This window comes from Biomphalaria glabrata, chromosome 18 (assembly GCF_947242115.1).
Source record: "Biomphalaria glabrata chromosome 18, xgBioGlab47.1, whole genome shotgun sequence".
NCBI lineage: Eukaryota > Metazoa > Mollusca > Gastropoda > Planorbidae > Biomphalaria > Biomphalaria glabrata.
Window position 1 is genome coordinate 11,993,233 of NC_074728.1, and position 55,382 is coordinate 12,048,614.

Consider the following 55,382-nt stretch of genomic DNA (forward strand, 5'->3'; position numbering starts at 1 on the left):
CAATACGAGTTAATAACATAATACTCTCATCTGTACTGGTAGTTCCGACAGTTATATTTCTGCTTCGTTGGGCGGAAAGTAATGATTATACTCGCGCCATGCTAATGCTAACATTAAGAGTAAAGGCTCCACTTCAAGCTACACATACATGATAACCTCTGTGCTGATGTGATATTAGGTCATGACTCCTTGAACAAAATGATAGTTTACAAAGGAGCCTAAACCAATAATGGCCTCAAATGGAAAAATAGCTTCTAATGTAAAATCTGCTCTTCTTTTTCAAAATATGCTTAAAGAGTGTCGACCTATCGCTACAAAATTCAGACGTTATTCTGCAAATGAGGTTGGCAGATTCTTCGTCTTCTTCATGTAGTATAAATAAGTATTAATAAATACTAACGAAGAATGGTATTGGGTTACAGCCAATACCATTTGTCGCTGCCTGGTTCTGGTTGTAGGCGTGACGACGCGAATGTCTCCGAGTGTTGTAGATATTGCTGTAATGTTCTTTAATTAAGTACTTTCTCATACGCACTAGATTTACAGGTGCGTGAGTACACTAGCGTACTGAACTCTCCAAGCACAAACGTTCTGAATTATTAATAAACGCTCTTGTAGCAGACAAGAATTTTATTACATATAAAATATAGATCACAAAAGATATTGGCGACATCAGCCATCACAAAATATAAACCAATAAAATACTGGCTGCTCATGCCATGTAGAATAAGTAATCACATCAACGAAATGTTCACAATATGAGTCCAAAGTAATCTCTTAAGTTAACACTAGATCAAGTTGGTTATAGTACACGTTACAGACAGAGAAAATTATATTACATCCACTCTCTGCTAGAGTTCTTCACTAACTGATTAACATTGACCCTTATTTTAGAGTCCTTTAAACTTATTCTCGTGTTCTCAGCACGGAATATTACAATAGGTGACTGAGTGTCACTTCATGTCACAGAGGTTCTAAAACTGGACTGTGACACCATTCACACCTCGGGATGCTTCTCCCATACCCCGACTTGATGATATGGTCTCTCAAATAGCTAAATAAAAAATATTTAGCACCTTTGATATTCGCAACACATACCATTAGATCCATCTAAGGAAAGCAACAGGAAATGTGTACCAATTTTGTATGATACCTGGAGTAACCATATGGGTAGCCCGTTTTCAATAGACAATCGACAAGACCATAGAACACAAGTCCTTGGAGCGTACAAATGAGTACATTGACAACATTACCATTTGTAGTAAGGACAGAGAAGAGCATGATACAAATTTGCTTAAATTTGTTGGGGTTATAAAAAATATGGATTAACACTTAATGAGGAAAAGTGTACTTACGCTTCCTAGAGAATACGATTACTAGGGTAAGAAGTTTCCCATAATGAGATAAAGCCAGACCCCTACTGTTCTTGCGTCAGCTTCCCCCACATTAGAACCTGTAGATCATTTCTCCTACTATGCAAACTGGATAGGACATTTTAGATAAGATCCATCATTTAGTACACAACAGAACTTTTCAACTACCTGAGAGAATCAAAGAAACATTTTAAGAGTTGAAATGTGAACAAGAAATGGCCGTTGTCAGTAATGTATACCACAAAATGCCGTGGATGGTTGAAACAAATGCATCATGCATCGGATATCACTATATCCACTACTTTATCTCAGAACAAAAGAACAGTTGCCTTCTTTTCCAGATACTCCGCCAGGGGGTTTACAACATGGCTGCCGCATTCCTTTCTCGTAGATTCTGTGCAAGTACAAACATCCCTATGTCTTTGAAAGAACTTCACAGCACTCTTTGCCATCCTAGCTTCGTGCGAATAGTCCATTCCGTCCTGTCAAATAATCTCCGGTATGCAGTTGAAGAAATAAAAACTGTTACAAACAATTGTCCCATCTGTGCAGAGATAAACTTCTTTTTTATCAATCATCTGCGGGCAGCTTTGTAAAAGCTACATCACCATACGAGAGACTTAGTGTCGACTTTAAGGGAGCACTAAAACCACAAAAAAATATTTCTGGACAATAATCGATGAGTACTTAAGGATTCCGTTTGCCCATGCATATCCTGAGATGTCTACTCAAACACTAATTAGATGTTTCACAAATCTATTCTTCATTTTCGGGACGCCTTCGTATTTGCATTCTGACCGGGGATCAGCCTTAATATCTGAAGAGCTACAATCTTTTATCAGAGGTATAGACATAGTTACAAGCAGAACCACGGCGTATAATGCCAAAGAAAATGAACAAGTAGAAAAACTGAACTTGTTCTCTGGAAGTCGATTATCCTTATCGTCAGGTCAAGAGGGTTACATAATACACAATGGGAGTTGGCCCTAAACGACTCTCTTTATTCAATTAGCTCTATATTATAGACTGCTGCAAACGAAAGCCTATGCTCATACAAAAGAAGATAAACCTGCAGTGCCTCTCCACCGACCTGGCTATCTGTTCCAGGGTTTGTGCCTATGAGAAGGAATGCGAGGCAAAGCAAATATGATTCGCTGGTAGATGAAGTTGAACTTATAGAAGCAAATCGGAAGTATGCCTACATACGTTTTCCAAATGGACGGGAAGACACTCACTATACCATAAGGCTCTTAGAGGCTACTCATCTTAAGAGTCCGCATTACGTGATTTCGCACCGAGCAACGTTGAGACATCTTGAGGTCTCTCAATATCATCTGGCTTCTGGGAACAATTTGACTTCGCCTGGTATCTCCCAACACTAAGTGTCACGAGTCGAGTCTGTGACCTAATTCGATCAAGTGTCCAGCGTAAACAAGTTAATTTTAGGTATCCAATAAAAGAAAGAGGTTAAGGGAAAAAATAGCACACGTCAGCTTCTAGAAGGTCAAAGTTACTAATATAATTCTCTTAGTTAGAAGTTTCCATGATTCTGGAATGTACGATTAAGAAATGTATAAATTAGGGGAAACTGAGTTAGACGGGGTCCTCGCATAGTAGGTAGTTCTTATAGAGCGATGGTCCTCGCATAGTAGGTAGTTCTTATAGAGCGATGGACCGGCTGCGTCCTCACTTAGTAATAGTTTGGTAGAGTAATATTTGCAGGTCCAGTAATTAAAGTTTTATTAGTTGAAGTAATATCATTAGTTGAAGTTGAATGTTATACTAAGTGAAGTTTCATGTATCTTTAAGTTGTATTTATGAAGTATCAAGTCAAGTGGTTATTGAATTGACAAGTTAATTTGTATGTGAAAGTTGAAGAAGTATTATTAAAGAAGTTTGGAAGAAAATACAGAGATGTTTCTTCACTTCATTGAATTATCAAGTTTGATAATATAATCCCCGGCAAGTGTGTTCATCACACTAAGTAGCATATGAGCCTGACATGGAGACATCTGCAAACACAATTGAAAATGGTAAAAAATCACTTGCTAGTGATAAGCTGGTTGTTCTGTTTTCACGGAGAATAAATAAATTACTTTAGACAAACATTACACTTAATAAGCAGAGATTTTGTGTCGATATAAGTAGACATTGAAAACTATCATTTTATTAAGTCACATCCTTTTAATTACTTTCTCACGAAAACATCCACAACAAATAATAACGCAATATAAACATATTAGCATACCCGTACACACTCCTTTTATCTCAGAAGTAGAGCGAAAACAAACTAAAATGGGGGGGGGGATTTTGTGTATTTATGTTTCTTGTTGTTTGTTGTGACCTGATCTTTACTGGTGTGTCAAACTTGCTTGGTGTCAGGGTTGGCTTGTGTCGTGCGCATCTGGGATACTTTTTTGCTTGATGTTTCTCTTTTGTGCACCATAATGGTTTGTGCTTTAGTTTCCAAAGACGCGCTATGTTGGTGTCATTGCTCTGTTTGTTTTGCCTTTAGATAGTTTTCTTCCCCAGTCTTGGGGACGCAGGTTTGGGACTCTGTTGTAGTCAAGCCTGATTGTATGGTTTGGTTCTTGCAGCCATGGGTTGGGTTGTGGGCCTCTCGGGCCCTGATCGAATTGTGACACGTAGATTAAGGTGTGCTATGTTATTTTGAATAAGTTGCTTGTTTGTACTTGACCTTGTAAAATACTATTTACCATACACGTGTTCATCTGTCACGTCATGCTACGTTATTTATTTATTAAATTGTTGCATTTACACTCTTGCTATTAACTGATATAAGTTAACATACAGTCATTATTTGTGTTGCATAAGTATCTACGTATTAACTAATAAACTGTCCGGGTTGTCCGGGCAGACGAGCCACGGCCAAATTACAACCCCGGCAAGAAGTTAATAATTAGCAAATCAGCATTCAGGTGGAGAACCCGGCATACCCTAGACCTGTAAAAACCAAATGACAGCTTGTGTGTGTGTACTGTGTTATTATGAACAGCTTTGTCTTTCTTATGTTATAAAGCCTATGATACACATATGTCCTCGTAGTGTTTTATGAGGTTAGTACAGTCTACAGTGACATCATTGATCCCCGAGTTTTAATGTTTTTACACTTTGCTGTAACTCTGTCTACCTCAGTACAACACCCCCAGGTTTTCAGGCCTATCCGTCTCTCCTTTGAGCCTATTAAGTATATTGTTGAGGGCCAGGAAGTAGATCTTTTCTTTTAGGACCTAATAGTTGAAGCAAAATATATCAAACAACCGCCATTTCTTTTTTTAAATGTAAATTCAGACATAAAATTTCTACTTGGATTTCCACCATGAATGGGTTTCGTCCAGTGCGGTCTGAAATGCCACTGCGTGCTTGTCATTGTTTATTAAGCCAAATTTTTTCATAATCTCAGGCCAAAGTTTCATTTTATTTCTTTATTAATTTAGATTTCTTGCCTTGTAGCCCAACTTTCACCATATTGCTTGTTTTTTTTTCTACTTACATTATTGCTTTAAAAATATTTATTTTGATTGCAAGCAGAATGTCAGACTTGAAAACTAAACAATAACTATCACCTATGGAAATCCCTAAGTAATTATTGTAACATATCAATCAACTGGTTGACACTGTTTTAGATGTCATACATGACGACAATTGTCAACACATTAGCGACAAGCTCTGTGACTAGTTAGTCAATGTGCTCACTGTAATATCTAGTTGGTGTTAAGCCCTAATAGGTTAACAACATCGACATTAGTAAACTTCAGTTACCGAAAACTTGCAGCCTTCTTAGGAAAAAAAAAATCAAGTTTCCAAAATGAAATATTACCGTTACGTCTTACCCATTTTTCTTTCTGGATGTAAGTAAAATTTGATATTTAATTAGTTCTAACTGTAACAATTTCTTAACTTAGAAAAATAGAAATGTTATCTGAGGTGTTTAATTAATTAAAATAGTAATAGATCTAGACTAACGATGATAAATCTCTGCGATTAGAAATGTTTCTACCAATCGTTTTCGTCAAGCTCAATTTCACATGCACTATTGATCCTATCACTTGTAGGGACCAGTTGGAAAAGAAAGGTGAGTAGAATGTAAGAAGAATGGGGGGTAACTCTGTCCATGTTACCATGATCACTTCTTAAATGCATAAAAAAGTTGTACGACATGAATTTAAATTCATGGTTGAAGTGTCTTAAAGACACACTAATTCAATTTATACCACCACATCTGTCAGGTTTAAATTCATGTTGTCTGATACCAAACAAAATAATTTTTTAAGTTATTTATGTAGAAGTTGTCTTTTTTAAAAATTGCTTCTCGTCCAATCAGGTTAAAAAAAAAGGTGCGAAATTTCAACCTTATACGAAATTAGATGTGTGAGAATTTATTTTTTTTTAAAGTGTAAATTTTTTGTATCTAAAAGACAGACATACAGCCAGAGTTTAAGCTTTTTTAAACTAGGATTACAAAGTATTTATTGTAAAACTTTAGTAAAATATAGGCTTGAGGGTACATTAATATTTTATCATACGTGGATTTTTTAGAACTGTTAATCATTCGAAAAAAAAAAAGTGCAACTCTACGTTGACATTTTTTTTTTCACTAGTATTTAGTGGGGTAAAAAAATATGTAATGTTATTCTAACTTTTTTTTTTATCTAGATGGGACTTAAAGCCAGCTAGATCAACCTATTAGCAAGACTTTAAATGAGAAAATACCTTATTATACTTTCTTTTGTTAAATATGTATTTTTAGTACGATAGCACAGTGAATTTTTTATTAAGAAAAATTTCAACACAATAATCGGGTATAAACACTTTTTTCAAATGCATACAAATATTTATCAATATAAAAGATAAATTCCAATGAAGCCTTAACATTACAAATGATTTTTTTGTGTTTTCCACGATCATCACATCGAAACATTTTATCGGCTTTTAATCAATATCTAATCAAGGGGTTATCAGTCTTCCACTCTTCATTAGAAATATTAGTAACTAAATCACATTCAGTGTCCTTCAATGAACATAAAAATTTCTTCCTTGAGATTTTATATTCTTCTCATTACTTCTCATTACATTGTCCATGCTAAGCCAGCTGGTACATCGGAATATTTTGTTTTTAAATCTTCAAGTCCTTTTCGGAACTGCCTAGCTCTGATAAGTTTGATCACTGGAGATATGTGAACCACTAATACGTTGATATTTTTTACAACTTTATGTAAACTTTCCTGAGTTATATGACCGGGTTATTCTTTATTAAAAAGAAAAAGATGTTTTTTCTCAGTCAAAGAACGAGCTCCGTCAGGTGTTATACTTGCCTTCTTCTTCCAAGCATATCCAACACTCAACACAGTTCTTCATAGCATTGAATAAATATTGGCCTGAGATAGCGTCTTAGACTGAGTTTATTCAAGTATAGCATCTTCGTTTACTTGAAACTTTTTATTTGAGAAAGTTTCATCAATTTATAAAAATATTTAGAGTTATTTTTAATATATTTGCATTTTATATGTATTTACTGTGGGCACACCTGATTTATGTAGGTGTCCGTGGCCCGCATAAAACAATCCGGCGGGCCGCATTAGACAATCCGGCGGGCCGCATGTAGCCGGCGGATCGTAATGTGCCCACCCCTGATCTAAACTAACAATTAAAAAGCATTCATAAAAAAGAGAGGGAAACGACCTGAATTCAAAAAAACGTCTCAAGCCTTCTAAGGTTTTTCAAGCCAACACAGTAACAACTCTGCTAGTGGAGAGCCTATGAACATGGAAGATATTTAGTCATCAATTCTTTCTATGGTCTCGTCCTATTTTTCAAGCTTGTGTTCACTAAGAATAAAGACGAACCTATGAAGGGGGACTAATTCAGTTTATGCCACCACTTCAGCCAAGTACAAATTCCTTCCCTTGTTTTGAGATGCATAAAAGAATAATTAATTACCAATAGTTAAATAACAAATTGTTGGGTTTTTTTATTGACTCTTCTGTTGTCAAATAAAAGAAACAATTTTATATTTGCTAATACGTATTACGATTTTAAAGTACGATTAGTTGAGTTATAAAATATTAAATTAACTGAAAATTGAAATTGCACCTAGCATAGCATATGGGCCTACAAAGTTAGTTTTATTCTTCAGAAATCCTAATGTTCATTAGTGTTTTTTTTTTATATGCCTAGTAGGTAATGGAGAATTACTTTGTACTTTGCATAAAAGATTAGAATTTCACACTTTTCTGGTATATATATATATATATATATATATATATATATATATATATATATATATATATATATATATATGTGTGTGTGTGTGTGGCGTTTTTTTGTATCCCGCGGCCTTTATAAAAACTCTCAGCTATCTTGTTCTAAAGCCGCCTGCAGTCAGATACCCTCTCTATGTCAGTTAAAGCTAGTTGGTGCCTAGGCTGGTCTTTAGAGCGTTTCTGTGGGGCATCTCTGTTACGTATACCACCATTCAGCTCACAAAAAAGACTGCCTTTTGCAAACGCTCGTCCTCCCATACGGGATAGTGCTTTCTAAAGCGTAAGTATCGGAGTATAAGAAGTCCCTCTCTAATGTCCATACCGACGTGTTCTGTATGGGAACTTTAAGAGACTTTTTTCTAATCGCCATGTACATTGACATTTAGAACTAAAAGAAAACGAAAGCAAAATAAGTAAATATATTTCCTCAATAAATCATTTAAACGAGCGAGGCTCGGTCACCTAGTACTAAGATTATTACCGCACCACAACACAGTTACAATGCCATTAGCTGTTGGCGTAATTAATCAAGACCTATCACTGCGGAAAAGTGACAATCAGCAAAATGTCAACTACAAACCTTTGTTGCTATGTAATAGTAAGAAGATTATGGCAGTTTAGGTGAGGAAAGATTTAGCTACAAACAGAAACATAAAAGACTTCTCTAAATAACTAGAAAAAAAGGTTAAATATCAAGCGCTGCCTCATGGGCATAGTTAAGTGAATCACCTTTCCAGATGGCATCCATGAACCATCTAAAAGTCCTGAGCAATTGTTTGCTGGAGATGACAATGCTTTGGATTTTAGGAAGACACTTAAGGACAATATTTCTATGCCAACACCATAAGCAAGATCTCATCAGCAATATTTTCTCTTAACAAAAACAATGTGTTCACTTTTGTTGGAGACATTCCCACCTCTTTGTACACATTAGTTTCAGCAACTTGATTAATGAGTTTTTGGGGCCATTTGTAATCAGGCAATGAGGCCTCTGATAGACTTTTCCTACAAACCGGCTATTTTCAACTATGGCTGTATTCATTTTTTTTTTAAATAAAAATAACATTTTCCACGTATATACCCTATATACTAAAATATTCCAGAGGACAGATTTTAATATGTTTGTGATTTTGACCTCATGCATGTGATAACCTACCGCACTGTGGGGCAACATGTCATGGCCTTCCCAACCATTTTTTGTGGCGTAACTCTTATAAATAAAAAGATAAATTAATTTTTGTTTCATTTGTAATCTACTACTTCAATCTTTGCAGGAATTTCGATTATTTAAATGAAGAGATCATTTAAATAATCATTTGCCGTTCCAACTTCCTGGAAGCCTCAAAGTAAAAAATAAATATATTATGCCTGAATATATAATAAAAGGAGAATTATTGTAAGTCTTCTTTGCATTGGTTCCCGTCTTATCTACGGAGCTATTTCCAATCATCCGAATTTTACCTTATTGCAGGAGATACTTACTTGAATGATAAAGAATAGAAATCCTTTAAAATACATAACATACATTAGCTTGGAATCACAAAAATATAAATTATGGAACCTACTTTACAAAACCACAATGCGACTTAATTTCACTTTACGGAAGTAGACACAATCAACTTACTTGAAACCTAAGTGCTCTTACATTTGTTGTCTTCTCCTGCTTATAAGTCTCCCCACCAATCTGTGTCACTCCCATTGCTCTGAAGAACTAATGATCTATTTTTACATAGTTGATATGAACTAACTCTGTCAGTCTATCTGTTTGTTTGGTAATTTTTTTGAAAGAAATCTTTAACTAATAACGAATCTGATTCTGATATATATATTGTTAGACACCTTATTTATATACATTAGTTATTTAGCGATGCACCATAGAAGACGCATATTGAACGGGACTAATGACGTTTGGGATATGTTGGGTTAGAGACCGGAAAATCAGTTAGCGATATAATCCTCTAGGGTAACGACGCGTTTAGTGACAGAGACTTTTACTGTGGCCTTTTCTTAGAATAAATATATGTGAAGTTGTTCATCAGCGTTGACTACATCTCTTTACTTGTTAAAACCGATGTCTTGTTTTATCTGGATTGTTGATCAACTACACTGAATACAACCGAACAATAAAACTCAAACGCTTGCAGAGTAATTGGTTGAAATCAACAGTCATCTATAGTTGACCTCAAGACAGTCTGAACAAGCAACATCACAGTGGCGACCCCGAACCTCGAAGCCCGAACCTTGAAGCCGAACATTGAACCGGACCTCGAAGCTGAACGTTTACTCAGGTGAGGGTCGTGCACTCGAAGATATAAAGTTTCATCGGAGTACGGCTGAACACAGATTCATCGCAGAGTGACTTTGTTCTAGATCTACATGCAGTCGTCGCCTGCTTGATCGTACGTTCAACGAGCCGTTAGCTCAGGGTGACCTTCGTCAGGACAGTGATCATCGCAACGTCTGGTCTACTCAACGCTTATATTATCAACGCCTGATCTTCGTATGCTGAATCGACCTACAGCCAGAGGAACCGTTCATTCATAACGGGTGAGAGTTTGTCAGTGAACCTGTTGGACATATTTTTTTCTTCGCTTGAGAAAACAGTCGTAGGAGCCACATAGTCGTATCAAGTTTTACCTCGTCAGTTTTGAGAAGGACAGTTTGCCCGCTGTCAGAAGTATTGTGAGTACTACAAGTTTGGTAGCTAACTAAATCGCTCTGTCGTCTTACCCTTTGAGAGATTCTTGTGGAGCAGTTTGCTCATTGAACCGGTTGCTTGCCACTTTTATAACGGTCACTGTGTTTAACCTTTGGAAGATTAGTGAAGTCGTATTTGTCGTTGCTGGACATTGATATATTTATTATACGTTGGTCTAGACCATATCTAGACTTGTTAATATTGAAGTAGTGGAAACAGCTACATCCACTTAATTTTGTTGAAAACCGTTAATCGTATAACGGAACGTCGTTGGAGGTGACCTTGGTCTCACCTAGTCTACATTGGACATTACGGACATTTTGGTCTAGTGAAGCAGCATACAACAGCAAACTTCGTCGTACTACCAGAGTAGCAGCAGAAGCAGTGAACTATTTTAGAGAACCAGGAATCTGTTAGACACCTTATTTATATAGATTAGTTATTTAGCGACGCACCATAGAAGACGCATATTGAACGGGACTAATGACGTTTGGGATATGTTGGGTTAGAGACCGGAAAATCAGTTAGCGATATAATCCTCTAGGGTAACGACGTGTTTAGTGACAGAGACTTTTACTGTGGCCTTTTCTTAGAATAAATATATGTGAAGTTGTTCATCAGCGTTGACTACATCTCTTTACTTGTTAAAACCGATGTCTTGTTTTGTCTGGATTGTTGATCAACTACATTGAATACACCCAAACAATAAAACTCAAACTCTTGCAGAGTAATTGGTTGAAATCAACAGTCATCTATAGTTGACCTCAAGACAGTCTGAACAAGCAACATCACAATATATATATATATATATATATATATATATATATATATTGTAATAACTTAAGGGAGGCAACTCAAGGAGACATAGACGTTTATTTACACGGAGACATGACAAACACAAAGGGCATCTGCCTTGAGTACAGCATCTCCATATTGGCTCTCTCTCTTTGGGCGGAAATCGTTCTCTCTCTCATGTCAACATCCGACTTGTTTAGTCACAGATAGTGCGCACCTTCTTAGATGGCGGTGCGTAAGGCAAAGTCATAACATTGCCCCCGTCTTAGCACTTTTCGTCCCGAAAAGAAACACTGCAGCTGAGGTTTGACAGTTCAGGTGGAGGTCGATCAGTGGGAGCCACAGGCGGCAGGGAGCGTGTCCCCCACGAAGCCATCCGCATTGTTTTCCTCCAGTGCCGCTTTCTCTGTCTCCAGTTGACCAGGCTGTTGTTGCGACGATGATGTGGCCGTTTGACACACAAAGAGATAGGGTCGAGCACTGTTTTCTTCAGCACAGCCGTTGATCGGACACGCTGTCTCAGCAGACCTTCCCGACAGACGCCTCTCTATGGAGCTGCAGGTTCACATGCAGCCACGTTGCAAACGAAGTCCAATGCACCGCAGTCATCCTCAGATAACAGTCTCACATCCAGAAGATAGGTCTCTTCAGGTTCAAGTGTAAGACATCTTGACAGCTCAGATTTAGAGTGATTTGATTGACATTCATCTATGCCAATGTCGATGATGATGATAGAAGTACACATGCCTTGTTGGTGGTTTTTCTTGGCATCTAAATTCTATGTGTGATGCGCCGCACGTACAGTTCATGCTAAACTTCTGGATGCAGTTGTCAAGCTTCGAATTTCCCTCGTGAGCACCGGCAGATAGGCAGAGGTCATTAAGGTCCATAGCAACAGGCTTGAACGCAGACCCAACTTTGTCTTGATCTGTCCAGCTCATTAAGGTACTGGTAACAGGTACAACAGGAACAAACGCTTCAGGCACATAACAGTCTTCAGTTTCTTCATTTGTCTCTTTCCCTTCGATTTGGTACATCTCGTTGAGATCATCACAGCAATCATTGTCACGTTTCTCGTCTTGAAAGTCACAACCACAAGACTTGACCAAAACACAGACGGCGCTCCAATCCCCAGCGTCTCCGTCACCATTGTTTGTGCAGCCACAGTCTTGACCACGCAACTTCATTACCAACGAGTCTACAGGCAACTGCTCCTTTACCAACGAGTCTATTTCTTTCACTTGAGACACCATTTTATCTACCTTGTTTCTCATACTGTTAATTTGTTCACACAATGCATCAATACCTTCATTTATCTTGCCAATAAGCTCATAAATGTCCGGTTCAATTTCAAACAGGTAGGTCTCCGGATCTTCGTCTTCATCAATTAGGGCTTGCCGGAGACGAGCTGTAAGCACCTCATTGCTACCACCAAGCTTCAGGCGTCTGTAACGAAGTTCCTGCCTTAGCTCTTTAACTAAGAGTTGGTCTAGTTGTTTCAAAGATGCCATTGTGATAGAATCCTACCTCCTCTCGTTGAGTCGCCTAAAAAAAAAAATCCCACTTCTGACACCAATGTAATAACTTAAGGGAGGCAACTCAACGAGACATAGACGTTTATTTACACGGAGACATGACAAACACAAAAGGCATCTGCCTTGAATACAGCATCTCGTTATTGGCTCTCTACTCGGGCGGAAATCGTTTTCTCTCCAATGTCAACATCCGACTTGTTTAGTCACAGATAGTGTGCACCTTCTTTCTGCACTATCTTGGATGGCGGTGCGCATGGCAAAGTCATAACAATATCATAGGCGTAGCCAGGGGGGATCAACATTTAGTGACTGTTTTTTTGCTTTGATTATGTTTATTTTAGGTGAGATTTAACACTAATCAATCACTGCCACAGCGCAGCCAAGGGGTTTTGAGTTTAAAACCCCCTACCAGGGGGTTTGCACTCAAATCTCCCTCTTCTATAAAACAAAACAAATAAAAAGAATGCAAACAACAATTTCCAAATTCCAAGAGCATAATTTTTTTCGGCTTTTATTTGCATGCCATATGCTGCGGAAGTCTTGTCGATGCGTATTTACTCTTTCTCTCCTAAATAACGATAGTATCGTTGATTTGACCCCATTAAATTAAATTAATTTTTGGTTTTATAAACTATAATTTGTGTTATATAAAAAGAGTATGCATTCTCATATAACTCTATATCGAAACTAACGTTTTCTGACTACAAAGAAAAATGTTATTGAAGTTTATTCATAACAAGGTGAATGTACAGAGTAAAAAAATGAACAAAACGTGGAAAATAATTAGGGAGATAAAGAGTTCAGAACTTCTATAAGGATCTTCAATATAAGACTATCCATACATCAATCACCAGATAGACTCTATGAGCGTAGCCAAAGGGGTTTTGTGTTTTAAAAAAAACCTTCAGCAGGGTTTAGTGCTAAAAACCACCTCTTCAATATAAAAAAGCTAATTACACACTCACAATTCTATGAGCGTAGCCAAAGGGGTTTTGAATTAAAAAACCCTTCTCAGCGGAATTCGAAGCTAAAAATACCTCTTTAATATAAAAAAAGGAAATTACACACTCAAAAATCTAAAAGCGTTGCATTGATTCTCCTGAAATAGGTAACTTTCTTGGTGGTGTTGTAGTCTGTTTAATAGCACCCTAGCCAGAATTTTGCCAGCAATGTATAAAACGAATATGCCACGATGGTTATCGCATAAATGCATATTTCCCTTTCTCTTGTAGAGATGAATGATGGAGGCATCTTTGAACTCTTGTGGTAGTTTCTTTTGTTCCCACATTATCTGGTGAATGATGGAGGGGTCTTTGAACTCTTGTGGTAGTTAGTCGGTTAGTTTAGCTGTCAGCTCTGACTTGCCAATCGAGTATATTTCAGCAGGGATGGAATCTAGTCCCAGTTCCTTACCAATTGATAAGTTGGATATTGCAGTCATTACTTCATTGAGCAGGGGAGGTTCAGCGAGTGAATTGTTTATTGGGACTTGTTCCAGGCGTGCAATGACTTCGGCGCTAATGCTTGACATATAAGGACTGTACTGAAGTTTTCAGCCAAGCGAACAAGTATGTCCTCCTTGTCTGGGAGAATTTTGTTTCCATCAGCACTGAATATGGGGGATGAGCCATTTTGACGAGGGACGTAAAAAGTTTTGATTGAATTGAAAAACATTTTTGCATTTTTATTGTCAGCATAGGACTGGATTTTGTCTGCTTTTTTTTGTTATACCATGACTCCTTCATGAGTCTCAGTTTCCGCTGGACCTATCCTTTTGGCAATAGTGTAGCGTTATCTGATTTGGGGGAAAGCTGGATTACACAGAAATGCCTTAAAGCAATGTTGCTTGTGTGTTAGAATACATTCAACTTGCACATTGTTTTTGACAAATAGACATTGGTGCACTGAGTGCGTTCTTTTAACATTGCATTTATAGAGTCCATTCATATAATGTCAAAGAAAAAAAAATCCATTACCTCACAATAGGCTCACAATAGGCTAGTACCGGTACCATAAAAAAAAATGTCTTTATTTACACGAGATATTTAACTAGGGTTCATAGACATTGGCGCACTGAGTTCTAATAGAATTTATTTAAAAAGGATCAAAGCTGCATTGTTTTTGCGTTTTGTCTGTCAGTTGGTCTGTCCGTCATCTTGATATAAAAAAAACAACTAAAAGTTATTAAAAATTGATTAACCTTTATTTTACGTTTCAAAACATCGCAATAATTTTTAGGTATGAACACAATTGAAAAGTTTATATAATAGATTGTTCCGGATCTCTGTATAAATAGTAAAAGAAAAAAAGAATTTCAGATAAATGTAATACCGTTAATTAAATTTTTTTGATTGTCTCGTATAAAAATTAGATGTACTACAGCCATGTGGAGAGATTTTCATACCTTACTTTGGTGTTTGGATTCTGTTTTCCTTAAAAATCGGAACATAATATTAACGATAATTAGATTTTTTAATGTTTTAGGTAGAAAGTTAAATGTACTGTAGGAGAGTAGTGAGTTAAAATATTTTTCATAAAAATCCGTAAAAACATTATTTCGTAAATGAGAAGATTATTTGTTTATTAATTAGAAGAGGGAGTTCAAACAATTATTTGGCGTTAGTAGATTTTTAAAAAATTCGGAACTTTCTGGCGACGATTTATAAGAAACAAAATCCGGAACATTCTTTATCGATTACAAAACTTCTATGTTATGTTTCAGCAAGAAAATTAAATGTCTAAAAAGTAATGTTCAGTAATCAATTCTAGTAAATTACTTTTTTTTAAAGCCCTGAACAACCTATTGTTGATATTTTTAAAATTTGTTTAAAGATGAAAATACGGAACAATTTGATATTGATAACCAAATTATAGTGACACATTGTCAAATAATATAAGTGTAATATTAGTAAATTATGCGATTTCAAACAATCATTAGGCATAATTCATGTTTTATAAAACAATATCCGGAACATTTTTACACTTAATGAAATATAAGTCAGTATAGAGATTTTGATTTAGCATTAATATGCTATTTACATAAAAAAACGGAACAACATATTATTGATAATGTGTTTTTGCAACGTTTAAGAATGGAAATTGAATGTAATATAAATTAGAAGAGCAAACAAACATTTGTTGGGGTTGATTAGTTTTGCAAAAAAAAATCCGGAACAATCAATTTTTAGATACTTAAAACTATTGAGATGTTACGGGAGGAACATTAAAGTGTAAATCAGATTTTCAATAGCTTTTAGAGTTCTAGTTTTTTTAATCTAATCGTGACGGACAGACCGACCAACAGCCAAAACGTACAAAAATAATCTTCTTTTATTCGGATGGGGCACTAAACAAAAAATAAATAAAATCTGATTTTTTAAAAAAGTTTAAGGAATTGGTTTAGCACCTGATCATGTAGCGACGTTACGCTACTGCACGAAAATCGCTGCATAAAAAGTCCATTAAAAAAAATGTGCGTGATATTTACATACAAAATGCATTATTAGCCTTTATAAACAAACAGAAATGTTTTCTTTTAATTTTAGCAGCTAGTTGACCAGAAAAAACATCTTTAACTATTATTTATATTTGTTGTAAACATTTCCTGTACATTTTTTAAATATATTTGACTTAGTGATACTGAAAATTCACTAAAAATTGTCCATCTTTGTTAGCATATTGTAACACTGCCTCCCTTACATTTACGTAATTGTTTTAGAATTGGTGTATTTTTATGAAAAAATCGCTTGCATAATTAATTTTATAAATTAAACGGTTTGCTTTTAGAAAAATTAAAGTAGCCGTTGCACCTAAACTTTTCAAGCCGCATTTAATGATGAAATAATATTTTTCATATCTCTTCTAGTTTTCGAGATCTAAGTGTGACAGACGGACAGAGGGACATTTTGCACAAACCTAATAGCGGCTTTATCCCCTTACGGGGGCCGCTAATAAAAGACTAAACGAATGCGATTTAGCGTAGCCATAAATATTTCGAAGTTTAAACCCCTATCAAATAAAAGGAAAAAAGGCTCTAATGCTTAACTTTCATGAGTGTAGTCAAAAGATTTTTAGATAGTTAACCTTCCCCTTCTTGTATTAAATAAAAACTAAAGCAAAACTATAGTCAGCTTTTAAGCCTATCAATGTTGTTTTTTTTTCTGCCAGTTGCTGGAACTTATAACATTATTTTTTTAAAAAAAATTGACAATTCAAACCACAAATTTAAAAAACTTAAACTAGCTACAGTCACTTGAGATTAAACACTACCCCCAATAAAACATCTCACACATTCACTTGTTTTTCTACCAGTCGCTGGGCTCCATTACTAAAGTACAGTGAATAGTAGATATGATATTTGGCATTCTTTTTTTTTTTTTTAATAGAAGAGTAACAGTATATTACAATGTAGACACTATTCATTTTTAAGCTTTAAATACATGAAATAATACTTATTATTCGTTGTCTTTAAGTGGGAAAATTAAAGATGACTTACACACACACAACCTGTAGACAAATAATGTGTGTCAGTCAATCGACTATTCACATGAATTCAGGCTTTGTACAAATCTAAAAAATTGTAACAAATTAGCTAAATTAATTTATTGCAATTTTATTTGAGCTGCCTTTTAAAGTTTTATTATACAAGTTAATACTATTTCTTGTATTTATTTATTATGTCAAGATACAGCCAGAAGTTGCAAGACGAATTCAAATGTGATAAACTGCACTTTACAAACATTTGGACAGAAACACTTCGAAGAAAGGACCGCCCTTAAGCTGACACACAATACAACTACAATAGCTTTGTTAAATAGTGAAATGGATACATTTATAGTAAGTAGACTTAAATATACACGTGACTAGGTTTAATACATTTTTAGACCTAGATATGTATGTGACTAGCTGATGCTCGATCATAGTACGTTAAAAAAGTAACTATTTTATTTTTATTTTAGCTGAAAATCGTATTTTTCTTCCTTCACTATAACAGCCTGCCATAAAAGCATATGCTAATTTTTTATCCCTTTATTTAGTGTACCATATTCACCCCTCTTCAATAAAAAATCTCTTTAGTTTCTTAGTTTTATATCTAGATGTAGATTTAACCCTTATAACATTTCATTTTAGACTTTCAGTACACACAGCACACGTATTTATTTAGTTTTTTAGCGGCCCCCGTAAGGTGAAAAAGCCGCTATTAGGTTTGTGCAAAATGTCCATCTGTCCGTCTGTCCGTCTGTCACACTCAGATCTCGAAAACTAGAAGAGATATGAAAAATATTATTTCATCATTAAATGCGGCTTGAAAAGTTTAGGTGCAACGGCTACTTTTGGTATTCTAAAAGCAAACCGTTTAATTTATAAAATTAATTATGCAAGCGATTTTTTCATAAAAATACACCAATTCTAAAACAATTACGTAAATGTAAGGGAGGCAATGTTACAATATGCTAACAAAGATGGGCAATTCTTGTGTATTTTCAGTATCACAAAGTCAAATATATTTTAAAAATGTACAGGAAATGTTTACAACAAATATAAATAATAGTTAAAGATGTTTTTTCTGGTCAACTAGCTGCTAAAATTAAAAGAAAACATTTCTGTTTGTTTATAAAGGCTAATAATGCACTTTGTATGTAAATATCACGCACATTTTTTTTAATGGACTTTTTATGCAGCGATTTTCGTGCAGTAGCGTAACGTCGCAACATGATCAGGTGCTAAACCAATTCCTTAAACTTTTTAAAAAAAATCAGATTTTATTTATTTTTTGTTTAGTGCCCCCATCCGAATAAAAGAAGATTATTTTTGTGCGTTTTGTCTGTTAGTCGGTCTGTCCGTCTCGATTAGATTAAAAAAACTAGAACTCTAAAAACTATTGAAAATCTGTTTTACCCTTTAATGTTCCTCCCGTAACATCTCAATAGTTTTAAGTATCTAAAAATTGATTGTTCCGGATTTTTTTTTTGCAAAACTAATCAAACCCAACAAATGTTTGTTTGCTCTTCTAATTTATATTACATTCAATTTCCATTCTTAAACGTTGCAAAAACACATTATCAATAATATGTTGTTCCGTTTTTTATGTAAATAGCATATTAATGCTAAATCAAAATCTCTATACTGACTTATATTTCATTAAGTGTAAAAATTTCCGGATATTGTTTTATAAAATATGAATTATGCCTAATGATTGTTTGAAATCGCATAATTTACTAATATTACACTTATATTATTTGACAATGCGTCACTATAATTTGGTTATCAATATCAAATTGTTCCGTATTTTCATCTTTAAACAAATTTTAAAAATATCGACAATATGTTGTTCAGGGCTTTAAAAAAAAGTAATTTACTAGAATTGATTACTGAACATTACTTTTTAGACATTTAATTTTCTTGCTGAAACATAACATAGAAGTTTTGTAATCGATAAAGAATGTTCCGGATTTTGTTTCTTACAAATCGTCGCCAGAAATTTCCGAATTTATTTAAAAATCTACTAACGCCAAATAATTGTTTGAACTCCTCTCTTCTAATTAACAAACAAATAATCTTCTCATTTTCGAAATAATGTTTTTTCGGATTTTTATGAAAAATATTTTAACTCACTACTCTCTTACAGTACATTTAACTTTCTACCTAAAACATTAAAAAATCTAATTATCGTTAATATTATGTTCCGATTTTTAAGGAAAAAAGAATCCAAACACCAAAGTAAGGTATGAAAATCTCTCCACATGGCTGTAGTACATCTAATTTTTATACGAGACCATCCAAAAAATTTAATTAACGGTATTACATTTATCTGAAATTCTCTTTTTCTTTTACTATTTATACAAACATCCGGAACAATCTATTATATAAACTTTTCAATTGTGTTCATACCTAAAAATTATTGCGATGTTTTGAAACGTAAAATAAAGGTTAATCAATTTTTTATAACTTTTAGTTGTTGTTTTTTTTATATCAAGATAACGGACAGACCGACTGACAGACAAAACGCAAAAACAATGCGGCTTTGATCCTCTTTAAATAATTTTTTTTAGAACTCAGTGCACCAATGTATATGAACCCTCGTCAAATATCTCGTGTAAATAAAGACATTTTTTTTAGGGTACCGGTACTAGCCTATTGTGAGGTAATGGAATTTTTTTCTTTGACGTCATATGAATGGACTCTTTAAATGTAATGTTAAAAGAACGCACACGGTGCACCAATGTCTATGAACACTCGATAAATGGCTCGTAATGATGAAGGCCATTTTTATTCTAGCTAGGTCGTGTGACGTAGTGTTTTTTTTTCCTTTGACGTCATTTGGAATGAATTCTTTAAAAGAAATGCTAAAAGAACGCACACGGTGCACCAATGTCTATGAACACTCGATAAATGGCTCGTAATGATGAAGGTGATTTTTATTCTAGCTAGGCCGTGTGACGTAGTGTTTTTTTTTCCTTTGACGTCATATGGAATGAATTCTTTAAAAGAAATGCTAAAAGAACGCACTCGGTGCACCAATGTCTATGAACACTCGATAAATGGCTCGTAATGATGAAGGCGATTTTTATTCTAGCTAGGCTGTGTGACGTAGTGTTTTTTTTCCTTTGACGTCATATGGAATGAATTCTTTAAATGAAATACTTAAAGAACGCACTCGGTGCACCAATGTCTATGAACACTCGATAAATGGCTCGTAATGATGAAGGTGATTTTTATTCTAGCTAGGCCGTGTGACGTAGTGTTTTTTTTTCCTTTGACGTCATATGGAATGAATTCTTTAAAAGAAATGCTAAAAGAACGCACTCGGTGCACCAATGTCTATGAACACTCGATAAATGGCTCGTATTGATGAATGCGATTTTTAGTCTAGCTAGGCCGTGTGACGTAGTGTTTTTTTTTTCCCTCTGACGTTATATGGAATTAATTCTTTAAATGAAATGAAAAAAGAACTCGGTATAGTAATGTTTATTAAGCCTCGTTATGTAACTCGCGTTTTAAAAAGGAATATCTTGATTTAGATCTAATCTAGATTTTTTAAACTAGATCTAGATTTTTATTACAGTAGGCTATATCTAGATCTGGATTTATATTCTAATTAAAATTATTTTAGAGTCTAGATCTAGAATTTGTAGATCTAGTTTAGACTAAAATAGACTAGATTAAGATGTAGAATTTCAATTTCTAAACTTAAAGTGTAAAAAAAAAGTGTAGATTTTCATTTCCAAACGTTTTGATCAATATTGCAATGTTTTAATATACTAAAACTAATCTACTATTTTTTATTTAATTTAAATTTAAATTTACGGCAAATGAATCTTTGAAACATTATCACTTTTGACCATCAAAATTAAATCACCTCTTGAATATTATTTGAGAATATGCAGATCCGACAGGGATCCGACTTCGACGGGGGCTGCCTCAGAGTTTGTGTAACACAAACTCTCTTTGTAATCTTGTTTTGTTAAATTTTAAATAAAAATGAATGTAAAGAATATGCTCTTTGTTTTTTTTTATAGCTTCATCATATGAATGAACGGCAGGGGCGTAGCTAAGGATTTGGGGGTTCGGGTAACATTCTTTTTCATTAGCGTGTAATCATCCATAGACTCCAAAAGCTATCTTGGTTGAAGAAGAAACTCAATGTGCTCTCATGGTTTTCCAGCCTTCGGAATCCACCCTTCATCTTCATATGAAGTCTGTCCAGCCTTTCTGTCGAAACACGTTTCAACTGCAGTGCTATCGACAGTACATCAGAACTCAGCTTCCCCATCAAGTCTTTTCTTTCTTCTGGTTGTTTTGATTACAGGAAATCCATAGCATTTACTACCTTCTTTTGCTCTTTCGATGGATTGGGTGATTAGTTTCGTCCGTTATCATTTTGCAGAAAGTATGAAATGATTTTATTACTTAAGCTGCTTTCCATATGTTTAGTCCAGACTTTTGTAGTTTCTTCTGAACTTTATCAATTAGGAGATTTGACCAGAATTCCAGATAAGCTAAAAATTCATAATTTTCCACTGCATGAAGAAAAGTCTGTGCATTACTTCTAGTGTTCATTCTTTCAGTTGTGGCACCCGGGTGGAAACGGTTACTTGAGGGGGTAACTAGGCTAAATGAATGGCGAAACATAACTCCCGTAAGGATGCCCACGGGTAGACGAGAGTCCACCCATTGCACGGGAGGAGTTGCAAAAGAGTCCCCATAAACCTGTCACACATCCATGCGCTGTTCCTCAAGAGACCGTTACATAAATGGCGAGTCCCCCACGGTTAGCTTGGTATAACAAAGGAAAATGACGGAGGCTCCCGGTGTCCTCGGCCTTCGGCCATGTACAGCCAAGCATGCGTCGGGGGCCAAAGGCATTGGAAACAGCAATGCTTTACATAGGCATTGACTCGGGTCTTTCTCAAACAGAACTGTGTTCCGACAGGTTTTTTTTTTACTGTTTGGCGTCCAAACAGTTTTTTTTTTCAAACTTAGCGCTCGAAGAGCCTTCGGCTTAGCTCTTAAGACGATCAAACGGTAACCTTGTATGACTGTCCTTTTTTAAACTCCCGATTCCAGCTTCTTTCAGTTGGCCCATCTCCTGTAGAGTTCCAAAATAAGAAGGTGACAATTGCTGAATCCATCTCAACAGAAATAAGAGCTGCCAGGTTCAGAGAGTGATTATCCTAGTTCAGAAAATTTGCCTTTGAACTTATGTCTGAGAGACAGACGGTCACTCATTGTGGCTGCGTTATCATAGGTTTGACCTCTGCACAGATCAATGTCCAGTCCAATGTCTTTAAGAGTTTTCAGAACAAGTTACAAATTTCAAAGGATCCAATGAATGAGTCTTTTATTTCGAGATTATCAACATCTAAGTAACGAACAATTAGGGATACCTATTCTTGATGAGAAACATCTGGGGTGGAATCGAGCATCAGAGAAAAGTAACAAACTTGCTTGGCTTTCCCAACAATTGATTCCCTAACTTTATTTCCCATCAAGTTTATAAATACATTTTGAATTTCTGGTGACAAATAATGTGTCTTCCAATATTCGATTCTATGTAAGTGGCGTTTTGTTACTTCATCAAATTCTGAAAGAAATTTCAAAGATGCTAGGAAGTTCCCAGGATTGGGTGAATTCAGTTTTTCGTTGTGACCACGTAAGCTTGAGTTTGTTTTTGCTAAGTACTTAATAGCTGCTGCTACACGCTTCAGAATATCTCTCCAATAGTGCACATTTCTGCCTTAAGCTTTTCTTCCTTTAGCTTCCACTTTAAAAAAGCTTGTCTGTGGTGGACTCCTTCTTCATGTTCTTTCAATCTCTCAGGTTTCTTCCAACTCCTGATTTGCTCAATGCACTAGTTGTCTTTTCTGATGCTTTAGAAAACAGTACGCATGCAAAACAAAATAGACATCCCAAGTGTGGAGAGAAGAGGAGCCAAGATCGGTACTAAATTTTTCGTATTGGAAGCTTTCTAGTGAAACAAGATGTCAAACTGTGATTTATTTTGGGTAAACTATACTGGAAACAATAACATTCATCTTTGTTTTGGAAAAATAAGCTACCCTTTCACAATCTTTGCTCGCAATTCCTCAGATCCAATACCAGGCTGGACATATCTAAAGTCTTTGTACTTAATTTATTGCTTCTTCTACTTCTGGAGAAAGTGATTTTAGAAGACCATCAATTGACGAATCATCTGTATCATTTACTTTAGATATTTCCTCTGTCTGTGGTAGAAGGGTCATCCCTTGGAGTTTCTTCAGCACTACTTCTCTCGTCAAGAGACTTTTTCACTTCTTCCACTGCTGTATCTTTGTATGAATCATCTGAATAGTGAAACTTTTCTTCGACACGTTCATGGTCTCCTTTGTTTTAAATAATAAGGATGATGAAATAAACTACCCTATATACCAAGTTACCTCCTGAGAGTTACACGGCACTAGTCAGCGCTATGGAAGTTACTCCTTGAAATTGAGAGTAACACCTCACAGAAAGAGTGATCTGTGTGGAGTACATTCAACAGGGTCACTAACATATATATTAACCTAAAAAGCAAGATTACATGACAGTGACGTATTAATTATATTATTTAAAAACAAATTTCAAACACTCATTTGGGCCCCACTAAAGTGGGGGCCCTGGGGGATCTTCAAATTCTCCCCCCTCCTCCCCCAACCCTAGTTACGCCACTGATGAACGCGCAGACCGACAGGCAGGCAGACTGACAGACACAAAGACCCAAACAGTAAGACAGACATACAGAAACACAGTTAGATAGATAGACAAACAAATAGATAACTGATAATTGGAAGTTTAAGTTAATTGATTCTGATCTTTTCATTAACCTAAAAGGCTCTCTAAATTTTTTATATTAGCCTACTAATTTCAAATAAAATAATCTATTTTTATCACTATTATATATTACTAGTCAACCGGCGGCGTTGTTTACGCCGTTATATTGCAGGGCCGGCCTTAGACTGCTGCAACCTATGCGACCCAACTGGGCTCCCCCCACACACACTTTTATAGGACCCGCGCTAATTATAGGTGTAAATTATTAAATTAAACTATTTTATAAATTATAACAGATTTTCCGCTGCCACTTGATTTACCATGAGATCCTGGAAATCTCCTGAAATTGTAAAATATACAGAAATGTCATGGAAATCTCTGGATATTATTAAAATTTTTTGAAAACTCATTCAAATTTCCTGAAATATTTATACTAAAATTGTCATTTTAGGGTGTCTTTAATTATTAAAAAAATAAAAAATACGCGCGAAACAAGAACGGCATTATGCAATGCCGTTATTGTGAAATCTGGTGAAAGAAGCTTCACGCGCCTCAAACTAATGAGGAATTACTTGAGGTCAGCAATTCCCGTAGACAGATTGAAACATTTGGCAGTTCTTGCTACTGAGCATGATCTATTAGGAAATAGAATTTTTAAAATATAATATATGACTTCGCTACACGCAAGGCTCGTAAAGTAATTTTGTGCGTAATAAAGAATGAATGAATAAAATCCAAAGACGAATTTATTTTCTAATACAAACTCCTAATTTTTACTTATTATCCGTATCCCTACCCAAATGTGGCCCCGTGAAATCCGTTTCGCATAGGGTCCAACATTGGTTATTCCGACCCTGCTATTTAGTGACGGGTGAATACTATTTGTTCTCTCCCACCCCCTCTTTTTTCATGGGGTAACTCTAGTCCGTCTGAAATGCAGAAATAAAAGAATGATCTTTCCTTTACATCTTGTCCGAACTGTTGAGCCATGAAGAGAATTATATATATAGATTACTAAACCCTTTATGGTCAGATTAGAAAAAAATATGTTGATTATCTTTCCCCTTCTCTAAATTTCTGCCCTCGATTTTTATGGTATTAACCAGAGAGAGCACTATCCTTTATTTGATGACTAGCTAGATATTATCTGCAGCCAGGGTTAATTTGCGTATCACTGATATACTCAATGCTATAGTGTGTCAGAAACAATTAAACAAATTAATAATGTTAGAAGTAAGCGAATGCGCTAAAAGAAAAATATTATGAATGGAGGTTAAAAAAATAGCTATTCCGCCTAATTAAGACTTGTAAGTTTTCTGTTCGGCGCATGTGTGATCTTTAAGTTGTGTCTAATGTATGAAGCGCACGATATCGAGCTTTAGAAAAAACACATTTAAATAATAATAATAATCATTATTGTCCGTGTGGAAATTTGTCTTACAGTTTGTTCATTACACAAAACAAAAGACACTATAACTATACGAAACCAAAGTGTACATTGACACCAGACTCACTCATAATTTACATGTGACAAAGTTTATACCAGATTGTTCTTATTTAATCATTTGATTGCCAGGGGAACAAAAAATTGTTTGTGTCTGTTTGTCTTTGCTATCGGTGTCTTGTATCTCTTTTGTGATGGTAAAATCACAAAATCCTGACACAAAGGGTGATTCTTTATTTCAATGATCTTGTTAGCTTTTTTATAGATGTTTGTCTCAAACAACTGCCCAAATGGGGTTTGTTTTTTGCAAATGACTTTACCAGCAGCATTTAGGATTCTATAAAGTTTATGCAAGGTTAATTTGATGAAAATATTAAATGAATGAACTATATTCGGTATGATCATTTGTTAAAGTATAAAACTCTCTTTGCCAAGAGTAGATCTATCATTAAAGACTTGAATTAGATCTAGTAGATTTGAGTAGATCTAGGGCAGTGATTCCCAAAGTGGTCTATATAGACCCCCCAGGGGTCTACGAGGACTTCCAAGGGGTCTACGAAAGTGAAAAAAACAAATTGGGGGTCTATGAGATGTTCTTGGGGGTCTACCATAATAGATTTTATTTAAGCACGTCGTGACTTTTTTACATCACTTTAATTTAATCCTTCACACTAATATATAATGTGTACCTTAATTAATCCTTTAAATATTTATCCTGCTATTCAAACGAAAAATTGTTATATTTAATTTCAAGAATTATTTTAATAACTTAATTTTGTCTACATGTAAGTAAGTAATGTTTAGCAAAAAGAAATGTAAGCTGTATAGCGGCTGATTACTTAAAATTGTTCCTTCCTTATCAATCATGCAAATTGCCTTTTTATGCTGATATGAAACTATATATATAATTACGCTGGAGAATCATTTGACACAATGTCACTATGATAAAAGAGATTGAAAAACTTTCAAACATTCAAAGATAAAGTTCAGAATAGACCCACAAAATATGTCTTCGACATCATATAGAGAAGATGATGGTTTGTGGGCGTCTTAAAAAATCTGTTTACTTATAGCAAAATAGGGTGGTAGTGGTTAAGTGCTTGGCTTCTGAACCTGGGGTCCTGGCTTCGAATCTCTGTAAATTTTGATTGTCAGGATTTTTAGGGCTCCTTTTGAGTCCACCCAACTCTAATGGGCACCTGTTAGGAAAAGTAAAGGTGGTTGTGCTGCCAACATTAAACTCTGCTCGTTAACCGTTGGCCAAAGAAACAGATAATCTTAACATCATCACAAGGTCTGAAAGGAGAACTTTACTTTTTTATGACCAAATACGTAAAACACTAAAGGTAAAACATTTATTTTACCAGCCGTTGTAGCTGTAAAAACTGTTTTACACAAAGCTATATCTGATATTATTAAATCAATTGCTTTAAGCAACTCTACAGTTCAAGGACACGTCGGTGGCATGAGTTATAAAATTAAAAGCTTATTATGTAATTAATTTGCAAACGACATATATACAGTTTGGGATCAGCGGTGTCACAGGCTTTGACAGGGTGTAGTGATGTCTGCTGCAAACTGCATTAGGGTCACCGGCTCCTTTTTTTTACTCAGGGTTGACCCACAAAACCTTTCCCATGTTTGAGTTGAAAGGCAGGAGAGTTTTGAATTCAGTTTTACTTCTGCTAGGTAGCCAGCCAAGGCTAATGAGCCCTTCCTGCTTACTGGCTTCTCCCCTTCTCCTGGTAGTGATAACATCTTCAAAGACTCAATATTTGAGCCACACTTGAATGATTAAGAAATACACGATAAACTGCTCTTTGAGAAAACTTTTACAATGATACTTAAGGCAAATTAATTAATTAATTAATATTTAATGTTTGAAGCACTACTTCATAGAACAACAAATTCCTATTTGAAACATAACATCCATAGCAACGGATGATAAACCTGCAAAAAGGCATTTCCAGTGTGTTTTGGTGATTCCAGCAATACATATTAATTTTTATTTTAATTGGTTTCAAAAAAGATAAATCTCTATAACTTAGTATGTAGCTTTAAATTACATTTTCACTTTTCAACTCACTACAAATAGAAATTAGTTTAACAAAAATGTTGATGAATTTGAAAAAAAAAAATTGCAAGTTAAACAGGGGGTCTACCGAAAACCAGAAAACATTGCAAGGGGTCTACAAGACAAAAAAGTTTGGGAACCACTGATCTAGGGTTTGAGAGTATAAGTTCTACGCATGCGCACCCTTTTGGTCTTGTCTAATTAAAGAATAAATGGTATATAATGTACCACAGGACGTCAACAATTCGCAAATATAAGGAACGAATTTATGTAAAAATGCTTTTGAAACAAAAATTTAATTGTAATTTAAAAAAAAAAAGAAATGAATGGACTATATTTTGTATTTTCATGTGTCAAAGTAAAAAAAAAACTATCTTTGCAAAAAGTATTTTCTAAAATTAGATATAGATCCTTTCGTTCGGTCTTGTCTATGTAAACATGACTATATAATCTAGATGTATGAAATAGTAATACTTTCATAGAGTTGGATAATTTTTTTTGAGGGTCTTAAGATTGTCATTGTAAATTAGCTTTCACTTTAGATTTAGACATAACTTAGGCATTGTAAACCTTAAACTAGATTTAGACTAGACCCCTTTAAAAACTAAAATCAACAACAGTCATCATGAAAGTGCTCTGGCTATTTATCCTAATAATTACTAAATACACACTAGCTGAACACAGAACCAGATCTACCTTAGTCAACACTAAACTTAAAATGGAAATAACAGTCATAATCAATCATCACACTTTAGATCAATGCAACTTCAAAAATAACCTAACATACACATCCATAACACTAAAGAAGATTACCCATCACAAATGGAAGTTCTCAATCAGACACAGCAGAAATAAATACCTATCACTGTTAATATTAATAGCAGGAGATGTAGAGTCAAATCCAGGGCCTAGATCTAAAGATAGATGCAACATCTGCAAAAAAGTATGCACCATGAAACAGAAAGCCATTCAATCTGACACCTGCGATGAATGGTACCATGCATCATGTCTCCATATGAATACACCTGTGTATTATGCCTTAGGCAACAAAGATGCATCATGGCACTGTGTACCGTGTGGGTTACCTCAGTTTACATCAGGACTGTTTGATTCCTTTGATGCAGACACTTCTAACCCATACAACATCCTAAACACCATCCCAAACCAAACTCACTAACCACTAGCCAGATCCACTCCTTTTAAACCTAAATCTACTAAAATTAATACAACAGCCTCACTAAACAAACCTACTAAAGAAGTAACACCAAAATACCTTAAAACCTTAGTGATAAATTTTCAAAGCATTAGGAACAAAACAGCAGACTTAGAAATTTTTATTAGAATGTGAGAAACCAGACATAATTGCAGGAACAGAAACTTGGCTACATCCTGAAATTTATAATGCAGAAATTTTCAATAGTAATTATGAAATTTTTAGAAAAGATAGGGCTGATAATCATGGAGGAGTTCTTTTAGCAATAAAAAAACACTCTTATAGCAGAAGAAATTACCTTACCTAACTCAAAAAATATAGAATAAACATTTTGTAAAATTAATACCACCTCAACATCCCTAATAATAGGCAGCATTTACAGACCACCAAATTCTAGTTTAGAATACATGCAGGAACTATGTAATCAGATTACTACACTTAAAGAAACAAATAAAAATGCAGTTTTTTTGGATTATGGGTGATTTCAACCTACCTGATATAAATTGGAAAACACTAACCATAGATAAACACCAAAACCTTAAGGACATAAATGAGCTTTTCATAGAAACTTTACACAACCTAAGTTTAGATAAAATAATTAAAAAGCCAACTAGATTAAACAACACATTAGATCTCTTCTTAACCAACAGACCTGGATTAGTAGTTGATTATGATATTATCCCTGGTCTATCAGACCATGAGATCATAAAAATACACAGTCAGATAAAAGCAGTAGCCAATACCAAACCCAAAAGAAAAATCTTACTCTGGAATAAATGTAACCTAACACAACTACACCAAGCTGCATTAAACTTTCAACAAACATTCTTATTAGAAAAAGACATTAACCAACCAGTCGATGACCTCTGGAATTTCATTAAAAACCATCTTAAAAGCATTATAGAAAATCATATACCAACTATATGCAAATCAAACAAAATAAATAAATACTGGTTTAATAATAGACTAAAGAAGCTTTGTAAACAGAAGGAAAACCTATATAGAAAATTTAAAGAAACTAATGCAGAAAGAGTTTACAAAAAGTATATAAAAATTAAACACTTAACCCAAAAAGTAAGCAGGCAGCTGCAGAGTGAATACATAAACAATGTAATATCTAAAGATAACAAAAAAAACCTATGGTCATACATTAAGTCTAAGAAAATGGAAACAACAGGCATAGCGCCATTAAAAGATGAACATAACATAATACATAATGATAATGAAACTAAAGCAAACATCCTAAACAAATACTTTGCATCAGCATTCTCAGCCCCAGAAGACAAAGACATATTACTGAATTTGAACCAAGTAGACAACATAGAAGATATAGTAGTACAAGAAAATGGAATTCAAAAACTATTAGCCAACACCAAACCAAATAAAGCGTCTGGACCTGATGGTATTCCAGCTAGATTACTCAAAGAACTAAGCAATGAGCTAGCCCCAGTGTTCAAAATACTCTTTCAGGCTTCACTTAACCAGGGCAGAGTACCAAAGGACTGGAAAGAAGCTAATGTCACCCCCCTATTTAAAAAAGGAGAAAAATCTGACCCAGGAAACTACAGACCAGTATCACTTACCAGCATCACATGTAAAATCCTAAAACACATAATATGTAGCAACATCATAAACCACTTAGACAAACATAATGTCCTTACTCCATACCAACATGGCTTTAGGAAATATAGATCATGTGAAACACAACTAATAGGACTAATTGATGATTTTTTAAAAGGTTTAGATAATAGTGAACAAATAGATGCTATCTTACTAGATTTTTCTAAGGCTTTTGACAAAGTTCACCACCATAGTTTGCTTAAAAAATTAAAATATTTCGGCATTAATGGTTCACTGCATCAGTGGATTAAAGATTTTCTGATAGGGAGAGAACAAACTGTAATAATAAATGGCTCTAAATCAACACCGATAACAGTAAACTCAGGTGTACCTCAAGGAACAGTCTTGGGTCCACTACTATTTTTAATTTACATAAATGATTTACCAAATTGCATTACTTCAGGAACAAAAGTCAGATTATTTGCAAACGATTGCATAATATATAGAACAATAAAAACAACACAAGACACAGATATTTTACAAAGAGAATTAGATGAATTACAGAAATGGGAATCAAATTGGAGCATGTCTTTTCATCCAGAAAAATGTCAGTTGTTAAGAGTAACAAAAAAACTAAAACAAATTAATTCCACTTATCTTATTCATGGCAAACCAGTAACACAGACTAAAAACGCAAAATACCTAGGTGTTATAATAAATGAAAAACTATCATGGAATCCACATATTGATGAAACTACAAAAAAATCAAACAAAGCGTTAGGATTTATTAAAAGAAATTTCTATAAATCAAATAAGAACATAAAACTAAAATGTTATTTAACCTTGGTTAGGCCAATAATAGAATATGCATCCTCCGTTTGGGACCCCTCAACTCAAGAAAACATTAAGAAACTGGAACAGACACAAAATAGAGCCGTGAGATTCATAACAAACGAATATTCACATTTGACTAGAGTAACACCTTTAGTAAAATCACTAAATTTAGAAAGCCTTCAGGACAGAAGGCTCAAAAGTAAAGTAGCAATCATACATAAAACACTGAACCATAATCTTCAAATACAAAAACAAAATTTAATAAAATACTCTGAAAGACACAAAGATAAAGGCACATTCCTCGTCCCATATGCTAGGACAAATTTGTACAAATACTTCTTCTTCCCTAGTGCTATTAGAGCATGGAATGGCTTGCCTGAGCTAGCCAGGAAAACCAGTGACTTGGCAGAATTTAAGTCATTGGTTAATATGCATGACTAAATGCATGACGCGTAGGACGTAATCATCTTCTTTTTTGAAGTAACGTCTGTATTATATAAGATAAAAAGATTTTAGGGCTACTTTACATACGTTACTGTTCCAGTTAGTATCCAAGGAACATTTATGCTAATTTTTAGAAAGATTTCTCAAACGGGACATCCATACATATATACATTCATGCATACATACATTCATACATAATACATAAATACAAACATTCATACATTCATACAGACAAACAAACAGTTACATAATAAATACATACAGACGTACATACGTACGTAAAGACAGACATACATACACAAATACAGACAGACACACAAGCAGACATACGTAGACATACGTACATACATATAGACATACGTAAATATATACATAAGTAACCCTGTTTGTTTTTACCATCACGCAACCTTTATTTCAGTACCTCTCCCAGTAAGAAGATAGTTGCAATACTTAGACATAATACCTGTGTTTTAATTCTTTTTTTTTAAACAATGATTGTCATTCTTTTTTTTTTTTTTTACATAGTCATTGTAAGCAATGTCTAGCGTTGTAAAAAACATAAAAGTATTTTTTTTTTTATAATTAACGTGAAGTAATTTTACATACATTCGAACACTCTTTTTAATTGTCAGCTTAATTTATTTTTTTTAACTTTAGGATTTGACTTCAGGGTTTGCGGAAGGTATACTCTTCAAGAAAGAACATCATCTAACCACTGGAATCTACCTGAAACTCAACGCTTCAGACAGTGTTAATGATTTCCACTGTATAAAGATGAATTTCAAAGATATCCCCTTTAGTCATGTGACACGAAAGCCTGGTCTGGATGTAAAAGGTAATTAACCCTCTCTTCTTTTCTTAGAAAAATCCGTTCATTTAATGAAAAATATGATTTTTACTTCCGCAAAATCAGACGTTAACGCTTGGTTCTTGTCACAGGTTTGAATGCTATTTTGACACGCTGCACGATGTAAAAAAAAAAGTAATTTCTTTAACAATTATCAGTGTTTTTTAGCGGCCCCGAAAGGGGAAAAGGCGCTAATAAAATTTGTGTGAAATGTCTGTCCGTCCGTCCGTCCCGTTTAGATCTAGTAAACTAGAAAAGATAAAGAAAATCTGACATCATAATATTTTAGTCTATTCAAAGTTCTGATGCAACGGCTACTTTTTTCTTTTCTAAAAGCGAAAAATCTAATTTTTAAATCACTTATATAAGAAGATTTTTTTCACTATTTATAGTAACAAACAAGGGAGGCTCTATAGTAGTGGAGATGACTATTTAACCATATTTTAACACATTTATGCAAATGGTTTTAGACTTTTTGTAAAAAAAATTTTTATTTTTTTTTTACATTTGTTGTTCTGTCCTACAACTACATTTAATCAAAAATAATGTTTAATTTTTGTAAAAGAAAAAAAAATCTTTTAGTATGCATATAAGTTAAAAATAATTTAAAATAACAATGAATAAGTAGGTTTTCATATTATCGCGTGAACTGCAGTAGGCCTATTTCACTGCAACCGTAGAACACTTAACTAAAGGAATTTTTTTACGGAAATGTTTTTTTGTTTGTTTGTTTTTTGAGATTTTTTAAGAGATTGACCCTTTTACAAAACAATTAGATCAATCAAATATTCATTATAAGACAAAAGTTAAGTCAGGTTCACATCTAACTTCACATTCACTTTCACCTATCCTTTGTTTTGCTGCACCGCTGGGGCACGACACAGGATCTGTCAACCTTCTTTCTCCATTTTTCTCTGTCGTTTTTCTTTGATAGAATTTAATTCTGATGTTTTTTGTTAACATATTGAAACCTGCTTTTTTACCTGCCTTGGTGGACCACTTCGGGGTCTGCTTTTGAGTTTGTGTTTCTACACAAACTGTCTTTGTAACCTTGTTTTGTTGGGAGCGCGCCGCTAGATGGAGAAGCAGGGTTTGTGGATTTTGGGTAATTATGTGCTACTTATGAATGTACTTATATACATCTCCTACCTTTCATTTTTTAATTTTTAAATACATATTAACATAAGAACAGTAACCATTAAATAATACAATAAAACAGATTCGCAACCTGACCTCAAGCAATTCAAGAAAAACGACAAGCTTTCTGTTATAGCTATTTATTTTATTTTTGGTATTTCCTTAAAAGGCAGCAGTCTATATACAAAGCGTTAAAAGAAAAAGCACACAAATTCCGTACTTTAAAGCGAATTCTTTTTCGCTTAGTCTACTGATTGTAAATATTCAATGGTTATGTTTGCCCTGGCAAAATATGTAGGTTATAGGTAGGATTGCTTAGCCACGAGAAATATTACATTCCTCATTAACCTTCGAACTCGAAGACAAGCCTTTTTAATATGCATCCTATTAATATGTATTACGTCATTTCGCCTCTTTTTAAATAAAAATTTAAAAAATAACTCTAATAGTATTAAAATACTTATGATTAAGGGATGCAAAAAAAAATGCCTTGTGCCAGAGCAAAAATAGAGGCAATTTACCATGATAAAGAGAAACTAATCACAGTATTAGTTCATTGCTGTGATAAAAAAATCGGTGGAACACAGACAAGATTGCTGTAAAGAAACTACTAAGAAACAGTTTGTCATCCAAGTGTGTTGCGTTTCAGGAGACAATACAACGTGAACTTTGGAGAGACATCACAAGAAAACAAAACAAGAATATTGTAATAACTTAAGGGAGGTAACTCAATGAGGCAACGATGTTTATTTACACGTGGATATCACACCTTGAGCACAGCATCTTCATAAGTTCTCTAGACCCTAGTGGTGAAGGGTCAATAAATCGAGGATTCAAAATTGTTTTTTTATTTTTTTCTTATTGTATAACAATGTTCCGGGGGTTGGGATATCTTTGAAAAAAAAAAAAATTCATCCAGTTATTCCTAAACATACTCCTACACTTGGAATATCGAATCATTTTTTTAAGTCCATAATGGACATGCACAATAAAGAGCTTACATATTGATATGAAGTTTCGTCTCCTGTATAATGTTTTTTTTTGCTCAAACAAGACACAGAGAAGTTTGATCTCCTACTTAAAGTAGCGGTTTAATTTGCATAGCTCATTATATTTTCTTCACAGTTGCAGAGTGCAAAGGGACATCATCACGGACCCCAGAAACTCCTCTAGCAAGTAAAGAATATTTTAGTCATAATATTTTGGTTAATATGAAGTGAATATTTATAATAATATGTCTTCGGATAAAATTATATATATATATATATGTGTGTGTACATAATTAATCTTTATTAAATTCTGACCCTTTCGGAAGACGTTTATTGTTTATTGTAGACTCCCTGCCCTTGCTAGCAGCGCCGCCGAGCACTATTTCTGGTATTGAAAGCCAACAAAATGCATATTCTGAGGTATCTACAGTGCATTATCTTGCTATTAAAAATTTTTATTTCAAAAATCTAATGTGCCATTCTTACTGACTTAGCCCCTATCGCGTCGTTCGGCGCATTTTCCGGCAAGCTGTTTCCGCAACTCTTATTTTGCGTAATTCATTTTGTCGGATAACATGTCCCGCAATTCTCATGCGACGCTCTGTCACAACCTTACTAAGGATTCGACTCTCAGTTCGGCATATGATTTCTTTGATTTAGACCCGATCTCTATGACTGATTCCTAAAATCTGTCTTAGCCATCTTTGTTGAGCCACATTTAATGTTTTTCAATTTCGGCAGAAGACTATTCACACTTTATTAATGGAGCCCAAGCCACTGGTAGAAATTTGTAACCTTTCTTGACTAGGCTCTTGGAATTACATGCCTGTATTTCGATTTAGATTTTATATCGAAAAGGAAAGTTTTTTCGTCAAATCATCTGTTGAGGGGTTTTAAACTAAAAAATCTCTGGAGTTTTTTTGTTTTTTTTAAATTCAAAACCCCATTAGCTACGATCATAGAATTTGGTACTGTAGTTTGCTTTAAAATAATATTGAAGAGAGAGGCTTTCAACTCTAAACGCTCTGTAGGTGGAATTTTAAACTCAAAACCATCTGGAGGGGTTTTAAACTTTAAAGAAAAAGCCATCTGGAGGAGGGGGATTTAAACTCAAAAACCCTTTGGCTTCGCTCATAGAATTTTGAGTGTGTAATTTGCTTTTTTTATATTGAAGAGGGGGTTTATCGTAAATTTTGCAGGGGGTTTTTAAATCAAAATCTTCCTTAACTGTGCTGTTGGAATTTGGGGATTGTTGTTTGCATTTTTTTTTGTTTTATTTTATAGAAGAGGGGGATTTAACTGCAAAAACCTCTGGTAGGGGGTTTAAAATTCAGAACCCCCTGTAGGGGGTTTTAAACTCAAAGCCCCCTGGTAGAGGGATTTGTATCTCAAAACCCCCTGATAGGGGTTTTTCAAATCTCAAAACCCCCTGGTAGAGGGTTTTTAACTCAAAGTGATGATTTAGTATTAAAATCTCACCTTAAAAAAAAAAATGAAGGCAAAAATCAGTCACTTAATTCCGTTCCCCCCCACCCAGGGGGGGATTTCATTTCGGGGGGGGGGGTTGAACCCCAAGAACCCCCCCCCCTGGCTACGCCCATGATATATATATATATATATGGTTCCCGGACACTTCATCCCCTGTCACTTCATCCCTTGTCGTTTAATCCCATGGTCACTTCATCCCCCCCCCCGGTCACTCTATCTCCCGGTCATTTCATCCCCAATTAAATATTTTATATATAAATATGATTATGTAGAATGCTTTCTTTTTGACATTTTATGACATATTACTAATGTGTTATGGTGTTTCTTCTTCCACTTTATATTCTTAATGAGAAATCTAATATTATATGATAATAATAATAATAATAATAATCTTTATTGTCCGTATGGAAATTTGTCTTAGAATTTGTGCATTACACCAAATAAGATCGCCTTTTGCACGCGGTCACCTCCCTTCGAGACCGGTGTTCGACCCAACGTAGCTGCCAAATAATAATTAGTGCTTCTATGCTGTACACACCGGCCAATAGCAGAGTATAGATATTCATAATTTAGTCTTCCTAGCTTGTATCCATTGTGGTGCGAAGGTATCTTAGGTGGAAGCGTTCGAGAAGTTGTACTAGGTGTAACCATCTTCAAATATCCGAAACAATTAAACCAAACCAGCTAACATTGGGGACGTTTGTACTTTCGATGTATTCACTATTCCAATTTAAAGGTGTAACCTAGCGTGCAGGGAGATGCCAATGCTTAGGATTGTATTTTTTTTGAATAAATTGCATTTGTATTACATATCAATAAGTATATGTTGGAGCATTATTAATTTCTATAAGACAATATAGATATTACATTATAAAGTGTTATTGTGTAAGAACATTACCTTTATGAAGAAAGTGCTCAAGAGAAATGCTTAAATTAGTTCAGCCTAATAGACACACTTCCACACAAATTACAATGTGAATGATGATTTAAAATAAAATGAGGATTTTAATACTATGATAATATATATATTGTTATAAACCTGGTGGTGGCACAGATGGGGGTAGTGGTGTGAGTGTGGTCAGCCGACGCAAATCGCCCCAAGCTAGCGCTAGACGAGCGGTCAACCGTGACGAGTTACGACGGTCAGCCGAGTCGAGTGTCAACAGGACGGTTCGGGAAGGATCGCCGTCGTGAACAGAGCTCAGGAGCGTCACGAGGAATGTAGTCATGTGACGAAGCTAGAAACGTCGAGCGATGTTCCTTCCGGTTCTAGAAGGCCATTAGGGACCCTATATAAGAGCGGAGGTGTCGCAGTCAAGACGGTGGAGAAAAGGGGCTCAATACAGCGAGGTTCAGAAAGGAGGTTCACGACAGGGGTTCAGAACACGGTCGACTACAGCACAGTTCAGCGGTGTGGTTCTGTACGGAGCATTACGACGGTTCAGTGCGGAGTACTATCAAGTACAGTTGAGACGAACGGCGTCTTGATCTTGGTCTGTGATCGAGTTCGACATAACGAGCCTAGTGTGTGAAGTCAGTCCTGAACTGTTGAACCCAGTGCAAGCCAGGAACGAGACGGAGAGGCCAGTGCAAGAGTTGATACAGCGGTACGGCTATTAACAGGAGAGATATTTGTACAGTGTACGTGTTGCCAATTGTACAGTATTGGCTGTTATTTTATTGACATTAAACTGTTACGTTACTTTGGAGCCCTGAGTTGTCAAGTTCTTTAAGTTGGTGGTGTATGGTGCAGTTTGCAGAGAGCCTGGATAATAATAATAATAATAATAATAATAATAATGATAATCTTTATTATCCGTAAGGAAATTTGTCTTACAATTTGTGCATTACAAAACAAAAAACATTATAACTATAAGAAAACAAAGTGTACATTCACACCAGACTCACTCATAATTTAGTGCTTCTATGCTGTACACACCGGCCAATAGCAGAGTATAGATATTCATAATTTAGTCTTCCTAGCTTGTGTCCATTATGGTGCGAAGGTATCTTAGGTGGAAGCGTTCGAGAAGTTGTACTAGGTGAGATTCGTAACAATATATATATATATCATGGGCGTAGCCAGCAACCCCCCCTCCCCCCCGAAATGAAATCCCCCCCTGTTTTGATTTTGTTTATTTTAGGTGAGATTTTAATAATAAACTATCATTTGCCCCAGGGCAGCAAGGTAGGTTTTGAGTTTAAAACCCCCTACCAGGGGTTTTTGAGTTTAAAACCCCTACCAGGGGGTTTTGAGTTTAAAACCTCCTACCAGGGGGGTTCGAGTTTAAAACCCCCTACTAGGGGGGTTTGAGTTTAAATCTCCCCTACCGGAGGTTTTCGCAATTAAATTCCCCTCTTCTATAACACAAAACAAAAAAAAATGCAAACGAAAAGCCCCCAAATTTTAGGAGCACAGTTAAGGAAGATTTTGATTTTTAAACCCCCTCCAAAATTTACGATAAACCCCCTCTTCAATATAAAAAAAGAAAATTACACACTCAAAATTCTACGAGCTTAGCCAAAGGGGTTTTGAGTTAACCCCCACTCCCTCTTCAGTAGGGTTTGAAGGTAAAAAATACCTCTTCAATACCCGGTATAAAAAAAGACGCAAATTACGCACTCAAAATGTTATGAGCTTAGCTAAATGGGTTTTGACTCAGTTTTGAATTTAAAACCCCCTTCAGCGGGGTTTGAAGCTAAAAATACCTCTTCAATATGAAAAAAAAAGCAAATCATGCACTCAAAATGTTATAAGCGTAGCTAAATGGGTTTTGACTCAGTTTTGAGTTTAAACCCCCCTTCAGCGGTGTTTAAAGGTAAAAAATATCTCTTTAATATTAAAAACAAAGCAGATTATACACTCAACATGTTATGAGTGTATTCAAAGGGGTTTTGAGTTTAAATTCCTCTCCAGTGGAGTTTGAAGCTAAAAAAATTCCTCTTCAATATAAAAAAAAAGAAAACTACACACTCAGAAATCTATGAACGTAGCAAAAGGGGTTTTGAGTTTAAACCCCCCGCAAGCGGGGTTTTAAGTTAAAAATTACATCTTCAATGTAAGAAAAAAGCAAATTACGCACTCAAAATTCTATGAGCGTTGCCAAAAAGAGTTTTGAGTTTAAACCCCCCCTTCAGAGTGGTTTGATGCTAAAAAAATACCTCTTCAATATAAAAAAAAAATTACACACTGGAATTATTTGAGCGTTTTAAGGTTTAAATCCCTTTCCTACAGATGGCTTATTTTTTAAGTTTAAAAACCCTCCAGATGGTTTTGAGTTAAAAATCCACCTACAGAGCGTTTTGAGGAAAACCTCTATCTTTAATATTATTCTAAAGCAAACTACAGTTACTAAATTCTATGACCGTAGCTAAATGGGGTTTTGAATTTTAAAACAAACATAACTCCAGAGATTTTTTAGTTTAAAACCCCAACAGATGATTTTGACGATAAAACTTCCCTATTCTATATACCATCTAAAGCAAACTACAGTCACTTAATTCCAAGAGCGTATTCAAGAGAGGTTACACATTTCTACAAGTGGCGGGGCTCAATTAATAAAGTGCAGTGAATAGTCATCTGCCGAAATTGAAAAACACTAAATGTGGCTCAACAGCGATGGCTAAGACAGATTTTAGGAGTCAGTTATAGAGATCGGGTGTAAATCAAGGAAATTCTATGCCGAACTGGGAGTCGACCCCTTAGTAAGATTGTGACAGAGCGTCGCATGAAGTTTGAGGGACATGTTCTCCGACAAAATGAATTAGACATAAGAAGAGTTGCGATGACATCCTAGTACAACTTGGTGCCACACATTCATGGAGGTCTTCAGAGCAGGTGGGAAGAGGCTTCAGACATTACCAGTGACAGATTTTTGTGGAAACAGCTTGACGGCAAATGCGCCGAACGGCGCGGGAGGGTCTAAGTCAGTAAGAATAGCTCAATAGGTTTTTGAAATAAAATAGCCGGAAAATGCACTGTAGATACCTCAGAATATGCATTTTGTTGGCTTTCACGATCAAGAACTTGACAACAAGGCTCCAAACAATCTGGTACTTTAAAATGGTCAAGTAGATAACAGCCAATACTAGACAATTGGCAACAAACACATCAACAACTAAAATGTTACAATGTATATCACCGTACAAAACTCTACTGTCTCTATTTCTTCTTGGACTCGTACGTTTCACTGGAGGACTGCACCGGGACCGACTTCATGGTCGACTCACAGTCCCTGTCTCAACGCTCTCCAGTCTTGAACTGCCGCTTTCCTACACACAGTGTTTCTCGTCTGCGCAGGCCTATGATCAGATGACCATAACACGGGCGCTATTCACGTGCAAAGTTCATGCCAGTACTGTCCCTTGCCTTTCAATATAACACGCTTTACTGTATTACTGGCCTGGGTCACATATGTCAGCTAATCACACAGTTAACCCTTTTGCGTCGCGAATAGGGTTATAACAATATATATATATTTCGTTCATCGTGGTTCGAGATATAACTTTGACCACTTTTGTCATCGAGGGGGCTGAGAGCCTTGCACTGGGGTTTTGTACCTCCTTGTGTGGCTTGCTCGGCTGCACTCTGGGTAGACTATTCCAGTTGGAGCTAGTGTCAATGGCCTTGCTTTTTTTTTCTGACACTTTTCTTCTGCCAGCGTTGTTCTCTTGTCCTATACAATTAGTGCGCTGCTTTTACGATGCGATGTCATGATGCTCTATCATGTGCTTTCTTCTCCCAGATGGCAGGGTTATACGAAGTCTTTCAAAAACGCTATAAAGATGTCACTGAAGCGTTTTCTTTGTTCACCTTGTGAGCTCTTCCTTTCCCCTAATTGGCCATACAGCAGTCGTTTTGTGATGCTGGGATCTTCCAATCTACAGCTGGGACTACATCTACTTTGGCAGCACACTTGAAACGGAATGATCGCTAGTGGCCAGTGCATTTTTTGCTAGACTGTATAAAAATGTTTGGAATTGATGAAATATCACCAGAAGCACAAAGCTAGGGGTCTAGTGAGCTGCCATCCTACATTGCTTTACGCCTCAGAAACGTGGACGGTACACACACACACAAAAAACCGTACTACTTCTACATGAGGTGTCTCGAAAAAATACTGAATGTTAAATAGCTAATAAAAATATAATGAAGTCCTTTAAAGCTCTTCAAAATTGCCTCTAAAAGCTTGCACTGGATAGATCCACATGGAGAGCGAGCATAAAAGAAGGGCCCCGAATTGCAGATGATGTACACCACAGTAGTAGAAAGAAGTGTGAAAGTGAAATGTAGCCTGTTGATTTACATATGCCCAACTTGTGACCATAGCTGTGTATCAAGGATCGTCCTCTTTAGTCACACTAGAAGTTGCAAATGATAGATACTAGAATTAGAATAACATTAATACAAAATATTCAAATATCTAGACTCATTTATATGTAAAATTAGATTTCTATAGTAATTATCATTTTCGGCACCGTTGTTATCCTTTCTCTTTTTACATTTTGAGGCATCCTGATAATTAAAGTGCACGCTAAAAAAGTGTTCTGTTTACCAACCTGTAAATGCACGCTAATCTATGGTGTCATTAGAAACCCCTACAAGTCAGGATACCTCAACTGAATTAATTAATAACTAATAATAATAATTTAATATTAACAACAAATTGATTTTAATTTAATCGCCCCAGCGGTGCATGACAATTTTTCAACCACAATACTGGCAATGGTAACTATCAGTGGAATGAGTAAAACCAATACTGACATCCTCAACAAAAAAAAAACAAGACTCTATTGTCTAATGTAATACTTAAAATATGAAACGAATCCACATAGAAAATATCATAAAAATATAAAAGAAACTTTGCCCTAAACATGGGTGAAAGTTTCTTACAAAAAAAGCAGGTTCAAGGCAACCAATCTATAGCTGTCTTTTAGCTTAAAAGCCAAGAATCCTTTTCGGAACAAAAATAAGGCTTGTGTTCAGAATGGCAAATAGAGGCCACAACTATAAGATAAAAGGATAACAACAAAAAAAATAATAAAAATTCCAAGTGCCAAAAAACAATTATGACCTAGCACCTAGAAACACTCAGCGTGCTATTTTATCAAATGAATACTACTAAGAAGCGGCGCTCTCTTTATGTGAATAATTTTTTAATTAATACGTAAAAGCGTTCAATTAATAAGATGACAAGAGTAAAGATTTTTTCTATGATATAGCTCCTCCTTCGTGATCGAAGATCAGCACATTTCTCATTTCCTATGGACTTGAAGATGACTGTAAAACCTAATCCTCGCTTTAAAAAATCGGCCGCATACTTGGGATGGGTAGGTTTGGTCAGTTGCAGCTGCTTCATCTCTCAGCTTTTTGTTAGTTCGGCGCTCTTTCACTCTGGCCACTCTTCTTGCTTCGAATCTTGAGACTCCGAGACTCACAGCTTCACGCCATGAGGCGATTGTGTGGCATGCGGACTATATGTCCCGCCCGTGGAAGTTGGTGAAAGATTTTACTGTCGCATTGATACTGTTCATGTTGGACAGCTTTAAGATTTCTGTTTCTGGTATGTGGTCTGACCAACTCAACTTATGGATACTCCTTAGACAGCGTAGATGGAAGAAGTTTAACTTTTTGATGCGGTGGGAATATAGGGTCCAGGACAAGTGTATGGTAAAAAGCAGAATTAAGACCTTTTGTTTATTCCTAGTGCTAATAATGCTGACGAATGCTCAAATTACTTAAACTATCCACAAGTATTTTTATTGTATTATTTACAGATGTGCTTGTAAGCAGCATAATTCCAAGCGCAGCATTAATACTCATTATAACAACTTTAATTAGTTGTTATTGTTGGAGAAGGAGCCGAAACGGTAAGTTTGATATCTACCTACCAGTATCAGTCACCAGCATCACCTGTCAAATTCCAGAACACATTAGATGTAGTAACATCATAAACAACTTAGATAAACATAATGTCCATACTCCATACCAACACGGCTTAAGAAATATAGATCATATGAAACACAATTAATAGGACTAATTGATTATTTTTTAAAGGGATTAGATAATAGGGAGTAAACTAAAACAATAAAAACTACTTATTTTATTCATGATAAACCAGTTACTCAAAATATCTAATGGTAACAAATGAAACGTTATCACAAAATCCTCATATTGATGAAATTATTAAAAATCATGCAAAGAATTAGTTGTTTTTTTTTACAAATCAGGCAAGAACATAAAACTAAAATGATATTTGAGCTTAGTTAGGCCAATATTGCAATATGCATCCTCTGTTTGGGATTTGTCAACTCAAGAAAACTTTTTTAAAAACTGGAAAAATACCAAATAAAGTAATGAGATTCATATAAAAAAAAACGAATATTCTAATTTGACACCTCAGGAAAGAAAAATATAAAAAAAGTTGCAATCTATATATATAATTCTCTTCTTCCCTCAAGAGTTTGGACGAGCTAGAAGTAAAGGAAAGACCACTCTCTTTTTTCCTGCAGATAGACACCCCACGAAAAAACAAGAGGGGTTTGGGAGAACACATGGGTATTCACACGTCTCTACGCATGGTTGCGCGCTGGACTGTCTAACCCTGTCCGCTCCCATCCCCTTCGTCCTGTGGGAGGTTTGGACTAGGAAGTAAACTATCTTCAACTCTGAAGGAACATCCGAAACATGTAAAACATTTTACAAACAAACATTTTACAAACACATAATAGCAGCGCCGGACTTAACCATTGTGACCAAGAAGTCATGGAAAGAAAACAAGTAATCTACTATGTATATTCACCCGTTTATAAATATCAGGGCCGGACTTAACCATTGTTGGGCCCTATGCGAAACGGATTTTGAAGGGTCAAATCGGGTAACGAAGCGGTTAACAAGTGAAATTTAAGAGTTTTTATTAGTAAATAAATTCGTCTTTGCATTTTATTCATTCTTTTCAACGTACAGAATTACTTTACGAGCATTGCGTGTCATACAGTAGATCATAATACTTCTGTTTCTACCATAGATCCCGCTCAATATCAAGAATTACCAAATATTTAAATCTATCTTTGAGAGTTTTTGACCTTAAGTAGATCTTCATTAGTTTGATAAGCTTCGTTCGCCTGATTACGGCCTGATTACAATTACGGCTAATGCTTAATGCCGTTTTTATTTATCGCGCGTAGGATTGGTGTTTTCCATATTGAATGACACCCCAAAATGACTAATTTTTTTTATATCTTTCCGTATATTTTAAGGACTTTTTCGTATATTTTGCAATTTCGGGAGATTTTAAGCTGGTAAACTGACAGGAAGGCGCGGGAAATCTGTAATAAGTTATATATATATATATATAGGCTAGTCTTCGAGTCCAAAGATTAGTGAAGAATCCCGTGGCTTGGCAGTCCAAGATGTGACCTACATATTTTGCCACATCCAGGACAAGCATAACCATTGTCCGCAGGTGGTCGATTTAGATTTTCTTTTCGCCGTCTGAGTTTGCCCCCGGCAGCAGATTTTCTTTTGGTCTCAAATGTGTATTCCGCGGCCTTCGTGAGTAACCTCCAGCTGTCTCGTTCTGAGGCCGCATGCAACCAGGTGCTCTCTTCTATGTCAGCCAAGGAAAGTTGACGCCTAAGTTATAAAATGGTTTTATTTAATAATTTATACACCTTGAATTAGCGCGGGTCCTATGAAAGTGCGGATCCGTTGAGAGTAAGGGCCCACTGTGGTCGCATAGGTTTCAGTGGCTTAAGACCGGCCATGCAAAATAGCGGCGTATGCTACAATGCCTGTCGACTAGTAATACATAAAACTCTGGACCATAATTTACAAATAGAAAAAAAAACTTTAAAAATACTCAGAAAGACACAAAGTTTAAGGCACATGTTTTATTTGCTACAACAAATTCGTACAACAAGTTCTTCCCTATAGAGAAAGGAAAGGGTTGCCAGAAAGAGTAAGGATAACCAATGACTAAGAGTTAAAGTCAATAATTTACATGTATGACCAGCTAAACCCATGAAACGCGTAGAATGTTATTACCTTTTTTTTTTTAATAACGTCTGTACTCTATAAGAAAAGATATGATAGTATGAAATTGTTCAAACAATTTCGTCAACACACACACACACAAAAGAAAAATTATATAAATTTTAAAAATTAACTCTGCACGCGAAAACTTTAACAAAAGTCTTTTCTCATGACATCTTATTGATTGAAACTTTTTTACGCCTTAATTTAAATATTGTGAACTTTAACTTCAAAACAAGTATCATAAAAACTTCTATGTACCCACACAAACATAATTGGATTGTCTTAATCTATAATCTATAGGACTACGATACAACTAGTAGTGTTGTTGTTCTCGTTTTGTGTGTGTGTGTGTTGATGATAGTGAATCAGATGGGATTCATTTTAACATATTGAATTTTTTATCTCCTCAGTTTCACGTTCTCGGTAAGTACTTTTTATCTCCTCAGTTTCACTTTCTCTGTAAGTACTTTTTATCTCCTCAGTTTCACGTTCTCGGTAAGTACTTTTTATTTCCTCAGTTTCACTTTCTCGGTAAGTACTTTGTATCTCCTCAGTTTCACTTTCTCGGTAAGTACTTTTATCTCCTCAGTTTCACGTTCTCGGTAAGTACTTTTTATTTCCTCAGTTTCACGTTCTCGGTAAGTACTTTTTATCTCCTCAGTTTCACGTTCTCGGTAAGTACTTTATATCTCCTCAGTTTCACGTTCTCGGTAAGTACTTTTTATCTCCTCAGTTTCACGTTCTCGGTAAGTACTTTTTATCTCCTCAGTTTCACTTCCTCGGTAAGTACTTTTTATCTCCTCAGTTTCACGCTCTCGGTAAGTACTTTTTATCTCCTCAGTTTCACGTTCTCGGTAAGTACTTTTTATCTCCTCAGTTTCACGTTCTCGGTAAGTACTTTTTATCTCCTCAGTTTCACGTTCTCGGTAAGTACTTTTTATTACGTATCCATTCCGCTGATTTATCATTTTTTAAAAATTAAACGTACTTAAGTTTCTTGACAGAGGAGTTGTAAATAAAGATCACTATTTTTGAAAGGTGTCCAAGTGTTTGTGTTTTATAAGTTTCGGACGTTACTTCGCGTTGGAAGAGTAGAAAGTCCCTGCCCAAACCTCATAGATAACAGCAGAGAACATGGTTCGAACTTGGGCCCATTGTAGGCTCATTGTGGACCCATTCCACACAACCAGGCAGCGATCTAGAAGGTTATCCGTATTACGTTAGACAGAATATCCTGTAATTAATACTGTATTTATCAATCAGTGATCGAGTGTATAACAATAAAGTAAAGAAAAAACTAACATTAAAATTATATTAACATAAGCATGTTATTTAGAAGTTTTTCGAAATGTTCAGTGACGTAAGTTATTTACTAGACACTTAGGGACAGTTACCGGCTACGGCCGGATGTCTTATTTTACCATGCGGCCACATCCGGCTCTGACTGGATATGAAAACGAACTATCTGGTACACCCTTATAAAGCATTGCTCTAGATAACCACATTAAAAAAACTAACAAATCATAGCCCTAGAATGACGTAGATACTTCTTCTTCTTCTTCTCCTTCTTCTTCTAGCCAGCTTTATTGCTGCTGAGCTGTGAACTCTTTTGCAGACTGTGCCAAGGAAAAAAAGTGTGCTGTTTTCTTCAGTTGTTCAGCACCCCCTTACAGGGTGTTGGTTATGTTGGGCTGTAGTGGAAGTAGGGTCTGCTTAAGGTGGATTAAGGAGGGGCATTCAAAGAGGATATGGTTTACGGTTTCAAAGGGGTGGGCGCAGTGTCTGCAAAGGGGTAGTTGTGTGGAGTTTATTTTGTTCAGGTGGTAATTTAATAGTGGTGTGTGTCCTGTTCTTAGTTGGAAGATTGTAGATTGTTCTTTTCGGGGGAGGAAGTTAATACTGTCCAGTTTGTTAGGCGTAGTCATTTCTCTGTACATGGCTCTGCCTGTGTTTCCTGATGCCCATTGGTTGAGCCACTCCTCTTTGTGATTGTTGACTAACATTGACCTTAGTGTGAGGTAGTTAACAGGTCTATCTGGTTGTTCCATAGATGAACCTGCCTTTGATAGCTTATTTGCCTTTTCATTTCTCATGGTGCCAATGTGTCCAGGGATCCACTGTAGTGTGATATTGACATTTAATTTTGATATCATCTGATGGATTATCACAATGAGTGTTGTCAACTCTCTTGGGCTGTTTGAGGTGCTGCTTTTAAGTGCTTGCAGAGTAGATTGGGAGTCTGTAAAGACAACAATACCTGATGGTGGTTGCACTCCTTCATATGATTTGTTTTCCACTGTCTGTAGTGCTATGATAATTGCCTCAGTTTCGGCTTGGAAGTTTGAGCAGTAATCGCCACAGGGTGCGCTTATCTCAAAGTGTTTATTTTTAGGGAAGACCAGGAAGGCACCAAGACCAGCATTGATGGTAGCTTTGAAAGCCGATCCGTCTGTATAAATATGGATAGCTGTTTTTTTCCTAGCTTTCAATTGTTTCAAGCGTGCCTACTTTGAGCTCCAGTGGATTTGATTCTTTTGTTAAGGTGTTATTTAGTAAATGTGTTTTGATGGTTGGTTGTTTGTAGTTTAGTCCGGGTGTAATGTTTGAAAACCTGGTAATTTTTTCTCTGTTATTGGGTAGGTGGTGTTTTAGGGCTAGTTCGTCAGTAAGTTGGATCAGAGTCCTTTGCTTTTTTTGGTTGTTTTTCCTATTTCTCTGTGTTAGTAATTTATTTGGATGATCGTCCTCCAACCTTCTGTATCTCTCAATAGCTTCTAATGCTGCTCTATTGCGCCTTAACTTAAGAGGTTCGATATTGGAGTCTATTTCACAGGCTGCTGTGGGAGTAGTTCTCATACCTCCACTAATTAGTCGCAAGGCTTGGTTTTGGATTGTATCTAATGATGATTGATAGGTTTTGTTGGCAGCTACTTGTATGGAGAGACTGTTATCCATTACAGATCTGACATATCCAGTGTATAACTGTCTTAAGGTTTTCTTTTCAGCTCCCCAGGATGTTCCTGCTAGGTGTTTTATTATGTTTAATCTTTGTGATGCCTTTTCTTTTAAATCTACCATAAAGTGTTTTAGAGACAGTCTTTGGTCTAGTTTTACACCAAGATATGTTGGATTTTCTTCTTTATTTATTGGCTGAGAGTCTATTTTTAGAATGTAGTTTCTTTTTGCTGTTTTGTTGCTGTGGCTAAAGATTGAATAAACTGACTTTTCTTTGTTTATTTCTATTTTCCATAATTTTGAATATGTGGAGATAGTTGTGAGGGCTCTATTTAGTTTGGATCTAGTCAGTACTGGATATTTCTCTGTAGTCCAAATTAAAAGGTCGTCTGCATAAAGTGCCTTATTGATCGAAATGAGGTCCGGGAGGTCATTCATGAAGATTAGAAAGAGAGTGCAGCTAAGGGCTGAACCTTGTGGTAGTCCTTCTTCCAAACTTTTTTTTACTAGAGATGGCACCTTCAAATCGGGTTTGGATGGTTCTGTTTTGTAAGAATGCTCTGATCTAGCTGTACATTTTTCCATGAATGCCCATTTTTTTCATCTTAAAAAATAGACCTTTTCTCCACACCCTATCATAGGCTTGCTACATATCTATAAATACTGCTGTAGTGTGCTTGTTTTCATGAAACCCTTCTACTGTGTCCTGGATAAAACGAAAGAGGTGGTCTTCTGTTCTACTTGCTTTCCTGAAGCCAGCTTGTGCATTGTGGAGTGAGCAAGTACTTTCTAGCCACCAATAAAGTCGGTTATTGATCATTTTTTTCTGCCATTTTGCCAATGTTGGATGTTAGAGATATTGGTCTATAACTTTTTGGGTCTCCAGGTGGTTTATTTTTCTTTAAAATGGGTATTATGTTTGCGGTTCTCCATTCCTGTGGTATGTCTTCAGTTTTCCATGTATGGTTGATAAAGTTAAGTATACAGTTTTGGGCCTGTGGTCCTAGTCCCCGAATCATTTCATTTGTTATTTTATCGGGTCCAGGGGATTTTCTTGACTTGAGGCTTTTTAGGGCAGTATTGAGCTCATGTAGAGTGAAGGGAGTGTCAAAGATCTGACAGTTTACTGTTGGAGCTTTTTCTTCTTTCTTTAAGATATTACTGAAGGCCTGGTCCAGTTGATGGCTGCCTGGTCGTGCGGTTTGCACGCTGGACTGTCGTTCAGATTTATCGATGGTCCCGGGTTCAAACTCTGCCCGCTCCCATCCCCGTCGTCCTGCGGGAGGTTTGGACTAGGAAGTAATTATCTTCAACTCTGAAGGAACATCCGAAACATGTAAAACATTTTACAAAACAAACATTTTATTATGAAATCGAGTTGTCAGTATGTTTTCTAGTTTTTGTGATGTAAACAGGAAAGGAAGGACGGACGTACCAACAGTCAGACAAGCCACAAAAAGCTAATAGAGGCTATACTCTTTTCGCGGCCTCATTTACTAATTGGATTATGCTATGCTTTTTTTTCGTACTTTTTTTCTATAAAATAGCACTGCTAGCTGAAGTATTTGTAAAAACTATAAATTTTTGTTTATATATTGATTTTATTAAATGCAAAACTTTACTATTTCAATGATTTTTTTGGATTCTATCTTGATATAGGGATACAGAGTCAACTGTGTATGCTACAGTAACGCACGGAGTGAGACATGTAAGTAGATAAATCGATCGATAATCAAATAAATAAAATATAAACTAGAAAAACATTTTTTAAAAATACATTTTTAAAGAAAACACTACATTATACAAGTTAAAATATAACTAACTACAAAAAAGAAATTATACAAAAATATTTAAGGTTGCATTATACAAAGAAAATTAAAACAACACAAAACACAAAGAGAATTAGGTGAATTTCAGAAAAGGGAATCATATTGTAGCATGTCTTTCTATTGTAGCATGTCTTTCTACGCATGTCTTTCTATTGTAGCATGTCTTTCTATTGTAGCATGTCTTTCACCCAGATACTCGAGAAAACATTAAGAAACTGGAACAGACACAAAATAGAGCAGTGAGATTCATAACAAATGAAATTTTACATTGATTAGTGTAATAAATTTAGTAAAATCACTAAATTTAGAAACCTTTCAGGAAAGAAGACTTAAAATAAAAGTATAATTATACGTAATAAAATAAAACACTGAACCATAATCTTTAATTACAAAAGCAAAACCTAATAAAATTCTCAGAAAGAAACAAAGATAAAAGAGCATAGCTTGTTCCATATGTTAGGAGAGATTTGTACAAATGTTTCTTTTTCCCTAGTGCTTTTAGAGCATGGCATTGGTTGCCTGAGTCAGCAAGGAAAATCAATGACTCAGCAGAATTTAAGTCTTATATTAACCTCCATGAAAAGATTGACACATGAAATGCGTAGGACACAATTATCTCCTTTTTTGTAGTAACGTCTGTAATCTATTCAATAAGATTTATCAGCGGTTAAATTTCTAGAAAACAAATCTTCTAAGCCGTTTTTTTTAGAGATCAGCGTTCAGGCTCCACCTACACACCCTCCATAAAGATTTGACTTAATAGAATTATTGTAAAAAGGGATAATTTTTTACCCCTTCGCTATAGATATATAAAACTCTAATAATAGGCCTGTTGATCTAGACCTAGAAGATGTAGCGCAAAATGTTCCTGAACATCTAAAAATGTATTGCACTCTACATGAGAAAATACTCAAACTTGTAGTCTGTACAAGATACAGATTTTCTAGTTCTGTAGTAGTCAAGTTTGTTTGAGTTACTTTTTTTTTTAATACTTTGAAAAATTGTAACATCAAACTACATTTTCCCTATTGTGGCCAACGAGCTAGTAATTCTTTTAACAACGATATACTGCAGCTGTCACATTTCTAGAAAAAATCGTTAGAACCGTATTTGAAAATAGTGTCCACCCAGGTTCCACCCACCCACGCACACAGAAATGTCCACAAAGTTACAAGTTGAATAGAACAACAACAGTGTTTTGGGAAATTGATAAATTAAAACTGAGGAGGGCAACCTGTCTTTTGGTATTTCCGCATGTAGGAATTAAATGTAAGAGTTTAATAAATTAGTCTCATCGTCTACATCTAGATCTTAAGGCCATTCATTGGAATGTTATAAACTTATGGATTTCTACATTCGCTTAACCAAGATTCAAGCTTTTCTTTTTTTAAATCTAAAATATAATCTATTTTTTGTTTACTGTTTTATATGAATTCATTTCAATTTTGGTTCATATTTTTTGTATAATATAATTTATTACTTTGACCTACTATTGTTTCTTTTAAGTTTTTCTAAGAGACATTCGATTATAATAGACACCGAATCTTGAATACTTCTGGACATTGTTTTTCAGGAAGCGCCAAGTGGACAAATTGAAACCAACGTTGATGCGATGATGAATTTGAGTCCTCCCCCGCTCCCCCTTCACCCACCTCCTCCCAGACAGCACATGGCTCATGGAGCAGAGCAACAGATCTCAAAACGAGTGGAGCATTGGCATAACTTCTTGACAAAGTAATGCAAGCAAAGTTCAAAATGCAGACGATCATTCAAAAGTACATTTCACTGCTCTTAAGACTCAATCTTCACTATTGATTATAAATTTTTTTTTAGAGGTGGGGTCGGGTAAAAGGTGGGAGTCATGAAGTGTTTGATAAAAGAACATTTATTCATAACTTTTTGATATTTCAATAAATGTCTGATGAGGGTTATATGGACCTCAAGATAGACCTCACAAAACGAAAACAAAAAACAAAAAAAGATTTCTTTTTCTAAATTTCTAAAGTTTTTAGCATTTTTTTTTTACTCTACAATTTCTCAATTACTATTTATCTGATTACAATAAATATGGTACCGTTAGAAGATTATGTGCCAACTTTAGACATATATACAGTGCTTTTTGTAAAATAAATAGGTGCCGGTACTCAGTGATGGATTGCCTCTAAGCAACCATGAATCAACGTATCTTGTAGGGTCAAAACGTACGAGTGGTGGTCCAACTAATCTGAAAAATAACAGTGAAGATACAGTTGTTGTCATCAATGAACTTCTTGTCGGGGTGATGATAACATTCATTTGCGAAAATCTTCGTTCGGCTTCAATTGAAAAATTGGGATTGTACTGAGAGCGATTTGCAAAGGAAGTAGTTTATCTGGAAAGTGTTTTTCGATGAGATATTCATGAAATCCGCGAAACATGATTCTTTTGTTCAAATGTCATCTTGTGGACAAGTTTCTACTTTCTGTTTCTCCCAATGTCAAGTGAGTCCCAATGTTGTCCGGCCATTGCTTTGTCTCGAGCACTCGAGCCCAATGTCAAGTGAGTCCCAATGTTGTCCGGCCATTGCTTTGTCTCGAGTACTCGAGCCCAATTTCAAGTGAGTCCCAATGTTGTCCGGCCATTGCTTTGTCTCGAGTACTCGAGCCCAATGTCAAGTGAGTCCCAATGTTGTCCGGCCATTGCTTTGTCTCGAATACTCGAGCCCAATGTCAAGTGAGTACCAATGTTGTCCGGCCATTGCTTTGTCTCGAGTACTCAAGCCCAATGTCAAGTGAGTACCAATGTTGTCCGGCCATTGCTTTGTCTCGAGTACTCGAGCCCATTATTCCAACTCAGCATCTTCACTAGAAAGCATATTTTGTTCAATTGATTCTTGTAGGAAATGGATAGAGATAGTCCACGTTTTCGTTACAACGTATTCAGATCTACATATCATACTTTTGAAGTAAATTCACTAATTAAATACTGAATTGTAATAGAGTTATAGTTTTTGAGGTATCAATAAAAATAACGAGAGAGTTTTTAAAAGTTTTGCAATGCTAGTCGATAAAAGTTAAGTTCTTCTTTCAGACCTTGTGATGTATAGGGCAGATGATGTTAAGGTCGTCTGTTTCTTTGGTCAACGGTTAACGAGCAGGGTGTCATGTCGGCAGCACAATGACCAACCGCCTTTACTTTCCCCAACTTAAGTCAAGTACCCCTTACAGTTGAGTGGACCTAAGGACGCTCTAAAAATCCCGAGATTCACAATCCCAGCCTGCACCAAGATTTGAACCCACGACCCCAGTCGAATAAGTCCTTTGATATTTGTTATCTTGCTAATCTTATGACGTCTATTAATATTTTTTTTAAAAAGGAATTTAATGAGGAATTTTTATTTTTTCAAACCTTTATACGGTCACACAACGGAAGATAGGCCTCTGTTGAATGTGATAATGTTACGACTACATTTATGCAAGAGAATACAATTCATTGAAAGAGATGTGTTTGATTCAGCACAGATGGAGCAGAATGTATTGTCGGAAATAGTTGGAACTAATAAAGAAGAATTCAAAACATTGTTACATACAGAGAGAGGATTTGGCAATACGTAAGATCCCAGCACATGTACAGATAGTTCGGATTTAAAGCGTGAAAATCGTTTAACTACATTAACAACCGTCCTTTGAAAACACGAATTTTTTTCGCAAGCATGTGAAGAAATGGGATGTAACCATACTTATCTTTTTTAGCGGCCCCCGAAAGGGGAAAAGACGCTATTAGTTTTGTGCGAAATGTCTGTCCGTCTGTCCGTCTGTCCGTCCGTCCCGTTTAGATCTCGTAAACTAGAAGAGATATTGAAAATCCGACTTCACAATATTTTAGACCATTCAAAGTTCTGATGCAACGGCTACTTTTTTTTTCCTGAAAGCGAAAATTCTAATTTTTAAAATTAATTATGCAAGCAGATTTTTATAAGAAAAAGCTAATTAGTATGCATTATATGTTAGACCTAATTTAAGACGAATAGTAATCTTATAAACATCATTTTCGTGAACATTTTTTCTATTTAGCGAAAATTTTTTTTTTTTGAGGATTCGAATATGAGATTGAGCCTTTTCAAAACAATTAACTTATTTAGTTCGAACCGAGGGTCCCGGGTTCCAATCCTGGTGAAGACTGGGATTTTCAACTTCTGAGTCTACCCAGTTCTAATGGGTACCTGACATTCGTTGGGGAAAAGCAAAGGCGGTTGGTCGTTGTGCTGGCTACATGTCACCCTCGTTAACCGTAGGCCACAAAAACAGATGAACTTTACATCATCTGCCCTATAGACCACAAACTAGTTAGGCCAGGTTCACATCTAACTTTACATTCACTTTCACGTATCCTTTGATCTGCGGGACGGTTGGGGCACTACACAAGATCTGTTAACCTTCTTTCTCCATTCTTATCTCTCATTTGTCTTTGATATAATTTCATTCGGATTTTCTTTCTGAAAATATTGAAGCCTACCTGGGTGGACCATTGGTCGTGCGGTTTGCGCGCTGGACTGTCGTTTGGATTTATCGACGATCGAAGGTTCAAACCCTGCCTGCTCCCATCCCCCGTCGTCCTGCGGGAGGTTTGGACTAGGAAGTAAACTATCTTCAACTCTGAAGGATTATCCGAATTATGTAAAACATTTTACTTCGGGGGCCGATTTTGAGTTTGTGTTTCCACACAAACTGTCTTTTGTAACCTTGTTTTTTCTTCATACCGATGTTCGTTGGTTCTCTCGGGGGAAATTTCTTAATGGATTATTTGAACTTAGAGACAAAGTCATAAGCTTCATTTTTGTGCGGCCCCCGCAAGGGAAAAAGACGCTATTAGTTTTGTGTGGCCTGTCTGTCCGTCTGTCCGTCCGTCCCGTTTAGATCTCAGAAACTAGAAGAGAAAATGAAAATCGGACATCATGATATTTTAGATCATTCATAGTTCTGACGCAACGGCTACTTTTTTCTTTTCTGAAAGCGAAAAAATTATTTTTTTAATCAATTATGCAAGCAGTTTTTTCATAAAAATACACCATTTTTACAACTATTCACTATTAATAGTAACGAACACTGAAGGCATTTTAGTAAGGGAGGCGGCCGTTTACCATTTTTTAAACACATTTATGCAAATGGTTTTAGATTTTTGGTCCATTTTTTTTTTTTTTTTTTTTTTTTTTTTACAATTGTATTGCTAAGTTATCTAAGTTCTGTAACTAATTAATACTACATTTTAAAAAATGTTAATTTTTGTTTAAAGATAAAATATCTATTTACTATGCAAATAAGTTGACATAATTTAAAACAACAATTATTAAGTAGTTTTTCATATTATCGCGTGAACTGCATTGCTCTAATAACAACATTGAACACAAAACAAAAGGAATTTTTTTTTACGGAAATGTTTTTAAAAAGAGACTGACCCTTTACAAAACAATTAGATCAATTAGATACTCATTATAAGACATTAGTTAAGCCAGGTCGACATCTAACTTCACATTCACTTTCACCTATCACTTGGTCTGCTGGACCTTTGGGGCACCACA

At 35.5% G+C, this 55,382-nt stretch overlaps 1 protein-coding gene across 2 annotated transcripts; it reads left to right on the plus strand.

Moving 5' to 3' along the window:
• The first annotated feature begins 5,087 nt into the window (after positions 1-5,087).
• Positions 5,088-54,979, plus strand: LOC106065353 (uncharacterized). 2 transcript variants are annotated; one of them, XM_056017727.1, is made up of 8 exons: positions 5,088-5,245; positions 17,370-17,521; positions 32,201-32,378; positions 34,653-34,703; positions 42,782-42,874; positions 45,667-45,679; positions 49,656-49,704; positions 51,399-54,979. In XM_056017727.1, the coding sequence occupies exons 1-8, from the start codon at positions 5,203-5,205 to the stop codon at positions 51,561-51,563; spliced, it is 744 nt and encodes a 247-aa protein (XP_055873702.1). In that variant the 5' UTR covers positions 5,088-5,202; the 3' UTR covers positions 51,564-54,979. The 2 variants fall into 2 exon arrangements, with proteins under 2 accessions (XP_055873702.1, XP_055873701.1); XM_056017726.1 differs by lacking the exon at positions 45,667-45,679 and adding an exon at positions 45,703-45,715.
• The last annotated feature ends 403 nt before the right edge of the window (positions 54,980-55,382 follow it).

Coding starts and splice junctions, on each gene's coding strand:
- LOC106065353 (XM_056017727.1), top strand. CDS start 5,203: ATGAAATATTACCGTTACGTCTTACCCATTTTTCTTTCTGGAT. Junction 17,522..32,200: donor GTGAAATGGATACATTTATA/GTAAGTAGACTT, acceptor TTTTAACTTTAG/GATTTGACTTCAGGGTTTGC. Junction 32,379..34,652: donor GCCTGGTCTGGATGTAAAAG/GTAATTAACCCT, acceptor TTTTCTTCACAG/TTGCAGAGTGCAAAGGGACA.